The sequence below is a fragment of the Asterias rubens genome, chromosome 7 (assembly GCF_902459465.1).
Source record: "Asterias rubens chromosome 7, eAstRub1.3, whole genome shotgun sequence".
Classification (NCBI taxonomy): Eukaryota; Metazoa; Echinodermata; class Asteroidea; order Forcipulatida; family Asteriidae; genus Asterias; species Asterias rubens.
This window is the reverse complement of record NC_047068.1, coordinates 359,615-423,095: the sequence shown is the minus strand read 5'-3', so window position 1 is coordinate 423,095 and position 63,481 is coordinate 359,615. Positions and strand designations below refer to the sequence as shown.

Here is a 63,481-nt window from a genome sequence, read left to right as displayed (position 1 = left end):
ACTCCCCACGCTTAGAAACCCCCCCCCCCAAGCGTTAAGAATGATATGTGGAATTTCTTCCTCTGTATTTAAACCATTCGACTCCCCAAAGACATTTTGACAATCGTTGGATCTTTAATCCTGTACCCTGATCTTTTATCTCAGGTGATCCTCATCCTGTCTTCACACGAGATCCTAAGGGAGTCTCAGACTCCCAGGTCAGATGCTGAGGACTTTACGAGTGAAGCTCTGAAGACACTATCAGGGAGAGTTGTTTCATACAAGAAACAGAAAGCTCACAATGGGAGGTGAGTGAGATTCTTTACTTTCAAACGCTGAAGTGTTTATTCCATACCAATCATATGTGCAACATCGTATATTATGCCTTACAAACCAGGGTAGTGATGCAAGGGTAGCAATGCATGGTCAGTGGTGTGTGGTGTAACATGCAGTGAAATGTATCCAGGTAAAGTCGAGGAGATGGGTGATCAAGAAGGTTTTTTGTTTTGTTTTATACATTTTTTCGACACAAAACAAATTGTTTGTTGCATTGAGGAACCTGTGATAACCAACAAGGCCATTTTGAATTCACAGTCCACTTTTAAACAATAACCCAAACTTTGATTTTTCAGGGACATGGTTACATGTATGTAAGTCACTTTAATTCTGCGATTTTATTTTTGTTCAATTCCTACATACTCGGCAAGATATTTAACATTTTATGTTGAATGCACAACTCTGAAAATAAAGGTGGTCAGTAAAATGGGAAATAATAAATATTTCAGAAAAATGTAAGTTTGCTTTTCTAAAAATACACATTTCAGCTTTGTTTCTATGATTTTTAAGAGAAAAGGCGTTATTATTTTAGTAAAAACAAGTGAAATTAATTTATTTTGTTTGTTGATAAGGAATGAACCCAATTTTGCCAAACAAGAACTCAGTTTGGGCTCCATTGGGCTTGGCTTAAGTGGCCGGACAAACTGTAATGCGACTAACCGTAATGGGACTAACCATGGTTTTGCCACGTAAACCTAAAAGTTCAAGTTGCTGACTATTTATAAGTATCCTGTTGGATACTAATGTATAAGAGATGTGCTAAATGTAGTAAAACCTTTGCAAGTTTTTTAGTTTGAGGAAACTTTTGAATTGAGACAAGTGTATTTTTTATCATGTCCTTTTTGTGTAATGCGACTAACCGCTTTTTACAAAGCTATAACATCCAGAGTACAACGCCCACAACATTTTTAGTATCTTCACTTCAAAGCCTTGGGTGTCAAGTACAAATCAGTCTATAAACTTAGTGGAAATAATATCTCACATAGAACTATTAGCACCAAGATCAAGAATTGACACTAAAAAGTGTAATGCGACTAACCGTGGAATCGCCCTTATGCGTTTTATTTATACAACTGAAACATATCGTTATTCATTTTACAATGTCCTATCAGACCTTCGTTTTTGAGGAGCGCGATCACGCTCGCGCTCCTACCGCGCTCCTGGGTCTGTCTTCACGTACGCGATTGACAGCGCTCCTCCATCACAGAAAATAAGCCCCAAAAAGCAACCGTTACGAGGTCTGTAAATTTTACATTACAAAAAAGCAGATTTTACGCCTGTAGTCATTGTTACTTTGCGTGCGACAATAAAATAAAAGAAACATTCAATGCTAGAGGTCGTTTTGGAACAATGCAATAGCAAATGTGAGGGTGTAGCGCAACCCGTCACAGACATTGCTCAATAAACATCTGTTGTGCAATCTCGAGATTGAGCAGCGCAATTAACAGATTGCTAGATTTACGAACTCGCACGTGTACAATGCATAATAGGCATGCAGCGACCTCCCAGCCGGATACATTACTACACACACGCTACGTCCGTACGCTACGATCAACCATGGATCAACGACGTCTTTTCTCGTAAGAAAATGTGTATTTTCTAATGCTTTATATCAAATGTGAAAACATTTTAGTTGCCCCTTGCCTTTGCCTTGGTGCCCTTGAAATGCTCTTAAAGTAGAAATTTACAAATTCCTCATAGGGTGCCCTTTGCCAAAGAGAAAATGCCTTGGTGCCCTCGCCCTTTCAAAAACGACGGATACAGGCCTGCGAGTCATTACTCCATTCATTAATGTACATTTACCATTGTTAAATTGAGAAATTAAATAATAACATTTGCAGACCACATCCTTTTTTAGAAAATCTTGTTTCTTAATCTTTACTTTTTTAATGTTAAAATTGCATCAGGGATAAAGAATACCATACACCGATGTGTGTTAGCACTGTATATTCAGTACTTTCTCGAGTGAAAAAATATCACTTGCATGATACTCTGGGGATTCGAACCCCCGACCTTTGCAATTCTAGAGCAGTGTCATACCAACTAGACTACAGAGGTTGCCCGGTAGCTAGAAGAAGTTAGAATCCTTTGTTTTGGCAATGGGTACCGCAAAGATTATAATATATGTTAAATTTGCATCGGGGATAAAGAATATTAATATTACAAGACTTGGGAAAGTACTAAGTATACAGTGCTAACCAATACTTAGCCTTGCTCAAGGCAGTCGCATTATTCGCTCCGAAAAGACGCCGCTGTAAACCCACCCATATATCCTGTGCGTGTTGTGTGCGATCACACCGCATGACCCACCCGTATACACACTGTCACAGCGTACGACTACTGTGCACACAAGTCATCTGCACTCGTACCACTAACCGCATGCGGAGGCCGTCAGGCCGACAGCCTTGTCGGGTCTGTAACTTCCGGGTTTAATGTGTTGTATTGAAAAATTTCCACTAGTGGAAAAAATTGGGGGGGCTCTCGGATATGCTTGTATGCAGCTCATGAATATGTATATCTTTCGTCAGACCTATCAGACAACACAGGATGTGAGGCAAATGAATTATTCATTTTGACGTCCAATCACGCACGCCTATCATGCTCGCTGGTGGTGGTGTGTGATGTAGACATGTCTCGTCTTTCGCGGGCATTATGGTAATGAGCTGACCGTGGGAACTCTTCGCTTATTATAGTAATGAGGTCAGTGGCTTCAACACAGACCCTACAAGGCTGACGGCCGACGCATGCGGATAGTGTACGGGGGCATCGTGTCGTGCGATGTTACGCACAGTGAATACGGGTGGGTTTTTATACAGCGGCGGTCTTTTTTCGTAGTGAATAGTTCGACTGCCTTGAGCAAGGCTAACCAATACTGTACTTTGACCACATCATATCCAAACCCTTGAACCTTTGCAATTCTAGAGCAGTGTCATACCAACTAGAACACCGAGATTCCCCGGTGGCTAGAGGCAGTTCGAATCCTTTGTTTTGGCAGCGGGTACCACATCCATTATAATATATGTTAAATTTGCATCGGGGATAAAGAATATTAATATTACAGGACTTCGTAAAATGTACTAAGTATACAGTGCTAACCAATACTGTACTTTGACCACATCATATCCATATCCCAGTGTGCAAATGATATGAGGCTCAACATGGTCATTGTGAATAGACCCGTGAGGGACCAGCTCCAACTTATTTTGGAGTTCTGGGCTGAAGTGACCTTTGATTGTTTGGTGCTCACTGCTCAATTATTTCCTCACTAAATGTTTAAATTGGTACTCATCGCTACTTGTTTTCTCAACTTCTACAGATGGACTAATATATAGAGTGTCAGATCTTCAGTCACACTGGCTGTCCTTCACATTCACACTGAGCGGAGATGTCGCAATCTATCAATGTTGAAGTCTTGAAGATTCTCCAGCAATCTGCTTTGACTATTCAATCAACGTCATGATTACAGGTAGGATTCAGACTACTGTACTATTCCCACTAAAACCCAAACGTTTAAAGGGACACGTTGCCTGGGATCGAGCGAGTCAGTCTATGACAAGTAATTGAAACCGTTTGAGAAAGGTTTTTTTTAAAGTAGGATATTCCACACAAATATACATCGAAATTTCATGGTTTTCCTTTTACTTTCCAAACTAACACTGTCGACCATTTTGTGGATTAAATCATTTGACTCCACAAATTGGCATGCCGAGTTAGTTCACATTGTTGAAGGAAAACTGCAATTTCCAGGCATGTTTGTGTGGATCATTATACGCTACTATTAAAACATCTTTCTTACCATAAGCATTTTATAACAAACGGTTTCAAACGCTTTCCAAAGACCAATTCGTCAGATCCAAGGCAACATGTTCCTCTAAAGAAGGGTATACATACTCTAAAAGTTAAAGACCATACAAATTTGTTTAGGAGCTTGTTTCCTCATTTTTCATGGATAGTTACTCACATGCCTGATATAAGAAGTCTATTAGAGTGCACAAAAGGTTTAGCCCATTTACTTGATAAAATTGTCCTACTTCCATTGACCAATAATTTATGCATGTAGCATTCAGTTTTTAAATAACATGTTAACTCCAGATAGTTGGCTGTGCGTGCAAAATTCCTGGATGAAATCAGTCCCCGACTTATTGATAGAAATTGTTGATAAAATGTTAAATTTCATTCTCATGCGTTTTGTCATCCTCTACAGATCATGTAATTCAGACATAGAGTGTCAGATCGATCGTAGTTCATAGTGGCTGATCATTAAACAGTCAGCGGAGATATAAGCACATCTGTGAAGGATGAAGCATTTGGACAGCTTTACCCAACTTCAAAGGGTAAAATACCAAAGTTATAATTCTTTATCCCTGATGCAGATGCTAGTCAATAGTCCATACACTGTATGCATGATGTAGGAGAAGAAACACCTTCATGTTCATTGCAAGTTTCACAGAAATAGTATTTTCTATCTCTTAAAAAACCTGTTTGGTGTGCACTTGCATTTTGTTTCCATCACAAATTATATAGCATTTTATGTTGAACCCAAAGTTCCTAAAAAAGAATTTGATGTTTGAGAATGGCATTGATGGTCTGTTGACATTTAAGACCACTTGTTAAGACAATCTTTTTTCTTCATTTATTCTTTTATCTACACGGTTCCTCATTCGATGTTGGCAACAATCTACCCTGGCTAGTCAATCAACTTTGAAGGTAGGATACATTTTTCTATATCAAAAAGGCTTATCTGGCACTGGACACTATTAGCACAAAAACTTACTGTATTTCGATCATTGGAGAGCTGTGGATAGTATAAAACATTGTGAGAAACGTCTCCCTCTGCAGTAACATTGACTGTTTTCGAGAAAGAAGTAATTTTCCCCTAAAATATTTGAATTTGATTTCGAGACCTCAGAGTTTGGTTTTTAGGTCCGAAACAAGCATCTGAAAGCACACAACTTCGTGTGACAAGGGTGTTTTTCTTCCATTATTATCTTGCAATTTAGACAAGTTCAAATTTTCACAGGTTTGTTAATTTGTGCATGTTGAGATACACCAAGTGAGGAGACTGGTCTTTGACAATATTACCAATAGTGTCCAGTGTCTTTAATCTTATAAACAATTCCAGGAATGTGTCGAGCAGATCTTCAGTTGATCAGCTGATTTCCTTCTTTTTGGTTTCTCAGATGTGCCATTGAAAGTTGCAAAACAAAACTCATCACCAGCTAAAATGCAGTTGCTTGCCTTTATGTACCTCGTTGAGTTGATTACAAAAACTATGTAGGCATAACTTTCAAGGAGCAAGGAGAGACTTACTAAGAGACCATGACCCAGAAATATGTTTGAGCATTAGTCGTGGTTATAAAGGGACACGTTGCCTTAGATCGGGCGAGTTGGTCTGTGAAAAGTGTTTGTTGTGAAATGCATGGTTAAAAGATGTTTTAGTTGTAGAATATAAGGATCTACACAAATATGCCCCGAAATTGCTCAGTTTTTTCCTTATCATCTCAAACAGGGCACACCAATTTGTGGAGTAAAATTTTTGACACCACAAAATGGAAGAACGTATTGGTTCACTAAGTAAGAAAAAAAAACACGCGATTTCAAGGCATGTTTGTATGTTGTTTTTGGGGTTTTTTTTTTTTGGGGGGGGGGGGGTTTAATAAGAATATGAAGATAAACCCATTTGCACACCTCAAACATTCTATCACATTCTTGAAATTGAGCAGCTCATTACCTGTTGAATGTTTCACATGCTACTTCTGGAACTTCTTTATTGTAAACGATTGGATTGGAATTTATATGCTTTTCTAAATTCCAATGATGTACTTTGACTAAAATATATTCAGATGTTTGTTGTATTGACCCAGTTAAAGGTTTTCTTAACTGTTTAGTATTATTTCTCTTTTCTTTCTTTCATCCTCTACAGATCAACTAATCGAGACAGAGAGTGTCGGATCTCCGTTCGTGTTCCAGCCCATCACCAGTGGACATGCCTTTTTATCAGCAGTAGTTTAGTGTTTGTAGCTTTGAATTTATAACTACTTGTATCTGGGATGGATCTAAAGGTTTAGTCTAATATCACCAAGATAATGAAGGCTTTTCTTGAAAGAGCATCAGTGTCTGCAAGATTGAAATGTGCACATCCTGAGTGTGGTAAATCATTCATACTTTCCTTGTGTGGTGATCTACCTATATTTACCCATGGTGAATCATTCATACTTTCCTTGTGTGGTGATCTACCTATATTTATCCATGGTGAATCAATCATACTTTCCTTGTGTGGTGATCTACCTAATTTAACCCATGGTGAATCAATCATACTTTCCTTGTGTGGTGATCTACCTATATTTACCCATGGTGAATCATTCATACTTTCCTTGTGTGGTGATCTACCTAATTTAACCCATGGTGAATCATTCATACTTTCCTTGTGTGGTGATCGACCTAATTTAACCCATGGTGAATCATTCATACTTTCCTTGTGTGGTGATCTACCTAATTTAACCCATGGTGAATCATTCATACTTTCCTTGTGTGGTGATCTACCTCTATTTACCCATGGTGAATCGTTCATACTTTCCTTGTGTGGTGATCTACCTATATTTACCCATGGTGAATCATTCATACTTTCCTTGTGTGGTGATCTACCTATATTTACCCATGGTGAATCATTCATACTTTCCTTGTGTGGTGATCTACCTATATTTACCCATGGTGAATCAATCATACTTTCCTTGTGTGGTGATCTACCTATATTTACCCATGGTGAATCATTCATACTTTCCTTGTGTGGTGATCTACCTATATTTACCCATGGTGAATCATTCATACGTTCCTTGTGTGGTGATCTACCTATATTTACCCATGGTGAATCATTCATACTTTCCTTGTGTGGTGATCTACCTATATTTACCCATGGTGAATCATTCATACTTTCCTTGTGTGGTGATCTACCTATATTTACCCATGGTGAATCATTCATACTTTCCTTGTGTGGTGATCTACCTATATTTACCCATGGTGAATCATTCATACGTTCCTTGTGTGGTGATCTACCTATATTTACCCATGGTGAATCATTCATACTTTCCTTGTGTGGTGATCTACCTATATTTACCCATGGTGAATCATTCATACTTTCCTTGTGTGGTGATCTACCTATATTTACCCATGGTGAATCATTCATACTTTCCTTGTGTGGTGAATCATTCAAATCAAAATTCCAAATTGATAAGCCAAAGGCTTAGTTGTACGTAGTTATGTTTCACTCACTATTCATTTAGGCCATTCAATTTAGGTGTGCTGATGTCATGGAGTTGACAAACTTGGTTGCCATATAGTGGAGCCGGCATGGGAATTTTCCCCCCCTTTTTTCCCCTTATGGCTTTTAGGGGGGTTTTCGCCCATCTCATACATCAGCAATTAGCAGCCAGGCAACTTTTCAGCTGGTCAGCTGATTTTATGGTTTGGTTTTCTCAGCCATTGTAAATTAAAAAAACACAGTACAAAATCTTGCTGTGCTTGTTTCTGGAAACGTCAAATCTTTTGCAAAAATTCAGAGTTGCATGTCTGAAATAGGTGACACTTTGGTGTCAAAGACAAATAAAACACAGTACAAAATCCTGCTGTGCCTGTTTCTGGAAAAAATAGTTTTTCTTTTGTTTTTGGTCAAAATACAGAGTTGCATGTCTGAAATAGGTGACACTTTAGTGTCTAAATAGGTTCATTAGGTGTCAAAGAAAATTTGACACAACATTTAAGGTGTATTTAATTAAAACTGTTGTAGATGAGTAAATATTTCATTACTAAATTACCCATACTTACCCTGGTTTTGCGTATATTCTCTACACTTTCACCTGTGTTTTGAATGACCCATGCTTCCCCTGGTGTTGCTTATTCTCTACACTTTCTCCTGTGTTTGAATTACCAATATTTCCCCTGGTGTAGCGTATTCACTACACTTTCACCTGTGTTTTGAGTTGCCCATACTTCCCCTGGTGTTGCGTATGCTCTTCACTTTCACATGTGTGGAGAATTACCCATACTGTTACTGGTGTTGCGTATTCTCTACACTTTCACCTGTGTTTGAATAACCCATACTTCCCCTGGTGTTGCGTATTCTCTACACTTTCACCTGTGTTTGAATTACCCATACTTCCCCTGGTGTTGCCTATTTTGTACACTTTCATTCTGTTTTGAATGACCCATACTTCCCCTGGTGTTGCGTATTCTCTACACTTTCACCTGTGTTTTGAATTACCCATACTTCCCCTGGTGTTGCCTATTTTGTACACTTTCATTCTGTTTTGAATTACCCATACTTCCCCTGGTGTTGCATATTCTCTACACTTTCATTGTGTTTTGAATTACCCATAATTCCCCTGGTCTTGCGTATTCTCTACACTTTCACCTGTGTTTTGAATTACCCATAATTCCCCTGGTCTTGCGTATTCTCTACACTTTCACCTGTGTTTTGAATTACCCATACTTTCATTGCTGTTGTGTATTCTCTACAATAAGACATGTTTGGTGACGACCCATACTGTCTATGAGTGGTGATATTATCACGCTTAATTTTAGCCCTGTTGAAATACTTGGTCAATTTACATGTTCTTTATGGATGGTAGACTTAAAATTGATCCAATGTCATCTCCGGAATCATTTGTTGGCAAACGTGCAGTGAGAAAAAATCACTACTTATCATGCTCAAACTGTTGAACAAATTTGTGACGTTTGTGTAATACGTCAGGACTTTTCCGAAGAATTTTTGCGACTTGCTTACCACACAATTGGTAACTAAATTACTGGCCATTATAGAACTTGTTTCTCCGACCAGCACATCATCATCTGGATAGAAGTTGTCATCATCTGTCAAGTTAGGATCCCATTGGAACAAGCGTTGACACCTCTTGGCACCACCAGTGCAGCTTGGTTGCGAAACCACAATCGGTGAAATCCTAAGCACTCTTGAGGGCACCATTTCATTTAAGCAAGCAACAACTACCTTCTGCTCAGCAGTTCTGCGTCTAAAACAAAGCGCTAAATTGCGTCTAGCTCGATAGATTTGTAAGACAGTACATCGTTGTTACAAAACCACTAGTAGCGCATCTAATTGAACTTCACTGAACAGAGAACATATCAACCATTGCACTTGGACCTTAAGACCATCACAAGTTCCAGGTGGCCGAGGGGGTCCACCGACAGGCACAGGTGTTTGCACGACTCTGCTTTTTTTTTTGGCCAAAATTTTCAATAAAAAATTGAACAGGACTCTCCTTGTAACTTGTGTTTTATTTGCATCAACCCCCCCCCCCCCCCCCCACAATTCAAATATTGAAGGCCCATCTTATCCCGATGGAACCCACCCCCACACTATAAGGACCAATGTTAGCCCCCCTACAGTGTGGGGGTGGGTTCCATCGGGTTAAGATGGACCCTCAGGCCACCATGTTTAACTACAATGCAATTGGGTATGTATTAAGTCGCTTTTAGCCAAGTATTTTTGCGCATATGAAATTAGGTGTACAAAATAATACACTCCCATTGCTGCACTGTGTTTAAATATGGCGGCCAAGTTGGCGACTCAAGTAATAATGAGATATTAGTCTTCGACCCTAAAAGTTAGCCTTTATTTTCGTACACACAAAACCAAACTTGAAATATATAACACCTTTTACACATTATTTTTAGGGCAAAATTTGATGAAATCATAAGACTATAGCCTTGTAAACATTTTAAGGCAAAATTTGATGAAACCATAAGACTACAGCCTAGTAAAAAAAAATTGGGCAAAATTTGATGAAACAAAAGACTATAGCCTAGTAAAAAAAATTGGGCAAAATTTGATGAAACAATAAGACTATAGCCTAGTAAACATTTTAAGGCAAAATTTGATGAAACCATAAGAAAATAGCACAAGGGTGATATTTAAAGCAATAATTTTTTTTCTCAAAGAAGGCCAAGGATGATACTTTGTAGTGATATATAAGGTTTTTTGAAATAATTTTGCATTTTGGTGGGGTGGAGTTGTAAATATGAGCTAAAAACCAGTTTTTCAGACCCCAAAATCGGCCTAAAATGGCAAAAAAACACAATATGAGCCGTAACCATGGCAACGGGCTATATATAGAATTGAAAATGCAATTTTGTTTACTTGCACCCCAAGGCCCTTTCACCCACAAAGTATAAAAAAAATTCATTTTTTGACCGTGAGCAACTATATCAATTATTTACCTGAACTGACTCTTAAAAACACATTTCTATCAAAGTTACCTCGAAAATGTGAAAATTAAGTCATACCAAAAAGTGGATATGATTTTTATTTGTAATAGTGGGGGAAAAAAGCTTTGTACAAGCATCATCAAAATTTGTGATTGATTTGTTTTATATCAAGTTGGTATTTGGTTTTATTGCACGTTAATCCGGAGGTTGTTGGTTCGAATCCCACTCAAGTCAATTCTTTGTTCAACCCCAAAAATCATTTAAACATTGAGAAGTATTATTATTATTATTTAAACATTGAGAATGACTTCTGTTTGACAGGTTGTACGCAGCACAGCATTGACCCACTGGGCTACAACACTGGATGTTAGCCCACAAGGGCACCTCATTGCAGTCGGCACAGCCGGTGAGTTGACATTTTAACTGGGTTGTTGTTTGTTGTAGTTGTTTGTTGTTTGTTAGAGGAGAGGTTTAAAGGCATTGGAGACTATTGGTAATTACTCAAAATAATTGTTTCGTACTCAAGATGAGTGAGAAACAGCTCCCTCTGAAGTGACGCAGTTTTTGAGAAAGAAGTAATTTTCCATGAATTTGATTTCGAGACCTCAGAATTAGATTTTGAGGACTCGAAATCAAGCATCTGAAAGCACACAACTTCGTGTGACAAGGGTGGTTTTTTCTTTTGTTATTATCTCGCAACTTCAACGACCAATTGAGTTCAAATTTTCACAGGTTTGCTATTTTATGCATGTGTTGACAATGGTTGAGATACACCATGTAAGACTGGTCTTTGACAATTACCAATAGCGTCCAATGTCTTTAAAGCCACCTGCTGCCACTACCTGCCGAAGGTCTGCTTTTTGGGGGAGTCAATTTGCATACATCTGGTACATCTCCTAAAACGCCCACTTCCAAGTAAGCTCAGGGAAAGTTATTCCCAAAATGGCGCATGAAAGATCAATTGGGTAATGACGAAACGTGAATCAAGTCATTAATCTTCTATTGCTGATAACCGGAAAATCTGTCCTTTTTGACTGAACCACTGAAAAGCTCGTGCTTACACACATTGGTGTAAAGGTAAAACTAAAGTTAATCATCTTTTTTCCAGACACAAATTTAATATCTATCATGTCTATTATATTATTGCGATACCCGCTTCTAAAAACATAGGATTTAAACTGCCTCTGGCTACTGCCAATCTTGGTGCTCTAGAATTGCAAGGGTCGTGGGTGCGAATCTCACCTGAGTAAAATGCCTGTGATTTGTTCAGAGTACTGAGTATACAGTGCTAACACACATCGGTGTATGAGGGTACAACAAAAATCAAAATTAATATTTGTTATCCCCATGCAGATTTAACATCTATATATATTTGGTTTTGCGGTAACACCATGTGTGTATCTACTTGCCAGGTAGAGTTTGTTCTTAGATAACTGTCTGCACTGGATCCTCCGAATCCCTTTAAATAAGCCCACTTCTCTCTTATCTCTTTAGTCTCCTGACGATGACTAGATCAAGCTAGTCGAAAGTTGAGAACAATTCAAGAACTGACTCTGCGGTAGTAATTACGATCCTATAAGCTAAAGTAGTAGTCCCAGCCAATTTCGTATACCTTCCGCCTGGGTAGTAGTTTTAACAGGACAGTTCTTTTCAGAACTGAGAAGTCTCTCGAACATCCGATAAATCTACTCCACAGTAGTAGAATAAAGAAAGACAGTTCTCTAAGAACAAAAATACTCTACCTGGCAAGTAGATACACACATGGTGTTACCGTAAACCAAATAAATATTGATACCTCACCATTTAATGCCTCAAATCCTATATACATGTACAGATTTAACATCTATTACACTGAAACACTTGTTTGATATCTTTTTTTTTCCAGAGCGGCTTCTCAAGGTGGTTGACTATCATGAGAGTAGTTTCCAAGACTTTGTCGGACACAATGATGCCGTTCAGCTTGTCCGCTTTACACCCTCTGGCAAACAGGTCTTCACTGTAGCATACAATCAGATACTGGTGTGGGAGGTTGTGGTGTAAATGGAACGGTAACCATTGAGCTAGTCAGGGCCCAATTTCATACAGCTGCTATAAAGCACAAAAATTGCTTAGCATGAAATATTTGCCTTGATAAAAACAAGATTTTTACCAACAAATTACCATGTGATTTTCAGGTAAGCAAACAACAGCTAAATACCAGTAACAAGCAATTTGCAACAAATGGAAATTGGGTTGGTAATCCTGTTTTATCAAGGAAGAAATGTTATGCGTAGCAATTTTTCGTGCTTAGCTGCTCTATGAAATTGGGCCCAGGTGTGTGAGCATGTCTTGACTATAAACACCACCGAGGGCTTTTACCAAAAGGAATCTGGTGTGTTCACAGATTCAGGATGTCCTTCGTCAGGTTAAACAACCTCTGACTGACACCCCCAGACAAAGATATTGACCAAATAGCGAGATCACTTCAGCTCAGTTTGTAGAGCACCGGGAATTAATCCAGAGGTCGGTGGTTTAAGTCCTGCTCGTTTTTTTGTTCAACCCAATTATTTGTAGAATTTGTCGAAAAGAGCAGGGATGAGATTTGTCAGACTTTTATCTGAATTCAGACTTTTTAAGTCAGCCTGGTGAAGAAATTCTGCTGTTACTTTTTCTATAATATAACAAAAACCTGCTTTTTGATCTACTTCTCTAGTGCTGAGAACACTGTTCCTAAAAGCTCAGTGGAATCTATAACTCCAGGTGTTACCGTACAGGTGGAAAAGCCATAAATATACATCAGCAGAATTTGTATCCAACATGTGTAGTTTCAGAGCTTTTTGTGAGCAATGACTCTCATCCCTGAAAGAGATTTGATTTAAAGGCAGTGGACACATGTTGGTAATTACTCAAAATAATTATTATCATAAAACCTTACTTGGTAACGAGTAATGGGGAGAGGTTGGTATAGTATAAAACATTGTGAGACTTGGCTCCCTCTGAAGTGACGTTGTTTTCGAGACGGAAGTCATTTTTCACGAATTTGATTTTGAGACCTTAAGTTTAAGCTTGGGCGATATCGATTTATTTTATTCCAATATATCGCTGACAATATATCGCGATATTCGATATAATCGCGATTAATGAAATTTGACATCATCAGTCTTCAAACTTCAAGTGAAAGTTGTAGAAGAGACAGTCATAGCTTAAGAGAGGTGTTCTAATGACCTATTCTTCTGGTTTTACTCCAAACCTATGGGGTGCAAGATGTCTCAGCTATCGCGATTATCGTGATATATCGCGATATATCGATATTTCGATTAAAACCAAATCCATCCGATATCGAAATCTTTTCCAAATTAATATCGCGATATTCGATAATAGCGTGATATCGCCCAAGCTTACTTAAGTTTAGAATTTGAGGTCTCGTAATCAAGCATCTGAAAGCAAACAACTTCGTGTGACAAGGGTGTTTTTTTCTTTCGTAGTTATCTCGCAAGTTCGAAGACCAATCAACCTCAATTTTCACAGGTTAGTTATTTCATGCATATATTGAGATACGGCAAGTGAGAAGGCTGGTCTTTGACAATTACCAATAGTGTCCAGAGTCTTTAACTAACTGTCGGCTCACTTTGATTCATTTGTGTTGATCCAATAGACACAGGGCCCAATTACTTAAACCCTTGGTCTGTCTGTTGCAGCGAGATAGTCGAGTCGTTGTGGTGGCGTAATGATTCAGGTTTCTGCGATCGAATACTGCTCGTGTGAGATCACTGCTCTCGCGCGAAGCTGTCGGCTGCCGACTACTTCTTCGTAGTCGTGAGAGCAGTAGCCTTGCGGGGCCAGCAGTCTGACGAGAATACCGCCAGTGTTGCGAAAATCGGGGAGACTTGCCACAAGTCTACCACATGCAGGGACAGACACAATCACCTTATTACTGTACCTTTTTAGATCACATGATTTCCTTGTGATTAAGTATCTACAATCTAATTGTATATTTGTAAATTTGTATATCTTTGTGAACAGATCCTTTGTGTGTGTGTTTAAACGGAAGGTGTCAGTTTTTGTAATCGCTCCTAAATTTAATGGCAACAAAATTTACTCGGTTAGAAGTACAGCAGCTTTCTATAGTATATAAAAGCATTTTGAGGATCATCAATTCAGTTTTTATTCCCCAAAAATTTATTGTGGAACCCAACTACAGATTATTCTTCCTGCGTGGTCATAATAGATCGATCCACTAAGCTCCGCCCCATTGCGTATTGACCAATCACAACGCAAATAAGGTCCGACATGCGTGCGCGTATTATGGCGCGTGCAGCAGAGTTGTGCAGAAAGGCATTGGAGAGCCCAACGTGTTCTTGCTCACACGTGCGTCGTGGGCGGAGCCTACTGGATCGGTCTATTGCAGCAGATTTACAGCAGTCTCTAAACGCAACCACCTTTTGAAATAACAAAGCTCTTTATTAAGTCAATCACAACTTTAACGCTGCCAAAACATAGGATTCGAACTGCCTCTAGCTACCGGGCAACCTCGTTAGTCCAGTTGGTAAGACACTGCTCTAGAATTGCAAGGGTCATAGGTTCGAATCACACCCGAGTAACATGCCTGTGATAGTTTTTCACAGGACTCGGGAAAGTACATGTACTGAGAATTAACACACATCGGTGTATGGGTAAAAACCAAAATTAATAACTTCAGTATTTTCCTCCAACATTGTTCAAGTACGTCTCTTTAAAGACAGTGGACACTATCGGTATTTGTCAAAGACCAGTCTGCTCACTAAACATATCTAAACATATGCATAAAATAACAAACCTGTGAAAATTTGAGCTCAATTGGTTGTCGAAGTTACGAGATATGAATGAAATAAAAAACACCCCTGTCACACGAAGTTGTGTGCTTTCAGATGCTTGATTTCGAGACCTCACATTCTAAACTTGAGGTCTCATAATCAAATTCGTGGAAAATTACTTCTTTCTCGAAAACTACTCCACTTCAGAGAGAGCCGTTTCTCACAATGTTTTATACTGTCAACCTCTCCCCATTACTCGTTACCAAGTGAGGTTTTATGCTGATAATTATTTTGAGTAACTACCAATAGTGTCCACTGCCTTTAAAGACAATGGACACCAAAATGGTGTTTTCAAAATGCTTTATAGTATCCAAAGCTGCTTCTAACCAAGTAAGTTTTAATTGGTGTTAATTCTCAGAGTCATTACTAAGCGTACACAAGCCCTTTAACAAAATAAGTATTCAAAAATGTAAGTACCATGGAAAGAAAACATAGTGCCCGGTATTGGGGCTTTATGTAAATAGGTAATTGTTCAGTTTCTTTTAACTTATTCCATTCTGGCGTCAATCCTAACTGATATTCCAATGTCAAATATATTTACTTTGAATTATTAGCTTACTTTATATTTTAAAGTTTTGTATGCAGTGATGTAGCCCCCCCCCCTACAATTTGGTACAATCCTGGCAAGGTACAGTCTGGATAACTCGATTTTTGGTTTGAGTCATTTATAGCTTCTCCATTGTTCACACAATCCATCTTCATCCGTAGATTTGCTCAATGGTTTGATTTTTTTTGGACTCTAATGTAAAAATCAGTTTGATGTTCTTCATTTTTAATTGGTATTTTATTTCAGTTAATATTTATTTTACTGAATGGTGGAGAATATACTGTGCTGATCCCTTGCACTATTGCATTGATACTCTATCTGTTTTGCACCCAATACCCAATAAGGTAATCTCTACCTGTCTAACCTATATAGAGTATTTGTAAATGTATTAATGAAATGTTGTACAGAATACACAATTCGTTGCTGAATGTGTTGATATGGATAAATTCCCACGCTAGAAAGCAACTTCATGTTTGTTAGTGTGTTTCCTCTTGACAAGCGGTATTATCTCTGAAAAGACTTCCCCCAAATTGTAGAATTTTTACATCAACAACTGTGGACCAACATATGTTTCTGTGTTTGTACCATTTAAATTCCAATCAATGAGTTTTCTTAGACTACAAAAGACAGCCACCCCGAGAAGTGTGCTTAACACCATGGGCGTCAATCAGGGGAGGGACAGGGGGACAAGCCCCCCCCCCCCCCACACACACACACTTTTGAAGGGGGGGGGGGCACAATATCAAGTTGTTGCCATCCCTCCCTGCCCTTGCCATGTTTTTGACCACCTTTATCATGAAGCCTTAGTTTTGCACTGTGTAAGACCAAACCCTGTGTCGCACCATGTGCATTAATCCCGGGGGCAAAGGATAACACAACTTTTTGAAGGGTGGTGGACACTTATCAAATTTCCCCTCAAAATTGTCCCTATATTGCAATTTAAATTTTCCCGGGCCCTTGATCGGGCCCGCACTCATGCCGTAAAGGCTTCTCACACGCATGCTCCATCGTTGACAGATTTGCACCTCCCCCTTGAAAGAATGGAAGGGCCATGTCTCCCTACCCCACCCCACTACATTTTCGAGGGGTGGGGACACAATATCAAATGTCCCCCGTGTGCCGTGTCTCTGGTCCACCTTTATCATGAAACTCATGTTTTGCACTGTGTAAGACCAAACCCTGTTTCCCGTCATTGCCCTCAATCCTGGGATTGGGGGGGGGGGGGGGGCACACAATGTTCCCCAGTTTTGATAACTCGTGTGTCTTAATGCTACTCTCACACTTGGGCGAAAATGAATGTTTGAAATTCGCGATGAACTCGCCCAAATGTTGCGATTTGATAGTGAATATGTTCTCGGTCGTCCCTAAACCCCTCCTTACCAATATCTTACGCATAATACGCACGCTTTACCAACAGTACCAATGGCTTACCAAATACTTACGCAAATCGATGGCGAATTACCGTCTTCACAACATTCGCTGAATGTACGGAAGCGCTTCGTATTGCCCCTTCTCACAGAGTGGCGAATGTGAATATTTGAATATTTGAATTTCGCGTTAAATTCGTCCAAAATGGCGGTTGAAAAGTGACTATTTGCATCTCGGTCTCACCAGCTCGATCGTCCTCGGTCGGCCCTCTTCTTACCAATATCTTACGAATAATTACGAATGCTTACCAACGCTTGCCAATACCTTTGCGAACGTTGCAAACGCTTACGCACGCCTTACCAACGTTACCAATGCTTACGAAAATCACGCCGAATGACCGTCTTCGCACCATTCGCTGAAATTTACAAACCGGTTTGTCAATTGAGTGATCTTCGTGTAAGGAGGTGGGGAATAATTTGTGAAGTTTCTGAATTTGTTATTAACGCTTACGAAGACACGGCGAATATTGCGAAGCTTGAGCGATTGTCAAATGTTTCCTTCCGATAGCATATTTTCGCTGGCATATTCGCCGTGTAAAAGCAGCATTTAGTGTCCGATCTTCGTAAGGAGGTGGAGAATGACTTGTGGACGTAGTGAATTAGTGGCGAATGTGGCGAAGTTTGAGCGACTGTTCAATATTTCCGTTCGTAAGCACATTCGCTAGCATCGCAGAGCATCTACAATGCAAAACTTTCCCGGGCCTCCCATCTGGGAGGGTGACATCACCCCCCCCCCCCCCCCAGACTCCCTAGATTGCCACAGAGAGCATCTACGGCCTAAAAAAAACGTATCTTATTAAAAATCTTAGGTCAGGTATCACCCACGGTTAAAAATAGAGCATGACGCAACTTGTCAGGGTCGGGGGTCATCTCCAGGGAAACCATGTCTGCACTAGTTGCGATAACGTAACCATGCTCTCGACGGCCGCAAGGCCGGAGGGTTACGAGATTATTTTGATCGGCAAATGACAATCTGGTTCAACACGTATAATTTTGACAGCTAGTCACCAGATTTGCCCCATTTTTACCACTTTCAAAAATCATGACACTTAATCCTCAATCAATGTCTAATGAACACTCAAGTCAAAACACCTTTGAGAAAATATTTTTGAAGAAAAATGACAAAAACTGACCAGACCCCGGAGCGATTTCCCAGGTTTATATATTTTGAACTTGTCGCATCGCTTTGCAAACGCTTTATTTAGGCACAACGCCTGCAATTCCTATATCCTTGACTTTATCCAAGAGTTTGAAATAATATGTACTTATCCGGAGGATTGCGCTGATATAAAAATGTATAACCGATGAGCTTCAAAACTGAAATTTATTCAAGAAATCACCACAATACAAGGAAGGACAATTAATGACTAAAATTGGTGACAGTAATACTTATTTTTAATAGGACAATGAACCATTGAATACAATAACATTGGGATATCAAGAATTTTGTTGAAATTGTTTGTACAGTGTAGTTCCCGCTGACCCATCTCGTAGTTTCTAGAGTCTATCCTTTTATTACAATTTTTTCTAATGCAAGTTTACTCCACAAGACTTACTTTTTAATAAATAAATAGTAAACTGGCGGGATACAACCACGTGTTAATCTCTGAAAAGAGCCGGTTTGGTCACGACGTTTCGATACTACACACTGCTCGTCTTCAAAAGAATCAAGTTGTACGATCTTGTGTTATATAATTATAGGGTTTTCTAATTAACCTCAGAATATTATGATTGGACGTTTTAATGTAGTACCGTAATCACCATTGTTTAATTAATCCCCAGTTAATAACTGCGCCATAATTGCTTTTTTGAGATTATTGTAGGATGGCTACTTCAGGGGGCTATAATTGTAATGATCGGCTGTTAACCCAAACTAAATGCCATCAGGGCAAAAATTTCATAGAGCTGCTTAGGCATAACTTAATTATTGATTAAAGGCAGTGGACACCTTTGGTATTGTCAAAGACCAGCCCTCTCACATTGGCCGTCCAAGTTACGAGAGAATAATGGAAGAAAACGCCCGTGTTGCACAAGTTGTACGGTGCTTCCAGGTGCTTGATTTCGAGACCTCAACTCTAAAACTGAGGTCTCGGAATCAAATTCGTGGACAATTATTACTTCTTTCTCGAAAACTATGTCACTTCAGAGGGAGCCGTTTCTCACAATGTTTTATACTATCAACCTCTTCCCATTACTCATTAACAAGTAAGGTTTTATGATAATAATTATTTTGAGTAATTACCAATAGTGTCCACTGCCTTTAATACTTTGAAGTTCACTGCTGTAAGAAGAAATACCAGTCACAAATTGTACTTTTTAATTTGGCGGGTAACCTTATTCTGGTAAGCTGCTTAACTATTATTTTTTTCTGCTGGAGCAGATCGATGAAATTGGGATCAGGGCGCATAAAGAGCCAATAATTAATAATACACGACGGCTCTTGGAGTATAGCGCCCTCTATTGTCGGTAACAGAAAACGGTGGTTTAGCTTAAAAGATGGCGGCGTCCTTAAACCGAATTTGATTGCCAACAACAACCTACTGTACATTCACATTGGACTGCAGCAATAGCCACATTATCTGAAATTGTGGTTTATCTACAGATACGTTCCCCTGTAGACCACACCTCAGTGGAAACATGAACTCAGGCAAGTAAATAGATTAGAAGCGAATTATTCCTCGTAAGAACTCTTTGAAAGTTTGAATTAATTGTCACGATCGATTGTTGTCATGTGGTCATGACATAATATGATGATAATGGCATGATTGATGATGGTTGTCGAATTGAAATTTGAACACTGTTGAATGGAATTTACTTTATTTTTCCTCCACTTCAAGTTCACACTTCCATCGACCAGATCAAAATAAATTAATTTCTTTCTAATCTAAAGTCATCAATCAATCAATACAATTACAACACAGACTTACTTGAACTTACTTGAACTTACTTGAATCCACCGACGCCATCACACAACTGGGGAGGAGACGGTGGTTCTGGTTACTGGGGCAGACAGCTTAGATAAGCTTATGTAGAGCCCCCCGGCGTTCTTTAGGAATTTATCCACAGACCAAGTGTAACTGGGGCGCTGTATTCCTTTATAGAAATTTTGACATTATCGGTCATTGTACATGTATTTGTACTATTGTTTGTAGGCCTAAGCCTATTCGGATAACTTTCCGTATGGCGCCACCACTTTTTCACTCATTTTTACAAAAAGGGATATCTTATAATAATATTGAGGTAAATTAGATACTATTATTTCATATCGAATGAAAAAGTGGTGGCGCCATACGGAAACCTTTCTGCCTATTTTTCCGCCTTTTTCGAAATTAATGTTAAAATTTCGAAAAAGGAATCAGTGCCCCAGTTAACACATCCGTTTCCCTGCCACCACTTTTCATGCAGAAAATTGTAATTTTTGACGATGTTTTTTAATTCACTCAACAAAAAGGAAATACAAGCATTATGAATGTATATTGAGTAGGTTGGGGAAAGCTTTAGTTGTACAGTACACAGGAAACTTCAGTTCTGGCTGGCTAACGGTCATAAAACTTCATCAACGCTGATTTGAAAAACGTATAGCGTTAAGAAGGCCCTAAATAATTATGTGACCCCTACATAAGGCTCACAGGGGAGCCTTATAGTTTCTAGAAGTAGGCCTACATTATCTCATTGAGGTAGGCCTAATGAGACTTGATATTATTTCATATTGAATGAAAAAGTGGTGGCGTGTGATACAGAAACTTTTCCCTATACAATCATCTAGGCGTACAAGTCAACTCTTCTACCCTTTCTACTGAACACAGACTCAGAACACGGTCCATCATGAAGTTTTTCACTGATCAAATTGAAATACAAAAAACCTAAAGTTTATTCTGGCTTTTAAATAAAGAATTAAAAACAAAATTAAGGAACATTGAAAAAGTTACCAATACGATCGAGTGACTCAATCGCTCAACGTTTTGTGTAACTGTAAAATATGTAGACCATGGATATATCCAAGTAGGAACCTACAGCTTTTCAGTTTCAGGAGGTGAAATAATTTTTTAATGGAAAACCAACTTTTTATGCTGAGAACGAGATGCTACCCAAGTTATTTTGAAACACCCCCACAAAAGTTCACACTGAAACAGAAATGAATATATTCTAGGCATTGCATGGCAAGCCGAGGTATCAATTTATGTTTGGTTTGCTGTAACACCATGTGTGGGTATCTACTTGCCAGGTAGAGTTTGTTCTTAGAGAACTTTCTTTCTGTATACATACTACTATCGCGGAGTAGAATTATTATTATCATTATTATAATTAGTATTTATTCGACCAAGATACAAGACAATAAAGTTCTCAAAGGTACAGTATACTACTACAAAACAAGTAAACAGAATCAGGAAAACTAACAAATTCAATAACATGAATAAATCAAAAAATCAACAACACAAAAAACCAAAAGAAGAACAACACAACAACACAAAAAACAAAGAACATCTCCAGACATATTATTAAAAGACAAAAAATATGACAAAACAACATGATCAGACAAAAACAGGAACCAATAAACAACATAACCAACTTAAGCCGGCCAGGATAGACAAAAGTGTACCAAAACACTGTGACCCGAAGGCCTGTCTATCCAAATTGGATTGTTCAGGAGACTTCTCGTTTCTCTGTCCTGCTTTTTAACTATACCCGGGCGAAAGATAGGAAATTGGCAGGGACTACGTGTACTTTAGCTTACAGGAGCATTATTAACTGCGCTACCGCGGAGTCAGTTCTTAAATCGGTCTCAACATTTGGACTACCTTGCTCTAGTCATCGTCAGGAGACTCGAGTTAATAATTTGACATTAATCAATGTGATCACTTTCTTCTTTTGCAGCTTGTGTGTTTGAAAGCAGGGTTTTTCCGGAAACAAGAGGCACTCTGCAAAGAACGACTTCAAGAGAACTCTACTACAGTCAAGGCTAAACCTGTTCCTAAGGTAGGCTGGACCTGGGATGAACTGAAATGAGACTCTGTCTGAAAAGGTGGTTATTTACCATGTTCACCTATGTTTGACACCCCCATGGAAGTGTCGTGGCCAAGCAGTACAGAGCACTGAATTCAAACTCTGTTGTTTCTGATCAGCAGAGTGTGGGTTTGAATCCCTAGCCGTGACACTTTTGTTCTTAAGCAAGACACTTCACCATTGCTTTGTCCTTCGAAAGGGGCGTAAAGCTGTTGGTCCCATGTGTTGTGTAACGCATGTAAAAGAACCAATTGCACTTGTCACACTTTTTTATCGCAAATAATATGAGTAAAACCTGAGTCACAAAAATAATCTTCGTCTCAGTGATACAAAAATTATTTCAGCATGTAAAAACCAGTTATAATAAAAATGCAATTTTGCTGTAAAAAGTATTAAAATACTTTTTACGGCAAAAACTGAGACAAACATTATTTTTTTGTGGCATTGTTTTACTCATTTCTCTAAAACTGCAGAACCTCAGCAAGTTAGTAATTATTTTAAGGAAATCTTTCTACTATCAGTATCTTCAAACAGTGTATGTAAGTTAATCTAAATCTGTGAACTTGTGTTTTGTGTTACAAAAAGTACCCAGACCCTTTAAGCAATCAAACTCAAGTTAAAGGCAGTGGACACTTGGTAATTACTCAAAATAACTATTAGCGTAAAACCTCTCTTGGTGACGAGTAATGGGGAGAGGTTGAGAGTATAAAACATTGTGAGAAACGGCTCCCTCTGAAATGCCATAGTTTTCGAGAAAGAAGTAATTTTCCACGAATTTGATTTCGAGACCTCAAGTTTAGAAATCAACTATCTAAACGCACACAACTTCGTGTGACAAGGGTGTTTTTTCTTTCATTATTATCTCGCAACTTCGACGACCGATTGATATCAAATTTTCACAGGTTTGTTATTTTATGCATGTTGAGATACACCAACTGTGAAGGCTAGTTTTTGACAATTGCCAATAGTGTCCACTGTCTTTAACATTTCAAGTTCCAATCAAAATTATTCAAAACTTTACCCTGTCAGTTTCCTTAAGGTTATTGGTCTTTTTTAAATTTTTTTATTATTTTTTTTTACAGAAAGCAAGTATCTGGACCAAGAAGAATGACGGAGTTCAGTCCCGAGCTGAGAAGGATAAAGTCCTTACAGCAGAAGAAGAAAATGCATTGGATAAATCAAGGTAAATAATGTAAGATGCATGTTTCATTCCCTAAAAAAGTTTTGAAGGTAGTGCATTTTGCTCCACCAGCCATGCTCCTAGTGGTTGATCCTTACAGACTTTGAAGGGGGGAAACCCTGTTTCAGCCCTAGGAGTAGGTGGCTCCTAGTGGATGATACCCATGCCTACATCCTTACAGACTGTGAAGGGGGTAACCCTGTTTCAGCCCTAGGAGTAGGTGGCTCCTAGTGGATGATACCCATGCTTACATCCTTAGGGACTGTGAAGGGGGTAACCCTGTTTCAGCCCTAGGAGTAGGTGGCTCCTAGTGGATGTTACCCATGCCTACATCCTTAGGGACTGTGAAGGGGGTAACCCTGTTTCAGCCCTAGGAGTAGGTGGCTCCTAGTGGATGATACCCATGCCTACATCCTTAGGACTGTGAAGGGGGTAACCCTGTTTCAGCCCTAGGAGTAGGTGGCTCCTAGTGGATGATACCCATGCCTACATCCTTAGGGACTGTGAAGGGGGTAACCCTGTTTCAATCCCAGGAGTAGGTGGCTTCTAGTGGATGATACCCATGCCTACATCCTTAGGGACTGTGAAGGGGGTAACCCTGTTTCAGCCCTAGGAGTAGGTGGCTCCTAGTGGATGACAGCCATGCCTACATCCTTAGGGACTGTGAAGGGGGTAACCCTGTTACAGCCCTAGGAGCTGGTGGCTTTTAGTGGATGATACCCATGCCTACATCCTTAGGGACTGTGAAGGGGGTAACCCTGTTTCAGCCCTAGGAGTAGGTGGCTCCTAGTGGATGATACCCATGCCTACATCCTTACGGACTGTGAAGGGGGTAACCCTGTTTCAGCCCTAGGAGTAGGTGACTTCTAGTGGATGACAGCCATGCCTACATCCTTAGGGACTGTGAAGGGGGTAACCCTGTTTCAGCCCTAGGAGTAGGTGGCTCCTAGTGGATGATACCCATGCCTACATCCTTACGGACTGTGAAGGGGGTAACCCCGTTTTCAGCCCTAGGAGTAGGTGGCTCCTAGTGGATGATACCCATGCCTACATCCTTACGGACTGTGAAGGGGGTAACCCTGTTTCAGCCCTAGGAGTAGGTGGCTCCTAGTGGATGACAGCCATGCCTACATCCTTAGGAACTGTGAAGGGGGTAACCCTGTTTCAATCCCAGGAGTAGGTGGCTTCTAGTGGATGATACCCATGCCTACATCCTTAGGGACTGTGAAGGGGGTAACCTGTTTCAGCCCTAGGAGTAGGTGGCTCCTAGTGGATGACAGTCATGCCTACATCCTTAGGAACTGTGAAGGGGTAACCCTGTTTCAATCCCAGGAGTAGGTGGCTTCTAGTGGATGATACCCATGCCTACATCCTTAGGGACTTTGAAGGGGGTAACCCTGTTTCAGCCCTAGGAGTAGGTGGCTCCTAGTGGATGACAGCCATGCCTACATCCTTAGGAACTGTGAAGGTGTAACCCTGTTTCAATCCCAGGAGTAGGTGGCTTCTAGTGGATGATACCCATGCCTACATCCTTAGGGACTTTGAAGGGGGTAACCCTGTTTCAGCCCTAGGAGTAGGTGGCTCCTAGTGGATGACAGCCATGCCTACATCCTTAGGAACTGTGAAGGGGTAACCCTGTTTCAATCCCAGGAGTAGGTGGCTTCTAGTGGATGATACCCATGCCTACATCCTTAGGGACTGTGAAGGGGGTAACCCTGTTTCAGCCCTAGGAGTAGGTGGCTCCTAGTGGATGATACCTTTACCTACATCCTTAGGGACTGTGAAGGGGGTAACCCTGTTTCAGCCCTAGGAGTAGGTGGCTTTTAGTGGATGATACCCATGCCTACATCCTTAGGGACTGTGAAGGGGGTAAGCCTGTTTCAGCCCTAGGAGTAGGTGGCTCCTAGTGGATGATACCCATGCCTACATCCTTAGGGACTATGAAGGGGGTAAGTCTGTTTCAGCCCTAGGAGTAGGTGGCTCCTAGTGGATGATACCCATGCCTACATCGTTTCGGGCTGTGAAGGGGGTAACCCTGTTTCAGCCCTAAGAGTAGGTGGCTTTTGTGGATGATACCCATGCCTACATCCTTAGGGACTGTGAAGGGGGTAACCCTGTTTCAGCCCTAAGAGTAGGTGGCTCCTAGTGGATGATACCCATGCCTACATCCTTACAGACTGTGAAGGGGGTGACCCTGTTTCAGCCCTAGGAGTAGGTGGCTCCTAGTGGATGGTACCCATGCCCACATCCTTAGGGACTGTGAAGGGGGTAACCCTGTTTCAGCCCTAAGAGTAGGTGGCTCCTAGTGGATGATACCCATGCCCACATCCTTACAGACTGTGAAGGGGGTGACCCTGTTTCAGCCCTAGGAGTAGGTGGCTCCTAGTGGATGGTACCCATGCCCACATCCTTAGGGACTGTGAAGGGGGTAACCCTGTTTCAGCCCTAAGAGTAGGTGGCTCCTAGTGGATGATACCCATGCCCACATCCTTACAGACTGTGAAGGGGGTGACCCTGTTTCAGCCCTAGGAGTAGGTGGCTCCTAGTGGATGATACCCATGCCTACATCCTTAGGGACTGTGAAGGGGGTAACCCTGTTTCAGCCCTAAGAGTAGGTGGCTCCTAGTGGATGATACCCATGCCTACATCCTTACAGACTGTGAAGGGGGTGACCCTGTTTCAGCCCTAGGAGTAGGTGGCTCCTAGTGGATGGTACCCATGCCCACATCCTTAGGGACTGTGAAGGGGGTGACCCTGTTTCAGCCCTAGGAGTTAGGTGGCTCCTAGTGGATGATACCCATGCCTACATCCTTAGGGACTGTGAAGGGGGTAACCCTGTTTCAGCCCTAGGAGTAGGTGGCTCCTAGTGGATGATACCCATGCCTACATCCTTAGGGACTGTGAAGGGGGTGACCCTGTTTCAGCCCTAGGAGTAGGTGGCTCCTAGTTGATGGTACCCATGCCTACATCCTTATGGACTGTGAAGTGGGTTTCCTGTTTCAAAACAGCTAAAACTTAAAGTCACCTGGAATTTTTTTTTTTTCTCCAAACATAAGAGTATAATGTTGATAAACAATAACATATTTTTTTTAGTAATTGTTTGTCACGATTTATATGTTAAAAAAATAGATAAAATTGTTTATGTGGGTGACTCCGCCTACCCCTTTTGTGACGTCAATCGAGGCAGACCTTGCCTTGATCGAACATCGAACACATGTGGAAGTACATGCAAGTCCTAGTCGTGAGTTTGTACGTTTCGAAAAAAAGTTTTTTCTTGCATTTTTCCGGCAATGCCGACCAGGTGTATTGCTGTTAAATGCAGTAATACAACTTTAGATGGGGTCAGTTTGCAAAGTGGTCGGTCCATTGTCTTTTTTCAGCGCTGTGCAGCGAACACTTCGAACCGTTGTGCTTCGAATCCGGAAAACAATACACCACACATTTCACATGAAAAGAAAAGGTATTCTGAAACATTACACCATCCCAACAATTTTTCTTGCTAGTGGGACGTCGAAGAAGGTACCTGAAAGACGTGATGAACTTAAAGGAGCATTTGCCTGATGAGAAAACAATTTGGGTAATGTTTCAACTTTGAGGGCATGTTTTTAGCTTACACCAATCGTCAAGCGCCAAGCTATCTTGTGTTGGCACTGCATGCCATTGTCCGTGCAGGGTAATCCGAGTGGACCGTCCGCACAGCAGCCATAGTGCGTGCAGACATGGTTCGTGACCATAGTTCTGTACGTATGCATCATACCGATCAGGTACCCAGTATACGAGGCCAGACTACACATTTTCTCTTCAACTATCGTGCCTCGATTGACGTCATGGACAGCGCCCTCTCGGGTCGGGCCTAACTCTTAAATTTATAAATAAAAAGAAAACAAATTTTTTGGAACCTTAGTTAACTATTTATTCATATTCTACTCATCAAAACACATATTTTGATTGTTGACAAAAGCTTTATTTTGAAAAAATACCACTTCCAGGTGACTTTAAGAAAAGTTTGTTTTAACTATAATATATTCCAGGTTTTGCATCGGAGATAAATAATATAATTTGTTTACACCGATGTGTATGAAAGCACTGTATACTCAGTACTTTCCCAAGTTATACATGTGTCTGCTCTAGCAATGCAAAGGTCATGGGTTCAAATCCCACCTGAGTGATTTGCCTGTGATAGTTCTGATAAAACAGTGAGTATACAATGCCCAACACACATCTGTGTTAAAGACTCTGGACACTATCGGGTATTGTCAAAGACTAGTCTTCACATTTGGTGTATCTCAACATATGCATAAAGTAACAAACCTGTGAAAATTAGAGCTCAATCGGTCGTTGAAGTTGCGGGATATTAATGAAAGAAAATACACCCTTTTCGCACCATGGTCACACGAAGTTGTGTGCTTTGAGATGCATGATTTCGAGACGTCCAATTCTAAATCTGAGGTCTCAAAATCAAATTCGTGGAAAATTACTTCTTTCTCCAAAACTGCGTCACTTCAGAGGGAGCTGTTTCTCACAATATTTTATACTATCAACCTCTCCCCATTACTCGTAATCAAGAAAGGTTTTACGATAATAATTGTTTTGAGTAATTACCAAACTGCCTTTAAAGGAACGTTACAGAAATGGTAAGAAACAAAAATCGTGAAGATCACAGATTTACATAAAACTTACACGGTCTAATGATGATGATAGTAGAAAACATCCCTCAAAATATTTCTGTAATAAATAAATATTCTAACTTCGCTTTTGGAGTTTATCGCTCAGTGAGCGTTTTATTCATTTTAATTTTGGCATTGATGCAATGCAAAATTTGTAATCGTTTTTTCGCTATTCTCTCATGACCCAGATGGCCGATCGATCTCGAACTTCTACAGGTTTGTCAGTTTATGTATTGAAGGTGGATTACATAAAGTGCTTACACTGCCAGCAACTGTTCTGTTAGTAAAAACCAATTCTGTAATGTTCCTTCCCAAAAGAAGTAAATACCAGGTAACGATAGTATGTTTTAGTGTTTCAAGACTTGATTTTTTTGTTGTGTTTTCAGGGCAGCCTTAGAGGCCAAGTTAAAGCTCTAGGAGGAGATGTCAAAAGGAGCCATTCTGACAGCAGGTAAAGAGTTGTGCCCTTGCGCTTATTTTCCTAAAGGGTTAAACAGAACCTGTGACTGTTTTTTTTAACCATCAACTTTCTCTACTGATTCCAAGCAGACCTACACATGTATGAGCCCATCTTTAAAGGAACACGTTGCCTTGGATCAGGCCAGTTGGCCATTTATGGGAATCAAATTTTTGACTCCCTTAATTAGGTTGCTGACCGTGTTTTAGTCCACGGCATACAAGGAAAACACTTTCTAGGCATGTTTGTGTGGATCATTATATTCAACTTTTAAAATATCTTTCTAATCATATGCATTTCATCGTCCGATCCAAGGTCAACGTTTTCCTTTAAAGCCATTGGACCCTTTCGGTAAACAGTATTGCCCAAGGCCCACACTTCGTGTATCACAACTTCTATATCAAATAACAAACCTGTGAAAATTTAGGCTTAATCGGTCATCGGAGTCGGGAGAAAATAACGGGAAAACCCACCCTTGTATCCGCGCGTTTCGTCGTGTCATGACATGTGTTTAAAATAAATCCGTAATTCTCGCTATCGAGAATTGATATTGTTTTAACTTTATTCTCAAAAAGTAAAGCATTTCATGGAATAATATTTCAAGAGAAGTCTTTTACCACTACCTTCTGTAAACCCTGTAAGTTATTTGTAAATCTGTGAACTTTTTTTTTTCTGTACCGAAAGGGTCAAATGGCTTTAAAGGATTTGGGTACCTTTTCAAAATGTCCATAGATTTACATTTAACTTACAGGGTTTGAAGAGAATGATAGTGGAAAGCTTCCCTTCAAATAGTACTTACTGAGGTGCTGTAGTTTTTGAGAAATGAGTAAAACAATGTCATGAAAATACGTTTGGAAATGATTAAAATAATTTTCGTCTCATGAGACGAAAATTATTTTCATGACATTGTTTTACTCATTTCTCAAAAACTACAGCACCTCAGCACGTAATATTTTCAGGGAAGCTTTATACTATCATTATCTTCAAACTGTATAGGTTTTGTGTAAATCTGTGGACATTGTGTTTTTTGTCCTACAAAAGTTACATATAGTCTAGACCAGATTTCAAAAAAACAACTTCGAGCGGCATTTTTGAGTAAAAGTTGGTAACATACCTGATTTAACTAATTTGGAGGTGCTGAATCCGAAAATGATGGATACCAAACCTAATTTTTAGTCCTTCACCCTGAAACATCAAGTTTAAAACAATACAGAAAACCTAGGAGACGCAGACTTCTCACGTAAAAAATAGTCAGGTTCTGCTGTGGTTCCACATTGATGTTGTCAGGATACTATACAGGGCAGGTACCCGGGTGCAGGTCAGGTATCCGTAACAAGCTTTTGGGTGTACTGGATAGATCTGCAATCAAATTGCACATTCAGAGGGACCAAAAGGTGCTTTTAATGTCATTTTGAAAGTATTTGAGTTCGTGTTTTTTCTAATAAAGAGTTATTTATTATTTGAACAGTCCACAAGTATAGACTCCTACTTTATTTTTGTATGTCAGCTTTTTTCTTTTTTCAGAATTGTTCAAGAGTGTTTCAGTTTGATGTCACTTAATATTATGTCCAATAAACAACCCAATGTATATAAATTATAAACAAATGTTTTGTAGTATTTGGGCTCCCATCCCTGTCCTTACAGAGACATTTCTATAAAAGAAAGTACAGAATTAATAGTACACAACACATTGCAATTCGATTGAATAGTGACTTACTAAAAAACACAAATCATCATGCAGATGGACTAGCATTCAGGAAACTGATAAACAAACATATAACTTTACAAACATGTTAATTTCCTTTGGGGAGATACAGTTACATGACATTACAAAAATGCCTCTATGGAATCGACGCATCAAAGCATTCCATTCAAGCTGATATTTCCCAAAATCCAATAGTGTTTTTCCTAAAATTAACCTGATTTTATGTTATATTATGATAGAAGTATACCGGAGAAGGTATCCTTGTAGTACTGATACAACACTGAAACACATACAACAGCTTGGTGCAAGGAGGCATCTTCTTTTCAGTGTATGTCATCCTTTCCAGCATCCACTTAAACCCTATACTATAACATGTACAGAGTCATCTAAATCAAAAATCATATACTGTCACATTGCAAAGAAGTCCACTGGGTATTAGACATTTTGACGATTAGGTCCATTTTTAACTTACTATTTTTATTTTTTGGGGGGTTTAAGACTTTTCTTGAAGTTGGTTTTAAAAGTTTAAACTCCTGTTGTTCTTCCCAAATAAAATATTGCTGGAAAAGCAAAGTAAGAGTCTGGTGTACTTGGCCAAAATTAAAACAGTCTTTTGACTTAAGCTTTTTTGTTTAGCAAAACAATTTGACTCAGTTTGTACTCCAAACTATGATTGCTAATATCGAAGATACGCACACCTTTCATGAATGATTCATTGCTGGGAATCGTCCTAGCTGACACACAAAAATAAAGTAGGAGTCTATACTTGTGGATTGAGCGGTAATAATGAATAAAGAGATATTTGTTTTTTCCTTGTTCTTCACAGCCAGCTGAAAAGAGAGGGGTGGATTGTTTTATCACTGGAGGGGATACATATGTTGTTGTCCTTTGTTTCGGAATCTTACTATCGTCTTCTTGTGTGCAATTTGTCCGTGTGTGTACAAACGCGACTAACAATGCGTTATACTGCCAACAAACAAACAAACTGGAATTTTTTTTTTCAATTGTTAGCCTACAACAGTTAGATTGGTTCGTCAACTGTAGAGAATTGTAATCGAAAATTGAGTTACTTTAAAATCCTCTAAAATCAAATTTTTTGACTGGTAAGATAATTTCAAGCCATGAGTGTGAACACTAAAAGCTAACCTATCCAAAAACAGGGAGCACTGAAAAGTTGATATACAATACAATTTTCTGTATCATTGTTGAGTCTAGACTACACCTGGTTTAAGTAGTGTAGGCCTACATAAGAGAAAATAATCAACGGTTTGTGCTTTTAACAACAGAGAAATTATGTTCAACTAATAAATAACTCTTTATTAGAAAAAACACGAACTCAAATACTTTCAAATGACATTGAAAGCACCTGTTGGTCCCTCTGAAAGTGCAATTTGGTTGTAGATCTATCCAGTACAATCGAAAGTTTGTTACGGATACCTGACCTGCACCCGGTTACCTGCCCTGTGTGGTATCCTGACAACATTAATATGGAACCACAGCAGAACCTGACTATTTTTCACGTGAGAAGTCCGTTGTCTGCTAGGTTTTCTGTATTGTTTTAAATTTGATTTTTCAGGGTGAAGGACTAAACATTAGCCTTGGTATTCATCATTTTCGGATTCAGCACCCCAAAATTAGTTAAATCAGGTATGTTACCAACTTTTACTCAAAAATGCCGCTCACTTCCTTAACTATATAGCCCTTTTTGGGAATCTGGTCTAGACTAATAGACCCTTTAAAGGATTAAAAACAGAACACTGTAACCCAGTCTTTACTTATTTTGGTTTACACCAGCGGGACTTGAACCTGTGACCTCTGAATTAACTTCCCGTCTTGGTTCAGGGCAAGCTTTTGTATAGCAACCTCCAGTTGAGCAAACTCCCGTACCATTGTGCCATGCACTCTCATTGAATGTTGGGCCATTCGGGACTGAAATTTTTGCCAAAGGACACTAAAAATGGAAACAAGGTCGTCGGAATGGGTTTTTTTTTACTTGGTGTTTATCTTGGTGTCTGGAGCATTAACAATTGTTTTATCCAGAGGATTTTTGTAAAATTAGTAAATACAAAACTAAGTATCATGATTTTTTTTTCTTTTTTCAAATCGGTTGTATTTGCGCTTATTGACTCGCAATTCCCGAGTATCGACCCGAACCCTGCATCTCTTACTAACTATGCAAACACTTGCCCTGAAACATTTGATGTAGCAACTGTCTCAATTGTCATAGAACTTTCAATTTAAGAAAACACCTTGTGGCTAAGCATGTCATTGTACCAGACATTGTTCAAATCTAACTTTCAAATGGCTGATCACTAATACTGAAGTCATCTTGTCACATTCCGTCTTACCCAGGGGACGATGTTGCAGATCACTTCCTGGTGGACTATGAGAAGAAGGCCATCAGTGACATGAAGGAGAAGAGAAGACTCGAGGAGGAGGAAGAGGAGGCAGCAAGGGCGGGGCCAGAGTATGAGATGGGGGCTACGGATGTACCTGGCCCAGTCGACCCTCAAGACCAATGGTAAGGAAATTCATCTAGAGGGGGGGGGGGGGGAAACAGGAGGCAGCAAGGGCGGGGCCGGAGTATGAGATGGGGCCTCAGATGTACCTGGCCCTGTCGACCCTCTAGACCAATGGTAAGGAAGTCATCCAGGGAGGGGAAGGGGGAAAACAGGAGGCAGCAAGGGCGGGGCCGGAGTATGAGATGGGGGCCTCAGATGTACCTGGCCCTGTCGACCCTCTAGACCAATGGTAAGGAAATCATCCAGGGAGGGGAAGGGGGAAAACAGGAGGCAGCAAGGGCGGGGCTGGAGTACGAGATGGGGGCCTCAGATGTACCTGGCCCTGTCGACCCTCTAGACCAATGGTAAGGAAGTCATCCAGGGAGGGGGAGGGGGGAAAACAGGAGGCAGCAAGGGCGGGGCTGGAGTATGAGATGGGGGCCTCAGATGTACCTGGCCCTGTCGACCCTCTAGACCAATGGTAAGGAAGTCATCCAGGGAGGGGGAAGGGGGAAAACAGGAGGCAGCAAGGGCGGGGCCGGAGTATGAGATGGGGGCCTCAGATGTACCTGGCCCTGTCGACCCTCTAGACCAATGGTAAGGAAATCATCCAGGGAGGGGAAGGGGGAAAACAGGAGGCAGCAAGGGCGGGGCCGGAGTATGAGATGGGGGCCTCAGATGTACCTGGCCCTGTCGACCCTCTAGACCAATGGTAAGGAAGTCATCCAGGGAGGGGGAGGGGGGAAAACAGGAGGCAGTAAAGGGCGGGGCTGGAGTATGAGATGGGGGCCTCAGATGTACCTGGCCCTGTCAATCCTCTAGACCAATGGTGAGGAAATCATTCGAGGGGAAAATCGAGCTAAAAATCCCATCTCATTTGCTGCTTATTTTTGCTTTGTAGAAAATGTTTAGGTGCTTTGTCAACTTAAAGGCAGTATTAGTACTTTCGGCAATCCTCACTTGGTATATCTCTAAGTAAGTATTTATAACCATGTTTTTAAGACCAATGTCAAATCCGTCCACGTTTAGTGTTTAGTGTGGATGGTGACAGCACATTTGTCTACATTGGGTAATTAAATTGTTAAAGACAAGTATTCTCAGTTGGTGTATCCCAACATATGAATCAAATACAAATCTGTGAAAACTTTTAAAACAATCGAAGTAGCGAGAGAGTAATTAAAGAAAAAACACCATCGTTGCCCAAATTTGTGTGCTTTTAGAAGCCTGAGAAAGGCTTCAGGCCTGAATGTCTTTAAGTACTTGGGTGAAAAGTTGCCCCTTTCTCAAAAACTATGTTACTTCAAAGGGAGCTGTTTCTCGCAATGTTTTATACTATCAAATCAACAGCTCTCCATTGCTAGTTATTAAGTAAGTGTTTATGCTAACAATTGCTTTGAGTAACTACCATGGTGTTCAGTGGATTTTAAAGTCATACTTTCCTTGTTTTCTCTTCTTCTTTGACAGTTGAACATTCAAGGTTGGAAATATTTGTTTTAAAACCTTTGTGACACGTGGAAGCCAGCTGGTCATAAACACTGGTCATTATCAACCATTCATAAATACCCCAGACAGTTTCTCTACTCCTATTGGTGGAGAGTGCGTCTCGTGGGGGTGTTTAAACGGTTGATAAAGACACAGCTGAAGCTGTTTAAGACTGGCTGGCTTCTGCATGTCGGGCGCGCGCGCGCCAGATTATCACGCGTACCGTAAATCATAGCTATACAGCGCGTAATATATGTAAGCGCGCGCGTAATCTTTTTATAAGCGCGCGTGCGTACACACTTTTTGTATCAAACACAAAACACAATGTTCACAGATTTACATCAAACTGACACTGTTTGAAGCTAATGACAGTAGCAAGCTTCCCTTAAAATATTACTTACTGAGGTGCTATAGTTTTTGAGAAATAAGTAAAACAATGTCATGAAAAAACGTTTTTACATTCTAAAATAATTTTCGTCTCATGATCACTGAGACAAAAATTATTTTCATGACATTGTGTTACTCATTTCTCAAAAACTGCAACACCTCAGCAAGTTATATTTTCAGGGTAGCTTTCTACTATCATTATCTTCAAACTGTAAATTTGGTGTAAATCTATAGACATTGTGTTTTTATCCTACAAAAAGTACATAGACCCTTTAAAGGATTGGGAAAGAGGAGACTGTTAAATCAGCCTTGATGGGAAAAATACTGCCCTCTGGTGGCGGATGGGGATGAGATAATAAGCTTCACTTTAATACCTGTTTTTGTTTTGCATATCTTAGGGAGAAGGACGACAAAGAGAAAGCTATGAAGCAAGAAACACTGCCAGATCTTCTCTCTAGTGACATGCATCGGAAGATGATGAGGAAGAAATGGGAGGCTGAGGAGGAAGAAATGAGGAGCCGAGGTCCTGGGCCTCTTCACTACCAGAACCTCAAGTTTGATGGTAAGGTGTAAGATAGGGTTCTTAAAGGCACTGGACACCTTTGGTAATTGTTAAAGACCAGTCTTCTCACTTGTTGTATCTCAACATATGCATAAAATAACAAACCTGTGAAAATTTGAGCTCAATAGGTCGTCGAAGTTGCCAGATAAGAATGAAAGAAAAAACGCCTTTGTCGCATAAGTTGTGTCCTTTCAGATGCTTGATTTCGAGACCTCAAATTCTAAATCTTAGGTCTCGAAATGAAATTCCTCAAAACTACTCAACTTCAGAGGGAGCCGTTTCTCACAATGTTGTATACTATCAACCTTTACCCATTTCTCTTTACCAAGTGAGGTTTTATGCTAATAATTATTTTGAGTAATTATCCTTTAAATGCCCCAGGCAACCCTCATGCCTTCCTTTTGTTACGCAACACCAGGCGGTTTCTCTGACTCCACTCACACCTGTGTACTCACTGCATGCACTCCCTCTCTCATTTATATTTTTAGGACTCACTCCTGGATGAGGCAGTACGTTAAAGCCATTGGACCCTTTCGGTACAGATAAAAAAATTAAAGTTCACAGATTTTCAAATAACTGACAGGGTTTACAGAAGGTAGTGGTGAAAGACTACTCTTGAAATATTATTCCATGAAATGCTTTACTTTTTCACTTGAGCAAACAGTAAAATAGTATCTATTCTCGATAACGAGAATTACTGATTTATTTTAAACACATGTCGTGACACGGCGAAACAGGCGGATACAAGGGTGGGTTTTCTCGTTATTTTCTCCCGACTCCGATGACCGATTGAGCCTAAATTTTCACAGGGTTTGTTATTTGATATCGAAGTTGTGATACAGGAAGTGTGGGCCTTGGACAATACTGTTTACCAAAAGGGTCCAATGGCTTTAAAGGCAGTGTACACTATCGGTAATTACTCAAAATAATTATTGGCATCAAACCTTTCTTGGTGACGAGTAATAGGGAGAGGTTGATGGTATAAATCATTGTGAGAAACGTCTCCCTCTGAAGAGCCATAGTTTTCGAGAAAGAAGTAATTTTCCACGAATTTGATTTTGAGACCTTAGGTTTAGAACTTGAGGTCTCAACCATCATATGTTGAGGTTCACCATCTGTGAAGGCTAGTCTTTGACAATTACCAATAGTGTCCAACGCTTTAACCATCACCAGAATGTGTGTATAATGAGTGCCACATAGCGACTTTTATCTGTTAGAGAGGACAATTCAATTCAGCACTTACATTACTTTATTGGGACTCTTGGTGCTGTGGTGTACTGGGCCTAATTTCATAGAGCTGCTAAGCACAAAAATTTGCTTAGCATTAAATTTCTTCCTTTATAAAAACAGGATTACCAACCAAATTTCCACATGATTTTCAGGATAAGCAAACAACAGCTGAATACCAGTAACAAGAAATATACAACAATGGAAATTTGGTTGGTAATCCTGTTTTTATCAAGGAAAAAATTTCATGCTAAGCAAATTTGTGTGCTTATAGCAGCTCTATAAAATTTGGCCCTGTTTGGCAGAGAATCGGGCAAGTCGGGCTATGGTTTTCCTAACCCAGTCGGCCATTTTGTGGAATCAAGAGTTCCGTGTTAGTTCACGACATACATGTATAAGGAAAACCGCAATTTTAGTGTTAAAGAAAGAGAAACAATTTGTGTATTTTGTTTTCCGTCTTAAAGACTCTGGACACTATTCGCAATTGTCAAAGACCAGTCTTCTCACTTGGTGTATCTCAACATATGCATAAAATATCAAACCTGTGTAAATTTTAGCTCAATAGGTCGTCGAAGTTGCCAGATAATAATGACAGAAAAAATGCTTTTGTCGCATAAGTTGTGTGCTTTCAGATGCTTGATTTCGAGACCTCAAATTCTAAATCTGAGGTCTCGATATCAAATTCGTGGAAAGTTACTTCTTTCTCGAAAACTACTTTACTTCAGAGGGAGCTGTTTCTCGCAGTGTTTTATACTATCAACCTCTACCCATTACTCTTTACCAAGTAAGGATTTATGCTAATAATTATTTTGAGTAGGTCTCAAGGGTTGGGAACGGTAGGAATATTTCAATTTGACAAAGACCACTCTATTGGGCGCCTGCCCGTATTCACTCATGTAGGATTCCTTTTTTACTTGAGCATAATGATTCAGTCTAGTCAGTAGATCGTTCTTGTGGTTTAAAGGGTCTATGTAACTTTTGTAGGACAAAAAACACAATGTCCACAGATTTACACTAAACTTACACAGTTTGAAGATAATGATAGTAGAAAGCTTCCATGAAAATATTATGTGCTGAGGTGCTGTAGTGTTTGGGAAATGAGTAAAACAATGTCACAAAAATTATTTGAATTATTTACAAACGTATTTTCATGACATTGTTTTACTCATTTCTCCAAAACTACAGCACCTCAGTAAGTAATATTTGAAGGGGTAAGGTTTTCACTATTATTATCTTCAAAATCTTCAATACCCAAATCTTTTAATGGGTTGCGATCATGTGCCCACGGGAATGTTATTTCGGAACACGCAAGATTTGTTGTGTTTTTTTTGTATTGCCCGGATTTCCAAAGAGGATAATTTTAAACAAAATGTTTCAGCATATTCTAAAAAATATTACCATAGGTTAGCTCAATAAATTTTTGAGACGGTGAACAAAAGCCACATTTTCTCAATAGATAAAAATAAGTCTCGAGGTACATTTCTTGAGAACAGTCAATTTCTCTACTGGGTTAGAAATCATTGTTTCATTATGACAAAACAAATTAAGAAATACAAACTTGTTCTGCAAAGTGATCACTGAAAGGTGGTTAAAGGGAAGGTACACGTTTGGTAATTACTCAAAACAAATATTAACTCAAAAACTGACTTGGTGATGAGCATTGGAGAGCTGTTGATAGTATAAAACATTGTTGGAAACGACTCCCTCTGAAGTAGCGTAGTTTTTTGAGAAAGAGGTAATTTCTCACTAAAATATTAAAAGACTTCTAGCTAGAAGTCTTTTATTCTCATCTGAAAGCACACAAATTCGTCCAACAAGGGTGTTGTTTCTTTCATCATTTTCTCGCAACTTCGTTGACCGATTGAGCCCAAATTTTCACAAGCTTGTTATTTTATGCTTTTGTTGGGATACACCAAGTGAGAAGACTGTTCTTTGACAATTAACAAATGTGTACCTTCCCTTTAAAGGCAGTGGACACTGTTGGAATTGTTGATTGTATAAAACATTATGAGAAACGGCTCCCTCTGAAGTAACGTAGTTTTTGAGAATTTTTTTTTCCATGAGTTTGATTTCGAGACCTCATATTAGATTTTGAGGTCTCAAAATCAAGCATCTGAAAGCACCCAATTTTGTGTGACAAGGGTGTTTTCTGTCATTATTATCTTGCAACTTCGATGACCAATTGAGCTCAAATTTTAACATGTGTTATTTGAGATACACTCAGTGAGAAGACTGGTCTTTGACAAACACCAAAAGTGTCCAGAGTCTTTAATGCCAGTTTTGTTTCTGTTCAGATGTGAGAGAGATGGGTGTCGGCTGCTTTGACTTCTCAAAGGATGAGGGAGAGAGACAGAGTCAGATGGAGATGTTGAGTCATCTTAGAGACGAGGTAAGAAGATAACATGATTTTTGTGTTGATTAAGGGCAGTGGACACTATTGGTAATTGTCAAAGACTAGCCTTCACAGTTGGTGTATCTCAACATATACATAAAATAACAAACCTGTGAAAATTTGAGCTCAATCCGTCATCAAACTTGCGAGATATGAATGAAAGAAAAAAACACCCTTGTCCCACGAAGTTGTGTGCATTTAGATGGTTGATTTCGAGACCTCAAGTTCTAAATCTGAGGTCTCAAAATCAAATTCGTGGAAAATTACTTCTTTCTCGGACACTATGGCACTTCAGAGGGTGCCGTTTCTCACAATGTTTTATACCATCAACCTCTCCCTATTACTTGTCACCAAGAGAGGTTTTATGCTAACAATTATGTTGAGTAATTACCAATAGTGTCCACTGCCTTTAAAGACCAGCATTCTCACTTGGTGTATCCCAACATTTGCATACAATAACAAACCTGTGAAAATTTGGGCTCAGTTGGTCTTCGAAGTTACAAGAAAATAATGAAAGAAAAAACACTCTTGTTGCACAACTTTGTGTGCTTTCAGTTGCATAACCTCTTTCTCAAAAACTACGTTACTTCAGAGGAAAACTATGGGAAAACAGTTGAGGAGATGTTTTCTCTGCAACCTTACTAGTTTGTACAGTACTTGTAGTTTAGCACTTGGATAAGCATAGCCTGAACATCTGACGCCACACTTCGTGGCTCGAAAATAACACCAGAGACCGGCATCAAAAACTGGCGTGTGTTTTGACTTTTGTACTCATTAATTTCACATAGAGATACGCAGTCAAATTCCATTGCGGACTTGACAGTAGTGTACTGTTTGGGCATAATGGGTGCACGTTTATCCAATATCATTGTATCCAATGGAATCACTGGATCTAGCGGCATGGACCTGAAAGACAGACCCCCAGTCTAGGATAGGCATCACAACCAGCCCTCAACCCGCAACCCGCATAATAATAACAATAATAATAACCCGTTTTTATATATCGCTTCTCACACCCGGAGGGCGTCCCAAAGCGCTTCACATTATTACCATGGTCACTGGGCCTTAAATCACTCCTTAAACCATCTCAGCTCCCTGGTGGGGAGTATGCAGCCTGTGCAACATCAATATGCGCTACTCGGTTAAATCAATCACAAGAACCATCTCTGCCCTCATAGGTCCCCATTTACCCCTGGGTGGAGAGAAGCAATTATAGTTAAGTGTCTTGCTAAGTGTCTTGCTCAAGTGTCACGACCGGGATTCGACCCACACTCTGCTGAACAGAAGCATCAGAGCTCTTATCCGCTCGGCCATGACACCCATACATGTATATCAAAACCCATAACCCACCTCGACAACCCAACAACCTACAGCAACAAAATTCCAAAGTACAACTCACTACCAACACCTCAGAACCCACAACCCTTCTCTTGCAACTTCGATGAGTAATTGAGTCCAAACATTCACAGACTTGTTATTTTATGCATATGTTGGGATACACCAAGTGAGAAGACGGGTCTTTGACAATTACCAATAGTGTCCAGTACCATGGTTAGTTTTGCGATAGCACCATGTTTAAATAAGGGAATCAATGTGTGGTGAACAGGTTTCCAACTAGTGGTTTAATCCCAACGAGGCTTGGTTCTTGATAATTTTACCGAGACGAAGTCGAGGTAAATTATAGAGAACCAGGCCTCGGCGGGTTTAAACCACTAGTTGAAAACCTATTCAACACACTTTGATTCCCATTCATAAATACCTTTTCGGTCAAAAACATCATCACTTTTTTGTCAAAAAGTAAAACAAATGCAAAAATTATAATTTTTAAAAGATTTCTTTCAACACAACACCCCTCTAGCTATGAAATGGTAAAGCCCTCCGCCCCCCTCGGGTAAACAACTCTTTATAAGGGAATGTTGTGCGCGTCGTGCGTATCGCGTGATGTAGCACATCTGTTTCAGCCATTGTTCTCTACCAATAGGAGTGAAGAAACTGCCTTATAAGAACAGGTGCAAGGTCGCGTGTCACGCCCATGAATTAACACTTTTTACCGGTCATAAACAAAGGTTTATACACACCAACGTGACGCGCTCTCCACCAATAGGAATAGCAAAACTGTCTGAGGTATTTATGAATCTCTTTTTGAGTAGAGTTGGTTCTGAGAAGAACCGTTGGTTGACAACTCAACGATTGTCAACCACCAGTTCTTTTCAAAACTACTACTCTCAGTGAGATTTACACAAGCCTCCCCTCATGGAATAAAAATTGTGATGCGATCTAAACCCATCACAAGGTGATGAAAATATTCATTTCTGAGTTAATTTATATACATGAAATTTAAGGGGACACTCCACTCTTTTCGTATCTACCTCTACCTCCATGGTAGGACCAAGGGTGGATTTCACAAAGAGTTAAGACTTGTCTTATCTCACGTTAGGACGAGTTACTTGTCAGTTTGTAATATCTTCTAGGACTATAGTCCTAAGTTAGGAATAGTCCTAACCCCTTTGTGAAATTGACCCAGTTGGCCTTGGTTTGAGAAATCAAGCTTTAAAGTTCCAAATGCACATTGATACAGATGTTTTTCAAGAATACAGTTGGAATATCGTTTTGTGCAATCGTTTCTTTTTTCAGACGCTTGGTCAGAGAACCAAGAGTGACCAGCTTAAAGCGAAACGCAAAGCGGCCCTCAAGGCCCGACTAGATAAAGTGAAGCAGCGTAACCGAGCCAAGGGGGAGATAGTTGAGGAGGAGGGCGATAAGGACCATCAGGAGGAGGAGGAAGATGCGAGGATGAAGGAGGAGTCAGAGTCAGCGAGACGAAGACAGAAGGAGGAGGATGAGAAGAGATTAGCAGAGAGGCTGAGCAAGACGGCGCCGGCGAGACCTTGGGATATTGGAAAAGGTAGGGTACCCTTCTTCATCTTCTTGTTCTTTTTTAGGGCGTTTGTGTCGTTGGCTTGATGCGGAAGGCTCTAGCAAAGTATTAGACTCGAAGTACATTAAAGCCATGTTCCCATTGTACTTTTCCTTCAGCTGTCACGTGGAAATTTACCGTGACTGGCTTTTGCGTAATTCTACAGTGCGTTCCCACCTAGACTTATATTCCGCAGCGTTTGCAAAGTTTTTTTACAGCGTGGTCGCGGTAGGTTTACAGCAAGGAGCTGTTCCTGTTGCTCTTTCTAGATAAGTTACAGTGGCTGTGCGGAAGTCTTCTGCGCCCTCTTTCCGCTTGTTAGTTTTACATCACAGTTGCGGTAAATTGACAGGGTCAGTTTACCATGCGTCCCCTTGGATTGTATTGTCATTCTACAGAGAAGTTGCGGTACTTAAACCAAAAACAGTCCATTTGGGAACACGTTTTTGTAAACATACATCAATTTTTCGCTATCTTTGTGAGGACTTTCCTTTGTCCCTCTAACTAAACACTCTCCATAAGAGCATGAGAAAATGTGAGGATGTAAAAATACAAAGGAGTCCAGTGGGAGGACAGCATTGCTTGTTTTGAGTTCCTTTGTTCTACTGTCCCCTCTCTTCGGATGAAACCATGTCATCGAATTCAATGAATTCAAACTCTGGTGTTTCTGATCAGCAGAGTGTGGGTTCGAATCCCCAGCCGTGACACTTGTGTCCTTAAGCAAGACACTTACCCATTGCTTCGTCCTTCGGATGGGACGTAAAGCCGTTGGTCCCATGTGTTGTGTAACGCATGTAAAAGAACCTAGTGCACTTATCGAAAAGAGAAGGGGTTCGCCCCGATGTTCCTGGCTGTGGTTGCTTAATGCGCCGTAGCACCTTGTAAACCCTTATAAGGTGCTAACTAATTGGGTCTCAACATTCATCACTGCAATAGCCTATCTTTCTGAAAGTTTGTATATACTCAGCGCCTTGAGTACCTCGTTAGGTAGATACGTGCGCTATATAAGACTTCGATATTATTATTATTATTATTATGTATTGTATGTTGATAAACCTTGTAAACATGGTAAAAGAAGAACATGCACTAAACCTTGTGGAGAGTTAGGATTTCAGAGTCTTGTTGTGATTAAAGGGGCTGTTTCATGATCAAAGCAGATCTGTGGCTGTACATAGTATCATGAACTCTCACCTGCATGTTTGCGTGTACTCGCCTTAGATATGATACCGAGGGAGGGCACATGTGTGACCTGTCACAACAAAATGAGCTAAAATTCGGAATTTTAAAATAAATTAGCTATTCACATTTCTGAATTCTGCAGATTAATAGCTTTCCAATGGTATACAATACTTGGGGTAACAATAATCCTCCAAGTCGACAGAGCTTGTGGAAACAAGAGAGGTCTCACTTATCTATAGAGAAAGATTTGACTTTGACCGTCTGTAATGGGAAATGGCACAATGCGACTTATAGCTCATTTCGTTGTGACAGGTCACATATATGTACAGTAATTCATGAATCCGTTTAAAGCTACAGGCCTGTTGAGTATAACACAGCCCCTTGGAACCTAACCTTCCTAAAACCTTCTACATCCTCTTTGCTGAAATAAACGATTCAGAAGGACTTTACACCGCAATAACAATATTGTACCAGGGCTGTGTTTTGAGAACGTTGCATGGAGGGACGTCTCGTCTTCTTGGTCACGTTGCATGCTGAACCAAATTGTTAGTCCAAATGTAGCACATATCAATGCGCAGTTCAATCTGGCACCGCGTGTGCGCACATGTTTTTGTTTTTAAAGGCAGTGGACACTATTGGCAATTACTCAAAATAATTACTATTATAAAACCTTACTTGATTACGAGTAATGGGGAGAGGTTGATAGTATAAAACATTGTGAGAAACAGCTCCCTCTGAAGTGACGTAGTTTTTGAGAAAGAAGTAATTTTCCGCGAGTTTGATTTCGGGACCTCAGATTTAGAATTTGTGGTCTCGAAATCAAGCATCTGAAAGCACACAACTTGGTGTGACCATGGTGCGACAAGGGTGTGTTTTTCTCTCATTAATATCTCGCAACTTTGACGATAGATTGAGCTGAAATTTTCACAGGTTTGTTATTTTATGCATTATAATGTTGAGATACACCAACTGTGAAGACTAGTCTTTGACAGTTATCAATAGTGTTTAGTGTCTTTAAAATGGCTGCAAATTACTAGTATTGCGGTAACACCATGTGTGTATCTGCTTGCCGGTTAGAGTTTGTTCTTAGAGAACTGTCTTGCTTAATTCTACTTCCGTGGAGTAGATTGATCGGGAGACTTCTCAGTTCAATCTGGCACCATGTGTGCGCACATGTTTTTGTTTTTAGCAAAATGGCTTCATAAGTACTCGCAACACAAATCAGGTATCAGTTGCAATCGCCAAAACGCACCCCTGATGTCAACTGAAGATATTGAAGACTTTGTTAAACTTTTATAATCAGGTAGCTGTCATTTAAAACTAACAATTTGTTTACAATTCTTATTTATAAACAGAAGAGTCGCAATGGGACAGGGTGAAGAAGCAAGTACATGAAGAGCGCCCTCAAAGTTTGCTCCTCCACAGCAGTACAACTGGATGATGCCATCGATGAGACAAACTCCAAAGAAGAAGAGCAAGTTTGCGTCCACAGAATGTTGCGACGACACGCCTTAACACGTCAAAACAGCCGCAGGAGTTCGCTCCTCCTAGTAATTCTGCAAAGTGGAACATGAGAAAGGGTTTGTCTGCAAGTACTTCGTTAGAGGCCAAGAAATCTAAGGATCAAGGCAGCAGGCTGGGGAATCGAACCAAGAACCGCAAAGAACTGTAGAAGATTTCTGCCGTGGAGGTACCCTGATCGTCTGACGTCATTCTTCAAGGCTCGTGAATAACACCAGAGAGCGGCCAAAAACCGGCGTGTAGTTGACCTCTGACCTCTGTCGTTTCACATATAGATACGCAGTCAAATTACATTGCGGGCTTGAGAGCAGTGACTATTTGGACATTATGTCACTGCATGTGCATTGTATCCAATGGGAATCACTGGATCTAGCGGCAGCGACCTGTCTTTATCCTTGCGGATAAAGACAGGGGCCCAGTCTACCGTGGAGGGATCGGAGCTAAGGTAGTTAGTGCGGACTCTATAGCACAAGCTTTGTTTTTCTTCCGTAGTAAGGCAAAGAAGTAGGACTCAATAGAGGCCACAATTTGACAATATTTGATTAAAGGAAAACACTTGTCGAGAAGTAACACTGAATTTTCAGGTTGTATTATTAAAACCTCAGAAATTTACAAAGGGTTCCCCCATGGCAGATTCTTTTCCAAAGTGTAAGTCTATGTTTATTGAGGGCAAAAATTGACAAAATCTCAAACATATTTATCAATTTTGGGCTAAAAATTGAAGGAAAACAAATCACAAGGGGTCATAAGTCCAGTTGTTTTATCAAATTTTAGCCCAACATTAAAAAAATCGACAAGGGGTAAAGTCCTGTTGTTTTATCTTGATAACTTAGCCTTGTGAACTTTGCGCTCGAAATAAAATCACAAGACTATAGCCTTGTAAATTTTTCGCTCTAAAAAAATCATAAGGCCTTGTAATCTTTTCGCTCAAAAATAAAATAACAAGGCTATTTATATATAGCCTTGCAAATAAAAGCAGAGTCTTTCTCGAAGGCTAAATTACTATAATTCGGCCAACTAAAAAAAATAAGTAAAAAAAACATAACGTGGAAGCATGTTGTGATTGTTGTTATTTGTATATTATTGTTACGCAATAAACCAGTCGGGCGTGACCGGTGGCTGGGCAGCATCCTGCGGCCTGGCCATGCGGCAGTCCGTTGCCCACCAGTCTTCGTCGTTGTGGTATAATTCTTAGCTCTCGTGTCGACCAGTCCAACGGGACTCTAAAAAAATCATAAGGCTATAGCTTTGTTAACTTTTCGCTCGAAAAATATCATAAGGCCTTGTGAATTTTTTGCTCGAAAAATATCATAAGGCTATATATAGCCTTTAAACTTTATGCAAAAAAAAAAATCATAAGGCCTTGTGAACTTTTCGCTCTTTAAAAATCACAAGGTCAAAGCCTTGTAACCTTACCCTTGTGAACTTTTTGCTCCAAAAAATCCATAACTTTTCGCTTGTGAACCTTTCGCTCCAAACGAAATCACCGGGCTATTATTAACCTTGTTAACTTTAACCTTGTTAAATCATAAGGCCTTGTGAACTTTTCGCTTGAAAAAAATCATAAGGCTATATTATAGCCTTGTGAACCTTTCACTTGTGAACTTTTCGCTCTAAAAAAAATCACCAGGCCTTGTAAACTTTTTGCTCTAAAAAAATCATAAGCTATAGCCTTGTGAACCTTTCGCTTTAAAAAAATCATAAGGCCTTGTGAACTTTTCGCTAGAAAAAAATCATAAGGCCTTGTGAACTCTTCGCTTGAAAAAAAAATCACCAGGCCTTGTGAGCTTTTCGCTCGAAAAAAATCTTAAGGCCTTGTGAACTTTTTGCTCGAAAAAAACCATAAGGCTATATATATAGCCTTTAAACTTTTTTCTCTAAAAAAAATCATAATGCCTTGTGAACTTTTCGCTCGAAAAAAAGTCACAAACTTACCCTTGTGAACTTTTTGCTCCAAAAATCACCAGGCTATTATTAACATTGTGAACTTTTCGCTCAAAAAAAAATCATAAGGTTATACATAGCCTTGTAAACTTTTCGCTCGATAAAAAACATAAGGCCTTGTGAACTTTTCGCCCGAAAAAAACTTTTCGCTCGACAAAAATCATAAATCTATAGCCTTGTGAACTTTTCGCTTGTGAACTTTTCGCTCTAAAAAAAATCACCAGGCCTTGTGAGCTTTTCGCTCGAAAAAAAGTCACAAACTTACCATTGTGAACTTTTTGCTCCAAAAATCACCAGGCTATTATTAACATTGTGAACTTTTCGCTCAAAAAAAAAATCATAAGGTTATATATAGCCTTGTAAACTTTTCGCTCGAAAAAAATCATAAGGCCTTGTGAACTTTTCGCCCGAAAAAAACTTTTCGCTCGACAAAAATCATAAATCTATAGCCTTGTGAACTTTTCGCTTGTGAACTTTTCGCTCTAAAAAAATCACCAGGCCTTGTGAGCTTTTCGCTCGAAAAAAATCTTAATGCCTTGTGAACTTTTCGCTCGAAAAAAAGTCACAAACTTACCCTTGTGAACTTTTTGCTCCAAAAATCACCAGGCTATTATTAACATTGTGAACTTTTCGCTCAAAAAAAAATCATAAGGTTATACATAGCCTTGTAAACTTTTCGCTCGAAAAAAATCATAAGGCCTTGTGAACTTTTCGCCCGAAAAAAACTTTTCGCTCGACAAAAATCATAAATCTATAGCCTTGTGAACTTTTCGCTTGTGAACTTTTCGCTCTAAAAAAAATCACCAGGCCTTGTGAGCTTTTCGCTCGAAAAAAATCTTAAGGCCTTGTGAACTTTTTGCTCGAAAAAAAACCATAAGGCCTTGTGAACTTTTCGCTCTAAAAAAAATCACAAGGCTAAAGCCTTGTAAACTAACCCTTGTGAACCTTTTGCTCAAAAAAATCCATAACTTTTCGCTTGTGAACTTTTTGCTCGAAAAAAATCATAAGAATTGTGAGCGATTGTAGCCTTGTGAAATTTTCGCTCTAAAAAAATCACAAGGCCTTGTGAACTTTTCGCTTGAAAAAAAAACACAAGGCTTTGTGAACTTTTCGCTTGAAAAAAATCATAAGGCCTTGTGAACTTTTCGCTCGAAAAAAAAATCATAAGGCTATAAGCCCTTTAATATTTTTGCTCTTAAAAAATCATAAGCTATAGCCTTGTGAACTTTTCGCTCTAAAAAATTCATAAGGCCTTGTGAACTTTTCGCTCTAAAAAATTCATAAGGCCTAGTGAACTTTTTGCGCGAAAAAAATCATAAGGCCTAGTGAACTTTTTGCTCGAAAAAATCATGAGTCTTTAAACTTTTTGCTTTAAAGGCAGTGGACACTATTGGTAATCACTCAAAATAATTATTAGCATAAAACCTTTCTTGGTGACAAGTAATGGGGTTGATGGTAAAAAACATTGTGAGAAACGGCTCCCTATGAAGTGCCATAGTTTTCGAGAAAGAAGTTATTTTCCACGAATTTGATTTTGAGACCTCAAGTTTAGAACTGGAGGTCTCGAAATCAACCATCTAAATGCACACAGGACTTCGTGACAAGGGTGTTTTTTTCTTTCATTATTATCTCGCGACTTCGACGACCGATTGAGCTCAAATTTTCACAGGTTTGTTATTTTATGCATACGTTGAGACACACCAACTGTGAAGGCTAGTCTTTGACAATTACCAATAGTGTCCAGTGCCTTTAAAAAAATCATAAGGCCTTTTCGCTCCAATGTGTACTTTTCGCTCGAAAAAAAATCATTGTGAACTTTTCGCTCGAAACAAAATCATAAGGCCTTGTGATCTTAGCACTCGACAAAATTCATAAGGCCTTGTGAACTTTTCGCTCGAAAAAAATCACAAGGTCTTGTGAACTTTTTGCTCGAAAAAAATCGTAAGGCTATATATAGCCTTTTAACTTTTTGCTCAACAAATATCATTAGGCCTTGTGAACTTTTCGCTTGAAAAAATCGCAAGGCAAACTTTTTGTGAACTTTTCACTCGAAAAAAAATCATAGCCTTGTGACTTTTTCGTTCAAAGAAATCACAAGGCTATACCCTTGTGGTTTTTTAGAGCCAAAAATTTACAAGGCTCGAAAAAAGCCATATGATTTTTTAAGTCTTGTGAACTGTTTGCTCGAAAAACTTGTGAGCTTTTCGCTGTAAAAAAAAAATCATTAACTTTTCGCTCGAAAAAAAATCAAAAGCCTTGTGAACTTTTTGCTCTAAAAAAAATCACAAGGCTATAATAGCTTTATGAACTTTTCGCTTCTGAAAAAAAAATCATAAGGCTATTATAGCCTTGTGAACTTTTCGTTCGAACAAAAATCATAAGGCTATATTTGATAAAAATGCTGGACCTTACCCTTTATAGTTTTTTTAAGTTTCGCCCAACTTTTAAGTAAAAATAAAAAAATCACAACTTCCTAATTATTGCTTCAAATATTATTATTCTTGGCCTCTGTTCAATAAAAAAAGGCTTCAGAAAAGCCTACCGCATCATGAAGAGCACAACATCGGACCTTAAAAACAAAATAGGCAAAAGTTGAGAAAAGTGCTGGCCTCACTGCCTATGATTCTTTCAAATTTCGGCCAATAAAAGGATGCACATCGAGCAAGGCATGCTGGGGAAAAAATGGCGCATCGAGATCGATCGCCCCTGGGAACGAAGTTGGTGCATCCCTTTACTTAGTCTGGTTCCCAGACCCAAAAATCTCCGACTAGGCTCTGTCGACAAGAGACGTCAAGGAATCTTTGGTCAGGGGACCAGACTACCCTTTACTCCCCCGCGGCCATTTTCTTTTCTGAGCGCGGGCATGGTGTGTTCAGCTCCACGTGTGTGGTAAAAAAGCAGATTTTCTGCAACATTTTACATCACAAACCGACATCAAAATTCAACAACTTCCACATGATAACTGCACGGATGTTCATAGAATCTTCTAAATCAGGTAAGTGATTCATGTGTTGATGCAAAAGAGGAAATTTGAGGGGGGTTCTAAGACAAGATTGTCTTGGCAATACAAACAGTCAAATTCCGTTAATATGTTCATAGTGTCCCTCACTATATTTTGAACGAGTTTACAGCTACAAATATATCCATGAAATAATTTCTGAAAATATGTCGGAGTCCTGCACTGGCGATGCGATCGTCATGTACCAAATTGATAGTGTGAGCCCAAAATATTAACATTAAATGAGAAAATTCAACAATTTTAAATAATGCTGTCTTGGAGTTCCGACTACAAGGAACATAACTAGTAGGCCCTAAAAGTTCAGCTTCCTGAGTTAGGTGTATTTTTTTCGCAATGGTACGGGACCTTTATACCCTGGAGACAATTTAAAGGCCTCTGAACAATTTAAAGGCCCCTGAAGTAATTTTCCCAATGCCTTATACTTCCTATATCCCCTCATTTGTATGAACACTAATTTACATCTATACTCAAAATATAATTTTGTTCTTTTTCAGAGTTCGTGGAATCTGATGTTTCCCTTTCATCAAGTGTATGCTGCCTCTCCCTGCATCTTAGCAGTCTTTCCAGCCACAACAGCAGTCACTGAGGTACACAGCCTCAACCATTCTGTAAGGCAACCAAAATAAATCATATTCTATTACTAGCTGTAGGGCCAGAATAATTTATACCAACACATTTGCCCAAATTTCTCTCATATTTTTTTTCTCTCCTAAGACCCACCTATGACTTCTTTTTTTGTGGGGCCTCCGAATAATCAGTTAAATTTCTATTAAAAACTTTCATTTAGGTCAGCCCCCAAGGATTTTGGAGAAAACAAATTAGCTTAACAACAATGCATCCTATTAATAGCAGTACAGTTTATCTGATACTTGGTAGTTACTCCAAAAATTAATTACCATGAAAACGTTAGAGCACTGGTCATGTTGATGTTACAAAAATATTGTTGGAAAAACACCCGTTAAAGTAAAATGTAGTTTTAGGGAAAGCTTTAAAAAAAAATTCACCCCAAAACATTTACTCTGAGAAAGGCTTCAGGCATGAAGCCTTTCTCATGCATCTGAAAGCACACAATTTCATGAACGGAATAATTTGTTTTAAACTTTAATGACCATTTGAGCCAAAACTTCCATTGTTTTGTTATTTATGCATTATTGAGGCACACCAAGTGAGGAGACTGTTGTTTGATAATTACGAAAAGTATCCCCAACCTTAATTATTTTCTAAAAGTTATTTTTAATTAGTTCATCAACACCAAGAAGGCATCAAAGTTACAAGTTGTCCAAATATTAGGATTCTTCAGAAAATAATAAGCAAACCAGACTAGATTGTTTATTTGAATTTTCAAGACTTTATTTGAACAAACTTTAAATGTCTTCCAAAGAAAGAAAACAATAACACTCACTTAGTGCATCCACACTGTTAGACATTACCCCCACCCACCCCAACCTCAAGAACTTGATTATGACTATGCTGTATGTTATGTTTCCTTAATGTTTTAATTAAAACAATTTTTGTTTTTGTGGGTGCTTTTGCACTCCTATTGCTTCCTTACTATTCATTTTGATAGTTGCTTAAATTGATGGTTGGAAATATGCCAGTTGATGTACAATTACTTTTTGAAAACTTCATTGAAATTATTTCAAAATGTCTTTTTTTTTTTTAATGCACTTGTCAAGTGCCACAATTCAAAAATTGTATTTGTAAAATCAAATACAGCTTTCAATTCATACTTGTTTTAATTAAAAGTTTTGAAAATGTGTATAGTTTCAAAATTCAACTTAAACCCCAAAATATTCGCGAAGAAATATCAGCTGGCAAATGACAACCATAGCTAAGAAATATAAATGATCAACCAAGGAAGAAATGTAACCTGTTTTATCCAAAAGGAGTCCACATGGCTAACAAAAAAACTAGTCTCATGAATTAACTATTTGGTTTCTGCAAAGTTGAAAAATATTTTTTGTGCTTTTTCTTCATCTTACAAGAACTCAGAATATTTACAGAATCAAAGCGTTTTTTTTTTCTTTTCAAACAAATCTAATTAAATTTGACTCCTTTATGGTTTACAGGTTGCATTTCTTACTTATAAAGAAGGTACAACATTGGTATTCATATACTGCATATAGAGTGCACAAATTTTGACACAAAAAACGTTATCTCAAACTTGCAGCGTTTTCATAACACATTTCTTTATTTATTGTTTAACTCAATACAGTTTTTACATCAAGTGGACATTTAGATGAATGTTTACTTGCATGCTTACCAAAATTGAAGGTAATGCATGTTCACTAAATTCCCGCATTAAACTTATAAGTTCAATTCACAATAGCGTTACTACCAATGTTGTATCTTCTGTAAAGGCCGCATCTTATAGCTTGTTCTGTGACTTTATAATCTCAATCTTGGAAAGTTTTTGAAGTCCACAAAGGGACACAGAGAGTCGAAAATTACTAAGTGTTTTTGTCATAAAATGACTAAGTCCAAAAAAAGACTATGAGTTTCTGCTCAAAAAATTACTAAGTACAAACAATGGCTAGTTTTTTGGTCGAAAAAATGACTAAGTCCACAATAGGACACAGAAAGTCAATAATTACCAAGTGTTTTTGTCAAAAAAATGACTAAGTCCAAAAAAAGACTAAGTACAAACATTGACTATGAGTTTCTGCTCAAAAAATTACTAAGTACAAACAATGGCTAGTTTTTTGGTCGAAAAAATGACTAAGTCCACAATAGGACACAGAAAGTCAATAATTACCAAGTGTTTTTGTCAAAAAAATGACTAAGTCCAAAAAAAGACTAAGTACAAACATTGACTATGAGTTTCTGCTCAAAAAATTACTAAGTACAAACAATGGCTAGTGATTTGGTCAAAAAATGACTAAGTCCACAATGGGACTCCATTTTATTGTTATTTAAAGTCACAACAAGCTATAAGACGATACCTTTAATAAGGGGCTGTATTCCATTTTGATGTACCTAGCTATATAATCTAATGGTAATTTGAATTTGACGTCTTGTATAAGTGTCATGTGCAAATTTCTAGTTGATTACATTGTTGGTGTACATTACTTTGGGATACAGTCTCTTCTGCACCCCTATAGGGGGTGCACTTGGTTGATCAATATTTTAATAATAGGGGGGGTAGGGCCAAACTTTTTACGCAGTTAATTTCGAACCGTACAACGGCACGAGAAATATTTTTGGCTGACTTAGTCTATATAAAAAAGGCGTTTTTTAAGGGATTTTTTTGATTTTTTTAAGCACCACTGAACTGTAGAAGCAGCAGAGTTGCGCAAACGTGTGTGCCGGTCGGTGTGGCCAACTACTATCTAGAAAGTGAAGCGACTTAATGATCTAAGTATTAATGGAAGGAAAGCATTTTATTAAGTTAAATCAAGTTAATGTTTCATTGATAGTCTGTTTTACCAATGTCCTGCCTTACATGATTGACAAACTAAAAAGATTGTTTTTTAAAAGTCCGAAGCCAAAAACAAACTTAAGATTTTTTTTTTCAAAGTCCAAAACAAAAGTCGGAAAGGATTCTGTTGCCCGTTAAAATGTTTGATGAATCTGTATCAAGTGTACCATCGGACGTCTCCCCCTGTTCGGGCAAACACGTCGCTAAGTTCTTGGAGTAAAGTTTAAAGTTTGAATTTTGGTTGAAGTGTAAAAGGACGCTTCCACTCCGTCACCGATTGAGTCCTGTACCATCAGAATAACGAAGACTTCAACCCAGATGATGATGCGCTGATCAGAGAAACAAGATTCCAACATGGCGGCTGAACTTGAAAAATTTTGTGAATTTTTGTGACAAGCACAAAAAAACAGAACAGCATACTCAGGAATGTATTGGTTTCACTTGCATTAGAAGTACTACAATTTGTTTTGGATTTGTTAAAACATCGCAACATTTTAACAGTGTGTGTGATTACACGTTCAAATGAAGTCAAATTTCAAAGTCAAAAATGAGGTTATACACAAACATCAGATTTGCATCTTCATTGCATATTATTACAGGAGATATTGTAGATGACATTGGGTTTATGGAGGATAACAAGACTGTGAAAAAAAAACTCTTAAAAAAAAACTAACCTATCTCTAAACAAATTCTAAACTCCTAAGTACAACAAAGTTTCAAATCCTACGGAACTACAAATTGCTGATGAAGTCCCAATAAAGTATTGAACATCTAGGATCAACAACTACTCCTACTGATTAACTTCATGTAAATCTGCGAACCAACCACTGCATACTAATGATTTCGTACCAATTATAAACTACAATGTTTTTGCATAAAAATGAGTCTGACGTCGATGTCAGAAAATTAAGGTTTTATCAGTGACGATAAGATCGCTGATAACTTGGTGTATTTTCCATCTAGAAAGACACCTGCGATTCTGCAAACAGTGCATGACTAAAGTAACAAAGTGACGTCTTATTTAGATTACCTATTCCTGCTGTGTCTTTTTGGCATAATATTCATAACAAAATCAAGCTAACAAGCAAATTGAGAAATAACTAATTTAGTTATTTGTTTAATAATTCTACACTAATACTGGACTAGTGTTTATACTCCCTATAACTACCTAGCCATGTGACAAATTACTATGTTTGTTCTGAGGTTATTTAACTGAATAAGTCTACACTAATACTGCTAATACGCTAATAAACACCTAGTTTGATCCATTGTACACTTCGCTATTGTACATGTTGAGACATTCTCATGTTAACCATAAAAGAAATAAAATAATTGATGGACATCGCACAAAATTTGTCTCGTTTCAAAGACAATTGTTGTACTGACAAAAAACTAGTAGGTTACTCTTGTTCCCAACAGTTCTATGGGTTACATATCTTAAACTTGCCAACTCTTTTTAGAACCTGTCAAAATATTAATGACCAAGTGTCTTTGTCACTTTAACAGCCTAAATAACTAGAGAAACAAGATTCAAACATTGCGGCTGAACAAATTTTGTGAGTGTTTGTAAATCGCCTGAGTGTCGTCACCATATTCAGCTGGAAAAGGGTTAACCAGTTGTAAAAACTGTTTACAATTATCATGTTTATCAATAATTAATACCCTGAAGGATTGAAAACACCTACTGCAGCTAAATTTCTATGTTTATGAAAAATGTATACAAATCATGCACACCACAGTGGCAGTATTTGTTAAAAAAGCAATGTCTATTGGTCAACATCATTTTGTAAATCATTTCCTCAACTGATTGTCGTTAACATACCTACTGTAGAATCTGTCATAAAGCTGACCACTCAAAACCTACAATGAACAACCTAGTTAATTGGTCACTGAAATAGACCAATAGTTAACGTCATAGACTGAATATTGTCAACCAGTTGAACAGATTTTAACTAAATCTAAAAACTATTCTAACTGACGATGGAGTGTACATACAACCTACTGTGGCTGAGAATTTAACCGGTTACAATTACCTAATGCACAACAGCATCTATCTAAGCGACGATGTTTCTTCTATAAAGGACCCTGTTAACTTCCTACACAATCCCAATGTCATCTTTGATATCTCCTTTTGATACAGTCAAAACTTCTTAACACAAGTGAAACCAATGTAAAAGCCTGAGTACCTGATTGAAATGTGAATAGCCATGTTCAGAATCTCGTTTCTCCGACCCTCGCACCAACATCTGGGTAGAAGTCTCCGTCATCCGTCAAGTTCAGAGGCTCCCTCAGATCAGAAGAGGATGTCCAGTGTAGAGAAGTTGCTCAAAAAGTAGACCCGTTTACACAGGAACAGTATAGAGAGACGGGTACCAACTTAGGATAACAAAATGATCAGGTAAAAAATGTGCAAAAAAGTGCAATGGTCCTCAGTCCTTGACACTTTTGATACAGGCCCCCAAAGACTTCAACAGGCAACCAAATCCTTTCTTTCTTAGGTTTCAATTTTTTGTTGGAGATCGAGAAAGTTGAAATAGTTTGTCAATCATGTAAAGTAGGACACCGGTAAGACAGACTACCAGCGCCACATTAACAAGATTTCACTTAATAAAATGCTTACCCAACCATTAACTCTTGGATCATTAGGTCGTCACACTTTCCAGATAGTAGTTGGCCACACCGACCGGCACACACGTTTGCACAACTCTGCTGCTTCTACAGTTCAGTGGTGCTTTCTACAGCATTTAATGAATGGTAACCAATTAATTTACTACATAATTTTTCAAAATATAAAAACAGCCAAGTACAACATTTACAATCCTTGAGTTGAAATAAAGTTATCTCTGAAATTAGATTTTTTTTTGTATCAGCTGATGCAAAAAAAAAATAAATAAAATTTAGAACTGTTAACTATTACTGTCGCAGCAATGCAAAGAAGAACAAAAAAACATTTTCAAATGAAGTTTGTGACTGTTTCATAAAAAATATTGTACTTTTTAATTTTGAATTTGGACAGGTGTAAATCACACTCGTCCAAACATGTCAAGCCTAAAATGAATAAATTTGGTTAAATTGATGACGTACTCGTATTTCATTTTGAGTTTGGACAGGTGTGCATCACACTTATCCAAACATGTTGTGCCAAAAAGGAATAAATTTAGTTAAAATGATGGCGTACTTGTATGTCATGAAGATTGGTCCCAAGAATACAACTTTAGGATGTGTTCCGCTTGCATTAATTGTATTGAGTGCAAGTTGTACTTGGCTTCACAATCATCAAAGTATCAATATAGGACCAGAGACACTCCCACAATTTGAGTCACAAGCAAATTTTACAGAAAGTTTTGTTTTCCTAAACAGGAAAACAAAAATTTCTGTAAAATTTGCTAAGATATTCCAACTCTGGGAAAAATCTAGAAAAGAAGAGTTTTTAAAGTGAGCAAAGTTTTAAAAGTAGTAGCGGGAAAAAAATTTGCCAAGAGAGTAAAACAAAAAAAATAAGAATTTAGAATTTTGTATTTTGGGAAGTAAAGTCGAGCGTTCTATATGAAAAATGTACGCATTTTGTATATAAAGTAATGTGAACTCATTTCGTGGGAATGTCTCAATAAAGTGTTAAGATAATTTATGTAAAATACACAAATATTTTGCAGTTGTGACCCAAATTACCAAAAAAGACAAATCTTTTCGCATTGTCGTATTTCTTGTCCCAAAATTAAGTTTAAAGCCAAAATTAAGAATAGCTTTGACAGTAATTTATTTTGCGTGTGTGGCCAACACAAAGAATGATAAGCGAAATGTTTCACGTAATGATTTGTCTTCTTCTTTTTGTGAAGTTGGATCACAGATGCAGTCAAATGCACAATCATGAATAAATCCAGGCCTGATACTTCACGGAGGCAACGAAGGCGATAGCCTCGATGCCCCTGGTCATTGCCTTGGTGCCCTTGAAATGATCCAGTACAGATTTACAATTTCCGCATAGGGTGCGTTTTACCAAGGAGAAAATGCTCTGGTGCCCTTGCCTTTTCAAAAAAGAAGCATACAGGCCTGTTAGTCTATAGAAACAATTCACAACACATGATTCAAGATTTATCACTGTGTTATTGCAACAAATACCCCAGGTGGAAAGGGGGGGCAGAGGTAAAATGGCAAGTGGCCATTTCTGACATACATCCGCTAAAGGTTTACAGTAACCTTACCCCACAGAAGAAGGGTCAGAGGTCACACGGCAGGTGGATTAATATAAAGTACCAGTCATTTCCCCCAGGTAGGAAGGGGAAAAGATCATGTATGTACATATCAACCTCAACATTTAGTTTGCTGTGACCCAATCCCTAGCAGAAAGGGATGAAAGTCATGTGTGATGGTAGTGGTACAACAGTAAGCCACTAATGTAAAACGTTACTAAGTTTGCTGTGACCCAATCCCTAGCAGAAAGGGATGAAAGTCACGTGTGATGGTAGTGGTGCAACAGTAAGCCACTAATGTAAAACGTTACTAAGTTTGCTGCGACACAATCCCTAGCAGAAAGGGATGAAAGTCATGTGTGATGGTAGTGGTACAACAGTAAGCCACTAATGTAAAACGTTACTAAGTTTGCTGCGACACAATCCCTAGCAGAAAGGGATGAAAGTCATGTGTGATGGCAGTGGTACAACAGTAAGCCACTAATGTTATTCTTTTTTAAGTTTGCTGTGACCCAATCCCTAGCAGAAAGGGATGAAAGTCATGTGTGATGGTAGTGGTGCAACAGTAAGCCACTAATGTAAAACGTTACTAAGTTTGCTGCGACACAATCCCTAGCAGAAAGGGATGAAAGTCATGTGTGATGGTAGTGGTACAACAGTAATCCACTAAACTAAAACTTTACCTAGTTTGCTGTGACCCAATCCCTAGCAGAAAGGGATGAAAGTCACGTGTGATGGTAGTGGTACAACAGTAAGCCACTAATGTTATTCTTTTTTAAGTTTGCTGTGACCCAATCCCTTGCAGAAAGGGATGAAAGTCATGCACTATGGTAGTGGTACAACAGTAAGCCACTGCTAGAGAACACGTTGATAGGTTCCTAGTTTGCTATGACGCAAACCCCTAGCAGAAAAGGACAGCTCAGTCATTTAAACAGGGCAAGTGCACCAAGGTGGTTTTTCTTGGTAAAGGGCACCTCTATGGAACAATTGCAAGAACATTTCAAGGGGCACCCAGGCAATGACCAGTGGCAACGTTGCCTCCGTAATGCATCAGGCGTTTCCTAGTAACAGTATCGAGGATGACATTTGTGCAATGACCAACTCTCAGGAAAAAGGGAGTTTTAGTCTTGCCATGACCCATAAGTTACTAAGTATGACATAATCCTAACCAGAGCTAGAAGGCTTTTATCATAAAAGGTGTGCACTCAAGTTTCTTGTTCGTTCTTTCAATCGATCAACCCACCCCAGGGGTTAGGGGAGGATCGACCAACAACAACAATTCACGTCGGTTAACAATTCAATTTCAGATACTCATTTTTTGAAACAAGCTATAAAGCACGAGTTATCGCAAACTAATGTAAGCAACACTGACAGTTTAAAAACACCTTTATCACAGTTCGGCCATTTTGTCTGGTTCCCGTGTACCGATCAAAACCCGCTCGAAACGCTCAAAGTTTAACAAAAAGGAACCAGACTTAATTTTGTTGTCAAGCCTCATTTTGTTCCTTGAGACAATCTTGATGGCACTGTCAGTGATAAAGGATCCTTATCTTATTTAAGTACCCATACTGGGATGGATGCTCGGCCTCCTCATCAGTAACACATCTCTCTGGCATCAGGTGGTGGTCGTCATTGTCGTCGGTGGTGATTTCATCTCCTTGTTCCAGTGAGCTCTTGATCCGAAAATGTTGATCCTCTTCAGGAGTACTCAATATCTTGATGCCTGTAAATAAAAAAATAAAAAAATAAAAAATTACTTTTACATCAACATTTAACCTTTGACCCTAACCATCTTGGGGACGATTTCACAAATGGTTAGAAAGATGAAATAAAACAGTGAAAGTTTCAGCAAAATAGGTTGATTGGTTCTACTTGCTGAGAAAACAGAAAGAAGCAAAACCCTGTCACAGTAGCGATAAATCTATCGGAGGTTAAGATTTCGATACATCAACAAACTATGTTTGCTTTTTTTCCCAAAACATTTAAAATTAATTGGCCAGGGATTTCCTTACTGACTGTCACTGATTTTTGCTCCTCAGTTTTCACAGGTAAAATATAAAACCTCTGAAATAAAACGAACCTATTTGTATATCAAAATATTTGGAGGGGTTTACGCTATTTTTCTAAATTTAAAAAATGTCAACTTTCAATTCGAAGTGGCGCAATTTTCAATCAAACGCAAGTAAAAAATCCGCCAGGGGTTTCCTTGCGGGTGGCGAACCCTTTGTCACTGAATTTTTGCTCTTCTGTTTTCAGAGTTATAAATATATAAACCAAATAGTTGGGGGCTTGTTTTTCAAAACTTATAAATCACCTTATATGAAGTGGCGCATTTTTCAATGAATAAACACAGTCAAAAATTTGGCCTCCCATCAGTAAGACATCTCTGTGGCATCAGGTCGTCATCGTTGTCGTCGTCGCCATTGGTGATTTCATCTCATTGTTCCCGTGAGCTCTTGTCTTGAGATCTCTAAGTGTAGACCGATCGGAAGATGTTGATTCTCTTCATGAGTACTCAATCTCTTGATGCCTGTAAATATAAAAAAATATATAAAAAAATTACTTTGACATAAAAAATGAACCTTTGACCCTAACCATCCTGGGGTCGATTTCACAAATGGTTAGAAAGATGAAAATAAAACAGTGAAAGTTTCAGCAACATAGGTTAATTGGTTCTACTTGCTGAGAAAAAAGAAAGAAGCAAAACCCTGTCACAGTAGCGATGAATCCATCCGAGGTAAAGATTTCGATACATCAACAAACTATGTTTGCTTTTTTTCCCAAACATTTAAAAAATAATTGGCCAGGAATTTCCTAACAGACTGTCACTGATTTTTGCTCTCTGTTTTCACAGGTAAAATATAAAACCTCTGAGATAAAACGAACCTATTTGTATATCAAAATATATGGAGGGGTTTCCTGTTATTTTCCAAAATTTACCAAATGTCAACTTTCAATTCGAAGTGGCGCAATTTTCAATCAAACGCAAGTAAAAAATCGGCCAGGGGTTTCCTTACGGGTGGCGAACCCTTTGTCACTGAATTTTTGCTCTTCTGTTTTCAGAGTTATAAATATATAAACCAAATAGTTGGGGGCTTGTTTTTCAAAACTTATAAATCACCTTATATGAAGTGGCGCATTTTTCAATGAATAAACCAGTCAAAAATTCGGCCTCCTCATCAGTAAGACATCTCTGTGGCATCAGGTCGTCATCGTTGTCATCGTCGCCGGTGGTGATTTCATCTCCTTGTTCCAGTGAGCTCTTGTCTTGAGATCTATAAGTGTAGACTGATCCGAAGATGTTGATTCTCTTCAGGAGTACTCAATCTCTTGATGCCTGTAAATATAAAAAAATATATAAAAAAATTACTTTTACATAAAAAATGAACCTTTGACCCTAACCATCCTGGGGTCGATTTCACAAATGGTTAGAAAGATGAAAAAAAAACAGTGAAAGCTTCAGCAAAATAGGTTAATTGGTTCTACTTGCTGAGAAAACAGACTGTAGCAAACCCTGTCACAGTATCCGAGGTAAAGATTTCGATACGTCAACAAATTATGTTTGCTTTTTTTCTAAACATTTAAAAAAAATATTGGCCAAGGGTTTCCATACGGACACGAACCCTTTGTCACTGATTTTTGCTCCCATGTTTTTACAGGTAAAATATAATACCTCTAAAACAAAAGGAACCTATTTGTATATCAAAATATTTGGCAGGGTTTACGTTATTTTTCAAAGTTTAAATGTCAACTTTCAATTTGAAGTGGCGCAATTTTCAATCAACACAAGTAAACATTCGGCCAGGGGTTTCCTTACGGGTGGCGAACCCTTTGTCACTGAATTTTTGCTCTTCTGTTTTCAGAGTAAAAACATAAAACCAAATAGTTGGGGGCTTGTTTTTCAAAACTTATAAATCACCTTATATGAAGTGGCGCATTTTTCAATGAATAAACCAGTCCAAAAATCGGCCTCCTCATCAGTAAGACATCTCTGTGGCATCAGGTCGTCATCGTTGTCGTCGTCGCCGGTGGTGATTTCATCTCCTTGTTCCAGTGAGCTCTTGTCTTGAGATCTATAAGTGTAGACTGATCCGAAGTTGTTGATTCTCTTCAGGAGTACTCAATCTCTTGATGCTTGTAAATATAAAAAAATATATAAAAAAAATTACTTGACCATAAAAAAATGAACATTTGACCCTAACCATCCTGGGGTCGATTTCACAAATGGTTAGAAAGATGAAAAAACAGTGAAAGTTTCAGCAAAATAGGTTAATTGGTTCTACTTGCTTAGAAAACAGAAAGAAGCAAAACCCTGTCACAGTAGCGATGAATCCATCCAAGGTAAAGATTTCGATACATCAACAAACTATGTTTGCTTTTTCCCCAAACATTTAAAAATAATTGGCCAGGGATTTCCTTACAGACTGTCACTGATTTTTGCTCTCTGTTTTCACAGGTAAAATATAAAACCTCTGAAATAAAACGAACCTATTTGTATGTCAAAATATTTGGAGGGGTTTCCTGTTATTTTTCAAAATTTACCAAATGTCAACTTTCAATTTGAAGTGGTGCAATTTTCAATCAAACACAGTTAAAAAATCGGCCAGGGGTTTCCTTACGGGTGGCGAACCCTTTGTCACTGAATTTTTGCTCTTCTGTTTTCAGAGTTCAAAATATAAAACCAAATAGTTGGGGGCTTGTTTTTCAAAACTTATAAATCACCTTATATGAAGTGGCGCATTTTTCAATGAATAAACCAGTCCAAAAATCGGCCTCCTCATCAGTAAGACATCTCTGTGGCATCAGGTCGTCATCGTTGTCGTCGTCGCCGGTGGTGATTTCATCTCCTTGTTCCAGTGAGCTCTTGTCTTGAGATCTATAAGTGTAGACTGATCCGAAGATGTTGATTCTCTTCAGGAGTACTCAATCTCTTGATGCCTGTAAATATAAAAAAATATATAAAAAAATTACTTTGACATAAAAAATGAACCTTTGACCCTAACCATCCTGGGGTCGATTTCACAAATGGTTAGAAAGATGAAAAAACAGTGAAAGTTTCAGCAAAATAGGTTAATTGGTTCTACTTGCTTAGAAAACAGAAAGAAGCAAAACCCTGTCACAGTAGCGATGAATCCATTCGAGGTAAAGATTTCAATACATCAACAAACTATGTTTGCTTTTTCCCCAAACAGTTAAAAATAATTGGCCAGGGATTTCCTTACAGACTGTCACTGATTTTTGCTCTCTGTTTTCACAGGTAAAATATAAAACCTCTGAAATAAAACGAACCTATTTGTATGTCAAAATATTTGGAGGGGTTTCCTGTTATTTTTCGAAATTTACCAAATGTCAACTTTCAATTTGAAGTGGTGCAATTGTCAATCAAACACAGTTAAAAAATCGGCCAGGGGTTTCCTTACGGGTGGCAAACCCTTTGTCACTGTATTTTTGCTCTTCTGTTTTCAGAGTTCAAAATATAAAACCAAATAGTAGGGGGCTTGTTTTTCAAAACTTATAAATCACCTTATACAAAGTGGCGCATTTTTCAATGAATAAACCAGTCCAAAAATCGGCCTCCTCATCAGTAAGACATCTCTGTGGCATCAGGTCGTCATCGTTGTTGTCGTCGCCGGTGGTGATTTCATCTCCTTGTTCCAGTGAGCTCTTGTCTTGAGATCTATAAGTGTAGACTGATCCGAAGATGTTGATTCTCTTCAGGAGTACTCAATCTCTTGATGCCTGTTAATAAAAAAAAAAATAACAAAATTACTTTGACATAAAAAATGAACCTTTGACCAAAGCAGCCAAAGCCAGGAACACCAGGGCGAACCCCTTCTCTTTTTCGATAAGTGCATGCACTGCGCTCTTTTAAATGGGACCTGTGGCTTTACGTCCAATCCGAAGGGCGAAGCAATGGTTAAGTGTCTCGCTTAAGGACACAAGTGTCATGGCTGGGGATTCGAACCCACACTCTGCTGATCAGAAACACCAGAGTTTGAACTTGATGCTCTTAACCGCTCGGCCATGACACTTCCGACAACGGTTTACACACATGTCATATGATCGGTGAATTTTGCTTGTACTAATCCGCATGTAGCACTGAAATACGTCATTCAGGCACGCTCGTGGCTCTTCAACAATGTTACCCCTGATCACTGGACCATTTATTTCATTCATCAAACCAACTCAGAAATTGCCTGTGCAGCCAAATATGTAGTGATAAATATCACAAGAACCATCTCTGCCCTCACAGGTACCTACTTACCCCTGTGCAATCTATGGAAACTGTATGATAAACCTAGAAGGGTCTACAAGCCTAAAGCCCGGTTCATACTTCCTGCAAATGCGAACAAATTTTGTTGTCACAAACTCGCAATGAATCACTCGCAA

General features: G+C 38.9%; 1 protein-coding gene and 1 long non-coding RNA gene across 2 annotated transcripts in view; both read left to right on the top strand.

The window, feature by feature from the left end:
* The window catches only part of LOC117292092, an 8,865-nt gene extending 2,348 nt beyond the window's left edge, over positions 1-6,517 (top strand). The window contains exons 2-4 of the long non-coding RNA XR_004519251.1: positions 3,632-3,781; positions 4,520-5,022; positions 6,239-6,517. This is a non-coding gene — a long non-coding RNA (uncharacterized LOC117292092). The remainder of the gene's footprint in view (positions 1-3,631; positions 3,782-4,519; positions 5,023-6,238) is intronic.
* Positions 6,518-22,257: 15,740 nt separating this feature from the next.
* On the top strand, positions 22,258-44,440 carry LOC117292317 (coiled-coil domain-containing protein 174-like). The gene is made up of 7 exons (XM_033774338.1): positions 22,258-22,362; positions 23,426-23,526; positions 32,705-32,873; positions 35,121-35,284; positions 38,806-38,900; positions 41,538-41,808; positions 44,355-44,440. The coding sequence occupies exons 1-7, from the start codon at positions 22,343-22,345 to the stop codon at positions 44,438-44,440; spliced, it is 906 nt and encodes a 301-aa protein (XP_033630229.1). The 5' UTR covers positions 22,258-22,342.
* The last annotated feature ends 19,041 nt before the right edge of the window (positions 44,441-63,481 follow it).

Bases quoted from the DNA above. Each gene is read 5' to 3' on its own strand.
- LOC117292317 (XM_033774338.1), top strand. From the start codon at position 22,343: ATGAGACTCTGTCTGAAAAG. The intron at 23,527-32,704 runs GTAAATAATGTA...CGTCTTACCCAG, and splicing joins AATGCATTGGATAAATCAAG to GGGACGATGTTGCAGATCAC. The intron at 32,874-35,120 runs GTAAGGAAATTC...TGCATATCTTAG, and splicing joins GTCGACCCTCAAGACCAATG to GGAGAAGGACGACAAAGAGA.